General features: G+C 40.9%; 7 protein-coding genes and 1 pseudogene across 7 annotated transcripts; 1 reads left to right on the plus strand and 7 right to left on the minus strand.

Annotated features, from left to right (window-relative positions):
* Positions 1-1,737: 1,737 nt before the first annotated feature.
* LOC122693397 (olfactory receptor 1D2) lies at positions 1,738-2,716 on the minus strand. Its single transcript, XM_043900899.1, has one exon. It carries the CDS (start codon positions 2,671-2,673, stop codon positions 1,738-1,740), a length of 936 nt encoding a protein of 311 aa, XP_043756834.1. The 5' UTR covers positions 2,674-2,716.
* Positions 2,717-17,036: 14,320 nt separating this feature from the next.
* On the plus strand, positions 17,037-17,987 carry LOC122693210 (olfactory receptor 1468-like). Its single transcript, XM_043900769.1, has one exon. It carries the CDS (start codon positions 17,037-17,039, stop codon positions 17,985-17,987), a length of 951 nt encoding a protein of 316 aa, XP_043756704.1.
* Positions 17,988-21,621: 3,634 nt separating this feature from the next.
* On the minus strand, positions 21,622-22,611 carry LOC122693398 (olfactory receptor 1D2-like). Its single transcript, XM_043900900.1, has one exon. The coding sequence runs from the start codon at positions 22,561-22,563 to the stop codon at positions 21,622-21,624; it is 942 nt and encodes a 313-aa protein (XP_043756835.1). The 5' UTR covers positions 22,564-22,611.
* An 11,456-nt stretch (positions 22,612-34,067) lies between these two features.
* Positions 34,068-36,093, minus strand: LOC122693212 (olfactory receptor 1G1-like). Its single transcript, XM_043900770.1, is given in 3 exon segments — positions 34,068-34,453; positions 34,571-34,741; positions 36,087-36,093. Coding segments are annotated over 3 exon segments (564 nt in total).
* Positions 36,094-46,867: 10,774 nt separating this feature from the next.
* Positions 46,868-47,806, minus strand: LOC122693400 (olfactory receptor 1A1). Its single transcript, XM_043900901.1, has one exon. The coding sequence runs from the start codon at positions 47,804-47,806 to the stop codon at positions 46,868-46,870; it is 939 nt and encodes a 312-aa protein (XP_043756836.1).
* Positions 47,807-54,173: 6,367 nt separating this feature from the next.
* On the minus strand, positions 54,174-55,112 carry LOC122693401 (olfactory receptor 1A1-like). The gene has a single exon (XM_043900902.1). The coding sequence runs from the start codon at positions 55,110-55,112 to the stop codon at positions 54,174-54,176; it is 939 nt and encodes a 312-aa protein (XP_043756837.1).
* A 6,162-nt stretch (positions 55,113-61,274) lies between these two features.
* On the minus strand, positions 61,275-62,213 carry LOC122693402 (olfactory receptor 1A1-like). Its single transcript, XM_043900903.1, has one exon. The coding sequence runs from the start codon at positions 62,211-62,213 to the stop codon at positions 61,275-61,277; it is 939 nt and encodes a 312-aa protein (XP_043756838.1).
* A 9,115-nt stretch (positions 62,214-71,328) lies between these two features.
* Positions 71,329-71,711, minus strand: part of LOC122693403 — a 928-nt pseudogene continuing 545 nt past the window's right edge.

Genomic DNA, 71,711 nt, shown 5'->3' on the forward strand with positions numbered 1-71,711 from the left:
CAAGAATACTGGAGTGGGTTGCCATTTCCTCCTCCAATGTATACGTATAGCCCTTCTTTTTTGGACTTCTTTCCCCTTTAGGAACTTTCAGCCTCACTGTCCTTACCCCAGTCTCTGGAAAAGTGTGAGGAACTGGAGGTTGAATCAATAACCAGTGGCTGGAGATTTAATGAGTTATGCCTATGTAATAAAGTCTGTATAAATACTGCAAAGGACAGGGGTTCAGACAGCTTCTGAGTTGGTGACACTTGGAGGTTTAGGTAGAGTGCTGCACCCAGAGACGGCATAGAAGCTCCATGCCCCTTCCCACATGCCTTGCCCTGTGAGTCTCTTCCACCAGACTGTTTCTGAGTTATGACTTTTTATAATAAATTGGTAGTCTGGTAAGTGGAATGTTTTCTCTGAGTTCTGTAAGGACCTCTAGCAAACCAATTGAGCCCAAAGAAGGGGTCTTAGGAACCTCCTGTCTGTAGCTGGTCAGTCAGAAGCACAGGTGACAACTTGGACTTGAGATTGTCATCGGAAGTGGTGGGGTGGGGGTGGGGAGGTGAGCCCTTAACTTGTGGAATCTGATGCCATCTCTGATACTGATACTGTTACTGTTACAGAGTACTGATACAATACTCTGATACTGATACTGTTATAATTGAGGAACTGTAGGACCCCTATCTGATGTCAGAGAATTGCTTAGTGGTATGGACAGAACACACACACGTTAGAATTGGCATCCGAATCATAGAACCTAAACAGAGATTGGATCTCACAATGACCTCCTCCCCTTCTGCTCCCTCCACCACCACTCCTGTTTGTGAGCATGTGTTGAAATGTTTGAGAGTTTTGTTTTGAGGTAATGAAGAAGAGATGGAAGGTGAAGAGCCACAGAAATAAGGGGCAGGATGGGCTTCCTGAGGACAAAGTCTGATTTCTCTCAGAGGAAAAAAATTGCAGGAAAAAGGCAAGTGATGTAGTGTGGCTTTGGAGTCCAAGGGATAAAAATCAGCCCAGAGAAAAACACAGAAATATCTTTCTATTTCTGCCTGAATACCAGAGGCTGTGTCCAGAGGGACTGTGGGTCAAAACTGAAGCAGTGGGAGCTGTGTCTGGCAGAGAGAGCTTCAGGAAGGGGGTGGCCTCACTCAGGGTACCTGCAGTGCGTGTATTGTCAGGTGTATTCTATAAATGGCTTGAAGGCAGCAGGCTCCTCAAAGAAGTTCAGAGTTCAGAAGAATATGAGTGAGTGTATGTTAGCGAACACGTGAGATTCACTAAGCCATAACTGGGTATATCTGGGTAAGGCTGGGACTGTAATCCTAGGTTAGTGCAAGCTGAAGGATTTGATCCTGCAAGCTTCTACTATTAATTAGTGTTGTGTGTGTGTGTGTGCGTGTTAGTCACTCAGTTATGTCCGACTCTGTGCAACCTCATGGCCTGTAACCCACCAGACTCCTCTGTCCCTGGAAGTTTTCAGGCAAAAATACTGGAGTGGATTACCATTTTCAACTTCAGGGGATCTTCCCAGGGGTCGAACCTGCATTTTTTGTTAGTGGTACTTTATTTATTTTCAAAACTGGTCAGGTGTGGTGGACATTGGGTTGTACTTTGTGTATCTTTTCATCATAGTCATATGAGATTATTTTGAGCTAAATCTATCCTGTATCCCACATAGGACAATGCCTTGGACATGGTGAAGGAAATTCCTATCTCCACTGTAATGCCCTTTCCAAATTTATCCTCAAGTCAACCTCTGAAAGACTTTCCTATGAAGAATCTTCCCAGAGCCCCATGTATGTCCTTGTTCCTCAGACTGTAGATGAAAGGGTTCATCATGGGGGTCACCACAGCATACATCACTGTGGCTACTGAGTCCTTCATGGAGTAGGTGTCGAGAGGCTTCAGATATACCATACAAAGGGTCCCATAGAAGAGGGAGACCACAGCCAAATGGGAGGCACAGGTGGAGAAGGCTTTGTACTTGCTGGAGGCTGAGGGTATTCGGAGGATGGCTCTGACAATCCAGACATAGGACATGACCATGAACCCAAAGGGGGTGAGGAAGATAAAGGATCCTGTGGCAATCAGCACTGTGTGATTGATCTGGGTGTTGGAACATGCGAGTCTCAATAAGACATACATCTCGCAAAAGATATAGTGAATCTTCCCGGACCCACAGAAGGTCACGTTGGTCATGAGGAGGGTGTGAATGAGGCCGTACAGGACAGAGAGTGCCCAGCACAGGGTAAGGAGTGAAATACAGACCCTTGGGCTCATGGCCGAGGTGTAGTGGAGCGGGCGGCAGATGGCCACGTAGCGGTCATATGCCATCATGGCCAGGATGAGGTTGTCCAGAGCCACCAAGGAGACCAGGAAGTAGAGCTGGGTCAGACACCCTCCATATGAGATGGCTTTGTTCTGGGACTGAAGGTTCACCAGCATCTTGGGGATTGTGTTGGTGACGAAGAAGAGGTCGGTGAAGGAGAGGTTGGCCAGGAAGAAGTACATGGGAGTGTGCAGGTGGGAATCAAAGCTGATGGCCAAGATGATGAGCACATTTCCCACCACTGTGACCAGGTACATGGACAGAAACATCCAAAACAGGATCCTCTGATGCTCAGGACTCTCTGACAGCCCAAGGAGCAGGAACTCAGAGACTCTACTATGGTTGCTTCCATCCATTTCCCCAACTTCCTGCAATACAACACAGATGTTTACTATATGCCCTCAAGTAAATAAAAGCATTAAAATAAGCAAAATCAACTGTTTTCCTAACATGAACAGTATCTTAGACTAAATTTTATACTTTTTGGGGATATAAGAGACAATGTAACAAACACAAAAACAAGATATGGAAAATCTTCATGTAATTTAGTCATTCTGGCAAATTCTAGTCTGGCATACTCAATATAATAGGAATAATGCCTAGGTCTTATTTTAAACCACATCTTGTTACAACTCTCTTGATGTGCTTAAAGATCAGTATGTTATGATATTCTGTAGATTTAATGATATTTAAAACAAGTGTCTTCAGTAAAAAAAACTGATGTTATGCAATTGGACAAAGGGGAAAAAGGTAAAAATATTAGAAAGGAAATGTAAAAATTACCATTATTTGCTGATAAGATGATATATTCAGGAAATCTAAAACAATCAACTGATATGCTACTAGAAATAAAAAGGGATTTCAAAACACTTGAAGTTAAGTCTGGGCTCTGACACTTTCTAACTCTGAAACGTCAGGCAAGTTACCTGGCTCTTTAAGATCCCATTTCTTCATGTGAAAAATGGGTTAAGGTGAGAATAAAATGAATAAAGTGCTTAACATAGATAGCTGGCCTGCAGTGAATGCTCAAGAAATACTCCTTATTATTATTGTACAATAACAATACTCAGGAATAATAAGATTAAAATATAATGTGAAATAATCCCATCCACATCAACAACTGAAAAAACCCGTGTGTTAAAATGTTAACAAGAATCAGGGCTTCCCTAGTGACTCAGGGGCAAAGAATCTGCCTGCCAATGCAGGAGACATGGGAAGATCCCACATGACACTGAGCAGCTCAGCCCATGCACCACGACTATTGAGCCAGCGCTCTGGAGTCTGAGAACCGCAACTACTGAAGCCCGCACACCCGGAGCCTGGGCTCCACAGCAAGAGAAGCCACCTCAATGAGAAGTCTGTACACCGCAGCTAGAGAGTAGCCCCACTCACCTCAACTAGAGGGAAGCCTGTGTAGCAACAAAGACCCTGCACTGCCCCCCCCAAATGTTAACAAGGATCAGTCAAGTTCTGTAAATTCTCCAGAGAAGCATATGATAAAAACTCAATAAATGGGTAAGCACATTAAGATCCCAAAGATGCATATTCTACTGAATTAATATAAATTTTAACTCATTTGAAGTCAAAATTCTAACAGGTTTTTTGAGAAAGAAAAATCTCATCTCATTTTAGCCTAAAAAGTGTGAGAATAAATTAGGAAAATTCTGGAAAAGAGAATAATAAGGAGATTCTTCCTCTGCCAAATATGAAAGATTCTGAAACAGTGTGATACCGGTGGAATAAACAGGTTGATAGAATTGAACAGAAACTCAAATGTAGGCCAAATAACATGTAGCGTTTAGTTGATTATTATGGGAGCACTTTTACCAGGAGATACATTTTGTATTAGTCAGTAAATGGCATTGAGACAATTGTCTGTTTAGGGGGAAATGTGAGAGCAATGGACTTCCCAGGTGGTGCAGTGGAAAAGAATCTGCCTGCCAATGCAGGAGATGCAGGTAATGTGGGTTTGATCCCTGGATTTTGAAGATACCCTGGAGAAGGAAATGGCAACCACTCCAGTACTCTGGGAAATTCCATGGACAGTGGAGCCTGCTGGTCTACACTACAGTTCATGGGATCGCAAAAGGGTCGATCACAACTGAGTGTCTGAACATACACCCATGAGATCAATGTTTTGCTTCTTACAAAATACCTTTCAGGCATACTGAGGATGAAGATAGCATAATGTGCATTTTTTCCTTTTGAAAACTTAATATGTAAGAAATAAAACTTTTTTAAATTCAAAAAATAAAAAAGTATGTAAATAAGATACATCAAATTATACTTTATGGAGATAGATAACAACTGTTTATATTTGATATTTTTATTATGTGAAGGGTGAAAAAAAGTCAGTCTATGAAGTGTTGAGAGCATTTCGGAAAGAGAGTTCAATGTGCAAAGGACCCAAGCTGTGCTTTTGTTGTATTTAAGGAATTAAATATAGTTTGGGATGGCTGGAGAGCAGAGTGGTGAGATATGGGATTGTATAGGTAAGCAGGGAGTCAGGTCATTCAGAGCCTTGTTATGAGTTTAAAATTTATTCCAGGTGCAGTGAGGATCATTAAAATGTTTAAGCACAGGAGGATGTATATATTTAGTAACTATTTTGGCTTGTGGGATCTTAGTTCCCTGACCAAGGATTGAACCTGTACCCATGCCACCTGCATTGGGAGTGGGGAGTCTTAACTGATGGCCCACCAGGGAAGTCCCTCACAACTATTCTTTTATTTGTGTTTTGGTAACATTATTTTAATAATTATGTATTTTCATTTCTGATCAAATGATTTTTCAGTGCCTGTTACATTAATAGCTCTGATAATATTGAAACACTTCCAATCCTGGTATAAAATACTGAAGTTGATTTCCAGTTCTTTAATTTAGACTGTTGTAGCCACATTTATAAATGAGGTTTATCTGTTATTCTGTTATTTCTTTTTATATGCCATCCTTATATGATTTAATTTTTTTATTTGCATTTTTTTGCATATAATTTGTTTGCATTATCTTCTATCTTAAACTTATATTCACTTATTGTCTATTTCTGTTATCTGGAATTTGTTGAAATTTTTTCAATAATTTCATATGTAAATTTTAAAAGAAGTCCCATGGAATTCATTTTCCCAAAATAGTTTCTAATGCATTGCAATCTATTGATATGAGCAAAAATTTCCAGTGTGAATGAGTCAAGCAATACAGAAAAATTTAAATCGAAAGAAAGTAAACATCATCCCAAATTCTGCCATGCAACTACTGTTAACATTTTTAGTGAGCATACTTTTATTTTTCCAGTCATCTTTATTCAGTCAACAATGAGATGAAGAGCTTCCTCCAGTTCAAAATTGTAATTTGTTTCCTATTTTTCCTCCTTAAATAAGCTATATTTATACCTGCATAATTTTTTTCTTTATTCTTAAAGTTAAAATTTACCAACTCTGTTTAGGAACTACATTGTATTCCACTATAGGAAGATAGAGAACAACTATTCATATTTTGCTATTTTTGAAATTTGAAATGTGAAGGATGTTTCTCCTTCATTGATTTATCTGACTTATAATGTCTTTTCTGATTTAAAAATTATGTCTCACCTCATTTAATGAGAATCTACTTTCATTTTTTTATTATTATTTTTCTGCTACATTTCTTGGAATTTATCCTATGTATTGGATAATAATTCACATTTAATTTTGAGATTTTTTAAAATTTATTTTTTAATTGGAGGAAAATTGCTTTACAATGTTGTGATGGTTTCTGCCATACAACAATGCAAATCAACCATAATTATACACATGTCACCTCCCTCTTGAGCCTCCCTCCCCTTCCCCATTCCACCCCTCTAGATCATCACAGAGCCCCTGGCTGGGCTCTCTGTGTTATATAGTAACTTCTCGCCCATAAAGTGGTATTGATGAACCTATTTTCAGGGAAAGAAAGGAGACGCAGATCTAGAGAACGGACTTGTGGACACAGTGGGGGAAGGAGAAGAAATGGGCAAATGAAAAAATGAGACAAATGGAGAAAGTAGCATAGACATATATACACTGTTATTTTGAGATTTCGAGTCAGAAGTTTATGTCTAAACCCCACGTAATACATACAACTCTTTTTTTTTTTTTTTTCAAAAAAAACCAAACAACTACCCTATTTGCTCAGATAATGTGTTGTGACTATCTATCTATCTGTCTCTTCTATTTAGTCTGCACAACAGTACTATTTGTTTTTATTACCCCATTTTGTGGATGAGGTGACTGAGACTTAGCAGGTTAATGAATTTCCCAAATTCCTTCTACTAGTTAGTGACAAAGTTGGGATTTGGGTCCCATTCTGTGTCTCTGGAGTCGACACCCTAGCCACTCTACCACACATTAAACAAGAGTAAAGATGCCTACCTCAGACTATCCTGGTGGTCCAGTGGTTAAGAATCTGCCTGCCCGAAGGTGGGATGATTCTAGAGAACAGCATTGAAACATGTATATTATCTATAGTGAAACAGATCACCAGCCCAGATTGGAGGCATGAGACAAGTGCTCGGGCCTGGTGCACTGGGAAGACCCAGAGGAATCGGGTGGAGAGGGAGGTGGGAGGGGGGATCGGGATGGGGAATACATGTAACTCCATGGCTGATTCATGTCAATGTATGACAAAACCCACTACAATATTGTAAAGTAATTAGCCTCCAACTAATAAAAAAAAAAAAAAAAAAAAGAATCTGCCTGCCAATACAGGGGACATGGGTTCGATCCCTAATCCAGGAAGATCCCACATGCCGGGGAGCTACTAAGCCTGTGCGGCACAACTGCGGAACCAGCACTCTGGAGCTCTTGAGGGACAGCGACTGAGCTCACATACTGCAACTACTGAAGCCTGTGTGCCTAGAGCCTGTGCTCTGTAACAAGAGCCAGAGCAATGACAGGCCTGCGCACTGCATCTAGAGAGTACCCCCAGCTTGCCTCAACTAGAGAAAGCCCATGTGCAGCAATGAAGGCCCAGAACAGCCAAAACAAAAAATGCCTACCTCACTGAGCATTTAGAAAAGATCTGAAATGCTAGATGTCGAAACATTCCACCATCCTTAAAGCCCTGTGTAAGTGGATGGAGAGATGATGTTATTGGGGGCAGGGGCGCTCAAAAGGAATCCTATTCTTTACCGTTTCTCAATGTTTCTGAGTAACACCCCCCTGCCCCCGACCCCGGCTCAGTAGGCAACCCTGCTCTCAGAACCAAGAAGAATCAGTGGCCCCAGTCTTGACTCCATCCTGGACATGGCTTTTCTCCCCACTCACCTGGGTACAGCCTCAGCCCACCTTGTCTGCAGGAAATGACCCAGAATGTCAAGGTGGAGATTCACATGTGGCTGTCCTCTTGGTGCTATCTACATGGAGGAGAGAAGAGTGAAGAAGGTATTATTGTGGCCTTCATGTGCAAAGCGTTGTAGATTGTTCAGTTCAGGAGCTAGAAAACGTAAAAGAGGCAGAAAGTTCAGGTTATATTCCAGAAGACTTAAGTGCTGTGCCTACAGAGGGGTTGGCAGAGGGAAAGTGATTCACAGAAGGCTTTTGAACAGCCTGCATGGAATGTGTTGATTACTGTCTCCCAGTTTTGACTCTCCGTTTTCTACCTCAGAACACCTCTGTTTCCTCCCTTCCCCTTTTCTTCCCAATCCAATTCTGTGAATCTCTGTGGGTGTCTGGGCTACGGAGAACATTTTGGGAACAGAGAATTACGTAGATCTGTCTCTCTCCTCTTGAGTCCCCCTTTTTCTCCTCCTGCTCATCTCTACCTCCCTCCTTCCTCTCCTCTTCTTTGTGTAACTCTGTGAACCTCTCTGGGTGTCCCTCACGGTGGAGAACCTTTTCACCATTAACCTAAAAGTTTTATTATCAGTGCTGTATAGTTGGAGAAGTCTTTAGACTACTGGAAGAATAAAACTGAAATCCAGAGGCAGGAGACTTAAGCCCAAAACCTGAGAACACCAGAAAACTCCTGACTACACGAAACATTAAGTAATAAGAGACCAACCAAAAGCCTCCATACCTACACTGAAACCAACCACCACCCAAGAGCCAATAAGTTTCAAAACAAGACATACCACGCAAATTCTCCAGCAACGCAGGAACGTAGCCCTGAGCGTCAACATACAGGCTGCCCAAAGTCACACCTAACACATAGACCCATCTCAAAACTCATTACTGGACACTCCATTGCACTCCAGAGAGAAGAAATCCAGTTCCACGCACCAGAACACCGACGCAAATCTCCCTAACCAGGAAACCTTAACAAGCCAATCGTCCAACCCCACCCGCTGGGTGAAACCTCCACATTAAAAAGGAACCACAGACCACCAGAATACAGAAAGCCCACTCCAGACACAGCAATCTAAACAGATGAAAAGGCAGAGAAATACCCAACAGGTAAAGGAACATGAAAAATGCCCACCAAGTCAAACAAAAGAGGAGGAGATAGGGAATCTACCTGAAAAAGAATTTAGAATAATGATAATAAAAATGATCCAAAATCTTGAAAACAAAATGGAGTTACAGATAAATAGCCTGGAGACAAAGATTGAGAAGATGCAAGAAATGTTTAATAAGGACCTAGAAGAAATAAAAAAGAGTCAATTAAAAATGAATAATGCAATAAATGAGATCAAAAACACTCTGGAGGGAACCAACAGTAGAATAACAGAGACAGAAGATAGGATAAGTGAGATAGAAGATAAAATGGTGGAAATAAATGAAGCAGAGAGGAAAGAAGAAAAAAGAATTAAAAGAAATGAGGACAACCTCAGGGACCTCTGGGACAATGTGAAACGCCCCAACATTCGAATCATAGGAGTCCCAGAAGAAGAAGACAAAAAGAAAGGCCATGAGAAAATACTCGAGGAGATAATAGCTGAAAACTTCCCAAAAATGGGGAAGGAAATAGCCACCCAAGTCCAAGAAACCCAGAGAGTCCCAAACAGGATAAACCCAAGGCGAAACACCCCAAGACACATATTAATCAAATTAACAAAGATCAAACACAATGAACAGCCTGCATGATAGAGTGAGCTCAGTGATCATTTCAGAGGTGATTCAAACATTTGGTGGAGGTGGGTGATGGTTCATTTCTCTTTTACCATTAAGATTCCAAATTACAAAGTAGTCATGTGGTGGTCCTTTGATGTTTGAGTGAAGTGGGAGTAATCCTTAGGACATTCTCTAGAGACTTTTTTGCATGTACAGCTTCCCACATCTGCTGTTTGATACTCATATCATTCACCTATGGTTCTATACTGTGGATGAGCTCATTTATCTCTCACAGTATGTAAATGAGGCTTCGAGTTGAAGAGGCTGCTTGTCTATCAGAAAACAGAGTTTCAATGAGAAGTGGGGACTGATGGGCTCATCCCAAGACCTCCCCCAAATTGACCTGAGAATGACAGGTGCACCATGGTGACTCCCCAAGTAACCCCAGCCCTAAGCACATCTGGCCACCACCTGTTTCTGCCATGAAGACAGAGGTCTTCCACCTCCTTTGACCTCATCAGAAACTATTTCCTTTCACAACCTGTTGCTTGGATTCAGGATCCTCTGGGGCATCTGCCTGATAGGAGGGAGGGAGGGAGGCAGGAATGAGGGCTGGGAAAACTCAGAGGACCTGAGGAATCTCTACCTCTGCTTCGGCCATCAACACAGGAGTCTCCTACACTTTAGTGTCCATCAGGGTCACCCATGATGCTTTAAAACTAAATAAAAGTCCATTTTCTGGCTCGCTTCCTTGAAATACTGGCTCTTATTCTGCAAACAAAGTCTTTTTTGAAATCACCTGATGTTTCTGGTTGTACACTTCGGGAAACACTGTTCTTTTTGTAAGAGCCAGTGGGTTCTGAGCATGTGTGTGGTCAGCTGGCTTTAGAGACACAAACTCCTCTGCAGTGTGGCCGGATGGAGAGGGGAGATAGTTTGAGGTGTCATGGAAAAGGGCTCCAAACTCAGCCTTAGAAAGCCATCCTTTTGTCTCTCCAGTGCTGCTTTTTAGTGGAAGGACCCTGAGGAGGGCATGAAACCTCCTTGAGCTCTTCATCTCACCTGTAAAGCCTTTCTTATACCTTTGAGAATCACGTGCCACAGGGCTAGTGATAGCCCTTTGAAAACTAGAGTGCTAACAAGATAGGAGGCATTGTTAATTACCTTAAATACTAAGGAGTTAGACGATAATGAAGATTTTCAAAGTATGTGAGTATATTTGTGAGAGACAGAGTGAATGGAGAAGAGAAGATAAGAAAGGGATGAGAGAGGCAGAGGATATGAATATTTCTGAAATGTGCAGACTTTTCCCACTGTTCTGTGTTGGTCACAGGGCTGCCTAGTTCTGCCGCTTGCACTTTCCTGCTGGACGGATGAAAATTCAGTCAGGACGTGGAGGACACTGAGGCCCTCTTTCTGAATAGAACTTGGTGATTCATTCATTCGCTGAAGTTAGGAAGGATGGAATCAGTGCCTGGAACTTCAGTGCCTGCACAAAAGGAGAAAAAGACTGTGGATGTTCTGATGAGCTTGGGGAATCTGAGAGCCAACCCTTGGATACCGGGTTCATGAAGAGAGGAGCTGAACTGGAGCCACATCAGATCTATTTATCAGTTTTGGAGACGGCTTGGGGAGGCAATCCCGAGACAGCTTGTTGAGATGAACCTGGATAATTGTTTCCAAAGTTAGTATCCATAAGCAAAGGTCTTGGGAAATGGGTCTTGTTTACAAGGAGTAAAACAACTTCATACCGGGCAGCTGTCCTATAGGTGCCCTAGGTGTAAAAGCAAACCATAATTGGCGAGAACAACACACATATGCTCTAGCCTGGGTTAGAGGTCCACAGAATCTTGAGAACTAAATTTGGATTGGGATGATCCTGGATTGCTGGTGACTCCAAGTACTAAGGAAAAAAATTGAAAAAAAGTATTTGGAGGAAAATAATATCATCTAAGATTTCAAGTGCTTTCCCTTCAATACACAGTGTCTGGCACAAACCCAAAGATAAACAAACACATCTGGGAATAAGATTGCTAAAGCAAGAACCAGCGCTGAAACCCTCAGGGAGTCTCTGTGTGTGTGTGCGCTCAGTTGCTTCAGTCATGTCTGACTCTTTGTGACCCTTTGGCCTGTAGCCTGCCAGGCTCCTCTGTCCATGAGATTTTCCCGACAAAAGTAATGGATTGGTTTTCATGCCCTCCTCCAGGAGATCTTCCTGACCCAGGGATTGAACCTGTGTCTCCTGCATTGCAGGCAGATTCTTTATCTACTCTAGATAGCATAATAATCAGACATGGACTGAAAAACCAATGATGCTTAGGAAGTTTTTGGATATAGAACCAAAGGTGAAAATTTTGGCAGGGCTTTTTACAAACTGAACAAACAAGAGTAACCAGCAGTCAGATCAAAAACTTTACTAGCCCTGCAGGAATGCTGTCACGTCTCTGCTAGTTGCTGTTCCTGCAGGGGCATTCACTCTCTTGCCACTAAATTAATAGCATTAATTTAATTTATGCTATTAAATTAGTTAATTTAATAATAATAAATATATTAGCTATCTAAATATTCAGTTCAGTTCAGTTCAGTTCAGTTCAGTCGCTCAGTCGTGTCCGACTCTTTGCGACCCCGTGAATCGCAGCACGCCAGGCCTCCCTGTCCATCTCAGACTCCCGGAGTTTACTCAAACTCATGCCCATCGAGTTGGTGATGCCATCCAGCCATCTCATCCTGTGTCGTCCCCTTCTCCTCCTGCCCCCAATCCCTCCCAGCATCAGGGTCTTTTCCAATGAGTCAACTCCTCACATGAAGTGGCCAAAGTATTGGAGTTTCAGCTTCAGCATCAGTCCTTCCAGTGAACACCCAGGACTGATCTCCTTCAGTTGTTAATAATTAATAACTAATTCACAGCACACATTAATTTTACCCATTTTTGGGCCGATCTGAATGGAAGTGCACCTTTTGTTCTCTTTCTTGTCTCCCTGTTTCAGTCAGTGTTATGTATGTGAGGTTCATCCACATTGCTGTGTGCAGTGGTAGATTGTTCATTTTCATTGCTGTGTAGAGTTCTATTGTGTGAATAAGCCATTAACAACATCCATTCTACCATTGATGAACAGTTTTTGGCTGTTATGAATCCTGAAGCTCCCTGTTCTTCCTGAGCATCTCTACAGAAGAGTGGGATTTCTGGATTATAGGGAAGGTGCTCGTTTAGTTTAGAAGACAGAGCTAAGCAGTTGCCAGCCACATTTACCGCCCCCCCCCCCCCCCCGCGCCCCGTAACAATGGAATCCTCTTGTTCCACATTCTTAACATGGTTTGAAATTTTTCCCATCCTTTTCCTGTGAGTTTTTTGATAAGTGTATAGTAGTAATCACATTGTGGTTTTCATTTCTATTTCCTTGCTGACTAACAAAGTTAAGTACCCTTGCATATGGTTATTCTCCAGAGCTATATCCTCTTTGTACATTATCTGGCCAAGTCTTGTGCCCATTTTTCTACTGGGTTACCTATCTCTTTCATTTGATTTGTAGGAGATCTTTATATGTTCTGGTTACAAGTCCTTTGTCAGATGTATGTAGTCTTCAACTTTGTAGTTGACTTTCATTCAATTAATGGTGGATATTTAGAAATATGAGAGAGAAAGAGGAAAGTGAAAAAGCTGGCTTGAAATGCATCATTAAAAAACTAAAATCATGGCATCTGGTCCTATCACTTTATGGCAAATAGAAGGAGAAAATGTGGAAGTATTGAGATATTTTTTCCTTGGCCTCCAAAATCACTGCAGATATGACTGTAGTCATGAATTAAAAGACGCTTGCTCCTTGGAAGGAAAGCTATGATGATCCTGGGCAGCATATTAAAAATCACAGGCATCACTTTGTTGACAAAGGTCTGTATAGTCAAAGCTATGGTTTTCCCCATAGTCATGTATGGATGTGAGAGTTGGACTGTAAAGAAGACTGAGCACTGAAGAATTGATGCTTTTGAATTGTGCTGAAGAAGACTCTTGAGAGTCCTTTGGACTGCAAGGAGATCAAACCAGTCAATCATAAAGGAAATCAACCTTTAATATTCATTGAAAGGACTGATGCTGAAGCTCTAATAGTTTGGTCACCTGATGCAAAGAGTCAACTGATTGGAAAAGACCCTGATGCTGGGAAATATTGGAGACAAAAGGAGAAGGAGGTGATAGAGGATACAATGGTTAAATAACATCACCGACTCAGTGGACATGAAAACTTGGGGAGATAGTGAAGGTCAGAAAAGCCTGGTGTACTACAGTCCATGGGGGTTGCAAAGAGTCAGACTTGAGTTATGGACTGAATAACAACAACAAATTGCAAAACAGTCCAATTTAGCAATATTTATTTTATAATTAGTGTTTAAGGATATTTGCTATATCTTTGTCAATGTTCTCCTATATTTTCCTCTAAAGGAGGAAGGCAAATACATCAGGAGTGAAAATAATATAGAACCTAGAGAAGAACGAGCTCTTTTGGGCTATGGTAGCCAGAGGAGTGGGCTTCCTAGGTGGCACTAGTGGTAAAGAACCCACTTGCCAATATAGGAGGCACAAGAGAGGCGGGTTCGATCCCTGGGTTGGGAAGATCCCTTGGAGAAGGAAACAGCAACCCACTCCAGTATTCTTGCCTGGAGAATCCCATGGACAGAGAAGCCTGGTGGGCTATGGTCCATAGGGTCACAAAGAGTCAGACACAACTGAAGTGACTTAGCACAGTCAGAGGGGTATTCCTGTGGGATTAGGGCGGGAGCTTGCATCCTCTGTTGCCTGTTCCCCTACCCAAAGATGACTTAGTAATTAAGAAATAACTGCCTTAGACCTCCCAGGGGATTTGTCCCAGAGAAGCAATAAAATTTACTTTGTTATTAATGAGTTTTTCCAAGTCCTAGTATCCGTTGGGACCCAATGTCCCTCAGGCCCAGTAAGACAGAATGACAAAAGGGGTGTTGTAGAATCAGGTGATGACTGCAGAGTCTATCTCCTTATGCCTATAATGAATAAAAGAGTGAATACCCCCAGGTCAAAGCCCTGAAGTCATCCTCAGACATACTTGGTAAGTTAGGCTGGAGAGTCCATGCCTTTGCTCAGTTACTCAGTCATGTCTGACTCTTTTGCAACTCCATGGACTTGTAGCCCACCAGGCTCCTCTGTCCATGGGATTCTCCAGGCAAGAATACTGCAGTGGGTTGCCATTTCTTCCTCCAGGCCTTAGGGATTTTGCAGCCTGAGTATCCAGACTACTGAGATTCTATGACATGACTCTATGGGATTTTTCTTCAGGCTGTCTAAAAAACCCCTGCTCAACATTCTAGAAAGTCTGTGTTGATTAGCATCTACCATATTTAACTTCTCTGTCAATATAGTATTTGTAAGTATTTCATAATTAGGTCCTCTATATTTTGCAAGAGATTCTCAAAAGAGATTTCAAGTTTACAGAAGCTTTGAAAGATAGTCAGGAACAAGTCAGCATTGTCATCTTAAAACTGAAGAAGGTAATATGTAGAGAAGTGTAAGGAAAAGGTAATTAGGAGTGGGTTTCCTCAAGGGCAGTGTTTTTAGATGATATCTGACTGATTTGGACTCTGTAATCAGGCGTTTTATACAATAGATGGATCTTACCTAGTTCCCAGGAATGGAAGTTCCTGAGGCGTCAGAAATTCATCCTCTGGTTCACTAATATATAACAAACATCTTTCTTCTGTCCAAGTGTGAAAACACATACATTTGCCTGGTTTAAACCCTATGATCTTGGTGAGTATCCTGCAGTGAGGGTACTATTCTATGTCTCTTTGGAGTTAGAAGAAGTTTCCCTCATTCTCAAGTGCTCCTCCTGTTTTTTTCTTTTTCTTTTTTTTTGGTCAAATCCTGATTCACACTGTGGGGAAATGTATCGGGAGTAGACCAGGCACTGGGTCCATGAGATTGTAAATTATTTTTATTATTCTTTGCTTTTTCATGACATTTGTCTCAGCCGTAAAGAATCCGCCTGCAATGCAGGACTCGCAAGTTCAGTCCCTGGGTCGAGAAGATCCCCTGGAAGAGGGCATGGCAACCCAATCCAGTATTCTTGCCTGGAGAATTCCATGGACAGAGGAGCCTGGTAGGTTATAGTCCATGGGGTTGCAAAGAGTCAGACACAACTAAAGCAACTTAGCATGGATGCACGCATGACCTCTAAACTTCAACACGAATCTCACATCAATATTGACATTGTGTGGGCTGAATTTTAAGGAAAAAATGACAGCCTTGCTTGGGTACATTAATGTTAAGCCACATAATAAGATAGCTTGAGATGGGGTAGTTTTCTAACCTGGGGAGAGAAATTCTAGACAGTCTATAGTACAGTATTTGGAAATCAACACAAATGGTTTAGATAAGGAAGCTGTCAGATTTGTAGCTCAGATTTGGAAAGGCTGTCAGTGGATGTTTCTACCTTCCCTATTTTTGGTGTCTGTTGAAACAATCCAGTAATCTCTTGGATGGCCTGAAAGTTTTCTTTTTGTACTTCTCATTGTCCTAGATGTTAAGGTTCATCAGTGAACAAAGTAGAACCTTTTTTTATCTTTAGCATCTAGCAAAGAGCAAATAATCCATGTTTAATGATCTGGAAGATGAGTTCCTAGGAGAAGGAATGGAGTGGGATGGGGACAGCACACATCCAGGTAATGGAAGCATGACGTGCTATGACGGGTGAAAGTATAGTCTGCCTTTGAGAAAATGAGAGATACCTGGTCTACTTGGAGTAGAGAGAGGGTTGGCCATGAGCTCATTGCTTTGCTGAAATAAGGGTCTTGTGGACCATGTCAACCCTGATAAAATAAGGTCTTTGTGTTAGTGGAAAGGGGGAAACTCTTCAGTTAGAATAGTGACATGGAAACGTTTGAGATATAAAAAGAATGATTCTGGATAATGTCAATGCATTGTAGGGAAGTGAAATTAGAGTCTAAATTTGTTGACATTGTTCAGGTGAGAATAGTAACTGAGCTAAATGGTGGCTGTAGGATGTCAAGAAGGGCATATATGAGAGATGTTCAGAAAGTGGGACTGGAAACATATAGTAAATGAACAAGGAGAGATGAGAAGAGGAAGGATGGCTCTCAGGTCTGGCTTGTATATCTTATAGGTGGTATTGTCAGTCACTGAGGTAGAGAACATTGGGAGTGAATCAAATACGGAACTGAAGAAACAACAGGCCTAATATCGGGAAGATTTGTCTTGGAGTGAAGGTGAAACATGCAAATAAGATGGTCATCAGGGAGTTGAACACCCAGGTCTGTAACTGAGAAGAATGGTGTGGGCTGAATAAGAGTAGAAGGACAATACGCTGAGGATCCCCAATATTCAAATAATGATTTGTCATGAAGACTTCTCTAATGACTGTGTGAAGAAGGCATTGTTATGGAGGCCAGAATGAAACAGGAGCATGAGGTATCACCATGGCCAAGAGATGAGAGAGTCCTACAAAGGAAAAAGTGATCATTAGTACTAAATGGGATATGTTATTGGATTTAGAGACATGAATATTATTGCAGACTTTGAAGGGGTAGTTTCAGTAGAGTCACCTGCTGCCTGTGCCTAATTTCTCACTCATCCACCATTTGACAATAAGTCACATGCTATACACATTATTTATTTTTTATATTTGGATTTAAGGTCTGTGATTTTTTAAAATAAATAATAGAGTTATAGAATGGCAAAGAGGAACCAAACCATCGTCTCAGAGTTCCTCCTTCTGGGCCTGCCTATCCAGCCAGAGCATCAAAACCTGTTCTATGCTCTGTTCCTGGCCATGTATGTTACCACCGTCCTGGGGAACCTCCTCATAATGTTCCTGATTCGACTGGACCCCCACCTCCACACACCCATGTATTTATTTCTCAGTAACCTGTCTTTCTCTGACCTCTGCTTCTCCTCTGTCACCATGCCTAAGTTGTTGCAGAATATGAAGAGCCATGCCCTGTCCACCCCCTACGCAGGCTGTCTGGCCCAGATGTATTTTTACTTGTTTTTTGGAGTTCTTGAGAGCTTCCTGATTGTGGCCATGGCCTATGACCTCTACGTGGCTATCTGCTTCCCCCTGCACTACGCCGCCATCATGAGCCCCAGGCTCTGTCTCTCTCTGCTGGCGCTGTCCTGGGTGCTGACCACTGCCCATGCTACGTTGCACACCCTGCTCATGGCCAGGCTGTCCTTCTGTGCTGACAATGTGATTCCTCACTTTTTCTGTGACACGTCTACTTTGTTGAAGCTGTTGTGCTCTGATACTCGAGTCAATGGGTTGGTGATACTTTTCATGGGAGGACTCATTCTCGTGATCCCGTTTCTATTCATCATCATGTCCTATGCACGAATTGTCTCCTCCATCCTCAAAGTTCCTTCTGCCAGGGGTATCCGCAAGGCCTTCTCCACCTGTGGCTCCCACCTCTCCATGGTGTCTCTCTTCTATGGGACAATTATTGGTCTCTACTTGTGCCCATCAACTAATAATTCTACTGCTAAGGAGACTGTGATGGCTGTGATGTACACCGTGGTGACCCCCATGCTGAACCCCTTCATCTACAGCCTGAGGAACAGAGACATGAAAAGAGCCCTGGGAAGAGTCTTTTGGAAAAAGAAAATATCTTTCTCTCTAAAATGGTAACAATTGGGATTTTTACACTATTTAATTCAGTGGTTATGGTAATGTTGCCAGTGGAGTATTACTCTAAATCAGTGGCTTTCTTTTTTCAGTTTTAAAGCCATTAACCTTTTTATTCAAGCAAAACCCCATGATAAAGGCTAATATGAAAATATGATGGCCATGAAACTGTGTTTGAAGTAGAATTGAGGTCAGGAAACCATCTGCTCTGCATCTTTATTTTCCTCTTCCCAGGTGGAATTCATGTTTGAAAATAAGATTTATATATTTTTTGTGCACAATGTCTACTATCCATGTCAATTCAGGAATTAGCTTTTCAAGCATCACTGGAATCATTGCTTTCTTCCTGCTCAAAAATCCTTAATGATGCTCACAAATGAAGAAAGAATGAAATGTATGCTTTCTGGCTCACAGAAGTACAGAGACTCCTGGAGTTCTCTATTTCTGATACACCTTCCCTTTTTTCACCATGATTAAAAACATTTGTTACTACCTTATCTCCATGCATATACTTATAGCATTTTATTCTTTAATTTTACTTTTTGGGCCCAGATCAGAGCAACCTTCCTTTAAGAGAGATAATAAATAAAAAACACTTACTGAGTGTTTTTGTATGTGTCAGGCACTTTTCCCATCTGTTAATCTACCACCTCTATGGTGTTGCTCCTATTATTTTCCTTTTTACAGACAAAGTGATAGAAACATTAATTTACTGTCCAACATCACATAAGAAGTAAGTGGTATAGTTAAGATCTGAACTCAGGTAGTTTGGCTTCACAGCTCTAGATCTCCATGACCATACAATACTGCATCCTCAGACTATAGCATCTTACTCTCTTCCATTATAACGGTGGATTCTGTCCAGTTCCAATCACTTGTTAATCAATCATGCCGATTTTTCATGTACTTTTCATATTTCTTATTGAGGCATTGAATTGCTGTTTTCTTCATACACAATCAGAAATTATAGAACAGAAGTTATAAACTGTATTCCTGGGGAGCCAAGCAAGAAATATGATGAGTGTAAAGTGTATCAGATTTAAGAAAACTCAACTGCAGGGTTATGGTCAAAGATATTTTATTTTATGAATACATGGAGTATATATACCTCTACCATGACTCAAAAATCTATGCTACTAGAGATGATATAACTTTCATATTGAATAAATTCTAACTGAAAATAGAAATATTTAATCATGAAATATATTATTGTATCTTGTTACTCCTTTGATTTAGAAACAAAATCTGGCAGTTTTCTTTCTGACTAGTGTGACATCTTTTATTTTTCTCTTGAATTATCTAGTAGAAAATTCAGACTTGTGTCTAATAACCAGGAGTGATATTTAGAGTTTTTTCCTATTTAATAATAGATAAGAGCTGTTTGCAAATGCATACACTTTGAATATAGGTCAAATTTTTGCACAAGCATTTTTATATTTAGAGTTGCTTTTCTGATGATATAAATAGAATTTTGATATTCTGAGGTTGCTATATATTTTTCAATATTACATTGCACTGTATCATTAATGTTATTTTTTTGCTCTTTATTTATACCATTATATTGAGAGAGGTGAGCTAAAATGTTCATATAACACATAATATTATTTTATTGTCATATAATTGGTAATAAAGAAATCTTTTAAAATAATTCATTCTTCAACTCTATAATTTTAGATATCTAGACAGGTTATTACTTTCATTTCTATAAATGCATTTTAGCAATTGTGAGTAGCTTGCATTATTCTTTGCCGAATTAAGTTTGCAAAGACAGTTTTTAAAGAAGGAATCAGTCAATTGAATTATTTATTTGTGCAATTATTTGTGAATTCCTTTGCAGAGAAATATTCAGAGTGGTTACATGATTTTCAGTGTCAAATCAAGGCCGTGTATCTAATCAAAGCTTTGCAAATATTAGAATTACATTTTTTTTGCCTCACATGAGTAACTCATTTTCTTTAAACATTTCCAAAGCCTTTTTGGCCCCATGATGCCTAACCTCCATGCAGTACCAAAGGCCACAATCTTGTGTACCCAAGATATTAAGTAGAGGGTTGGATGACCAGTTCAATTCTTGGGAACACATTCAGTTTATGATATTAATCACTGTTCTGTGATGGGCTTCATTTTTTACTTTTTAGCACTGAAAAATTACTGCAAAAAGTAAACTCATATTCAGTGTCATGCAAAATGTTGCCACTTTGGATTTTATTTTAAAAAATGTTTGATATTATTACCAATATGGCCAGAGTACAGTTTGTAGCCAGTAATTTCAATCATCTCACATAAAAAATTTGAAGCTTTTCTTTCCCCCAGCATATTTTCAACTAATATCTTGATACTGAACCTGTTAGGAGAGTCCTAGCCAAAATTTCAGAGAAATGATCAAACTTTTCATCAACAACACAAACAAATATGGTGAATTGAGTGGTATTATTTGTCTATATTCTCACGTGGCAACAGGCCATATGAATGTCTCTGTTCGAAGCACAAAATTTTTGCTAAATCCTAAAGATACTCAAAAATCTCTAAATGATTTGATGCCCAATTATTTCATTTAATACAACAACATTTCACAATGTCATTGTTCATTTTATAATTATATGGAAAAATAAACCATTTAAACATTTTATTTTAGTTTCTGCTTGTTAAATTTTTCATGTCATAACTTTTCTTTACAGTGGTCATTGTAAGATTTGCTTAAAGTAAAATAGTTTTGACACAGGTTCATTTTGCTTATTTACTAAACATGTTGGAATACTGTATTTTTCCAGAAAGAAATATTCTTGGCATTGTAGTACTGTGGTCAGGTAAATTGAAGATACATGCTATGTGCTTAGTAGCTCAATCATGTCCGACTCTTTGTGACCCTTTGTATTATAGTCTTCCAGGCTCCTCTATCCATGGGATTTTTCAGGCAAGAATACTAGAGTTGGGTTGCTATTTCCTTCTCCAGGGAATCTTTCTGACCCAGGGATCGAACCAGGGTCTCCTGTGTTTCCTGCATTGCAGGCGGACTCTTCACCTGCTTAGCCATCGGGAAGGCCTAAGTTGAAGGATTTTATGCTACAAAATTCTGGTATTACTGTAGTGCTGTGCTGTGCTTAGTCGCTCAGTTGTGTCTGACTCTTTGCGACCCCATGGCTTGTAGCCAGCCAGGCTCCTCTGTCCATGGGGATTCCCCAGGCAAGAATACTGGAGTGGGTTGCCATGCCCTCCTCCAGGGGATCTTCCCAACCCAGGGATTGAACCCAGGTCTCCCTCATTGCAGGCAGATTCTTTACTGACTGAACCACCAGGGAAGCCTAAGAATGTTGGAGTGGGGAGCCTATCCCTTCTCCAGGTGATCTTTTCACCCCAGGAATCAAACTGGGGTCTTCTGCATTGCAGGTGAATTCTTTACCAGCTGAGCCACCAGGAAAGCTGGTACTGGTTACTATGTTAGTGTGATCTTATTTATTTCCAAGACTTTTGTGCTTGGGGAATTTGATTTATATGTGTATTTCTTTCCTTCACCACAAACACATACACTAATTCTGAGCTATAGTTTTGCCCTAGTCATGTTTATTTCATAAGATGTCTTGTACATGGAGGAAGAAATTCCCAGTGACCACTCAATGCCCCTTTTACAATATTGCCCTCATGTCAACCTCTGAAAGCCTTTCCCTCGAAACAGCCTTCCCAGAGCCCCATGCATGTCCTTGTTCCTCAGGCTGTAGATGAAAGGATTCATCATGGGGGTCACCACAGCATACATCACTGTGGCTACTGAGTCCTTCATGGAGTAGGTTTGGATGGGCTGCAGATATACCATACAAAGGGTCCCATAGAAGAGGGAGACCACAGCCAAGTGGGAACCGCAGGTGGAGAAAGCTTTGTATTTGCTGGAAGCTGAGGGTATTCGGAGGATGGCTCTGACAATCCGGACATAGGACACCATCATGAACCCAAAGGGAGTGAGGAAGATAAAGATGCCTGTGGTGATCAGCACTGTGTGAGTGATCTGAGTGTTGGAACAGGCGAGCCTCAGTAGGACGTACATCTCGCAGAAGATGTAGTGTATCTTCCGGGACCCACAGAAAGTCACCTTGGTCATGAGGAGGGTGAGCATGAGGCCATAGAGGACAGCAAGTGCCCAACATGAGGTGAGGAGCAAAATACAGAGCCCAGGGCTCATGACTGTGACATAGTGGAGCGGGCGGCAGATGGCCACGTATCGGTCATATGCCATCGTGGCCAGGATGAGGTTGTCCAGAGTCACCAAGGAGACCAGGAAGTAGAGCTGGGTCAGACACCCCGCGTATGAGATGGCTTTGTTCTGGGACTGAAGGTTCACCAGCATCTTGGGGATTGTGTTGGTGACGAAGAAGAGGTCGGTGAAGGAGAGGTTGGCCAGGAAGAAGTACATGGGAGTGTGCAGGCGGGAGTCAGAGCCAATGGCCAAAATGATGGACATATTTCCCACCACCGTGACCAGGTACATGGACAGGAACATCCAAAACAGGACCCGCTCTTGCTCAGGATTCTCTGAGATCCCCAGGAGGAGGAAGTCAGAGACCCCAGTCTGATTGCCTCCATGCATTTTCCCAACTGTCTGCAATATCAGCACCAACAAGCATCTGTTAAGTGCCCTCAATTGAAAAAACACACTCAGATAAGCAAAGTCATCTGTTTTCTTAGCATTAAAGTATCTTAGACCCAGTTTTATAATTTCTTTTTACATTAGAAAGAAAGTAATAACAGATACAAGAATAGAACATGAGAAATCATTATGCACCTTTAGCATTCCAGGAACTTCAAATTTGGCATACTCAATATTATAGGCATTATGTCTGTGTCATATTTGAAATCCTATCATCATAAATACTCTTGAAGTGCTTAAATATTTGTATGTTGTTCTGTGGTATTATGTAAGTTTTCCAGTTGTATTTTAAATAGGTATATCCATTATAAAAATGGGTGTTATATAAGTGAGCAATGAAAGGGTAAGTAAAAATATTGAAAAAGAGAAGGAAAAATTATCACTGTTTGCCTGTGGGAAATCTAAGATACTTACCTGAAATGCCATTAGAAATAAAGAGGGTTTTAAAAGAGGGAAGATATTGATTTGGCCAAAAAGAAAAACCAAGCAAACTTTTTGGCCACCTCAATAAGAGAAAAAAAAAAAAAAAGGATTTACATTAAACTGGACAATCGTACAGTATATGGATCCCAAACTAATACTGCTCCCATAGTCATTTTTTGCAGTTACTAAGACTGTATTGTTGGAACACTCGAATTCAAGTGTGAGTGTATCCACTTGCGAATTCTCTAGTAAATTACCTGAGCTCTTTAATAATCCATTTCTTCTTGTGTAAATGGATCAGGAGAAGGATAAAGTAAGTAACAATATGCTTAACATGAAGAGCTGGTCTGCAGTGAGCAGTCAAAAAACATTACCTGTAGTTATTATATGTAAAAAATAATTAACAAAGATTAGGATAAAATATAACGTTTAACAATCCCATTACACTTCAACAAAGCGCTCAGCTTCTAGGGGTTGCGGGGTTACTCAGAAAGATTGCGGTTTCCTCACCCCCAGCTCCAGAGCCATGGCTTAGAGATTTAACTGGGCAAAGAAACAGCCCTAAAAGTAGCTCTTAACCAAGTTTATTTGCAACAGAGCATGGAAGTTCAGGCCAAAAGATGCTCTCAAAACTGCTGAGTTTGTGGCAAAAGGCAATTGAGAGGAGATTCATGGATTTAATACTGATACAGCCTAGGCTATAGGTCAGCTCATGTGGAAAACTGAAGAATAAGACAGCAGAGAGGAGCCTTTTTGGGGACAGAACAGATACTAAACTCTGACCTACAACATTATTCCTTCAAAGGAGTCGCAATTTGATTGGATTATTTTGTAGAGCAATTTATGCCCCAGAGAATTGTTAAAAATAATAGAGCATCAGCTGCTATTTAGTAGCATTTAACAGCTGAGTATTTTGAGGTAAAGAGAAGAAGAGGTCTACCAATATTACTGTCAGTTCAGTGTTGTAAACACATCCATGGTCGTGCTGCCCTAGGAGCAACATCAGAGGCTTAACGCTGTGGAGGTAAAATTGGCTATCATAAAATAATTTAGTCAATGCTAGACAAATAAGTAAATAACAATAGTAAGATCCAGAAGGGAGGTTCAGTACCCAGAGTTGTTACAGTGTGTTAGCCAAAATGCCCCATTTCCAGCAAATGATTATGTCATAAAAATAAACAGAAAAATATGACCCATACAGCAGAGTAAAGAGCAGGCAAGAGACACTGCCTCTGAGAATGACCAGATGACAGGCTTAACAGAGAGAGGTTTCAAAGTAGCCACTGAAATATGTTGATGGAACTAAAGGAGAATATGACTGAAGAAGTAAAAGAAAGTATAATGACAATGCCAAATTAAATCAAGATTATCAATAGGAGGAAGGAAATTTTAAAATATAAGCATATGGAAATTGTGGAGTTGAAAAGTAAAATAATTAAAATAAAAAATTCATTAGAGGGCCTCTACAGTAGGTTAGAACCGGCAGAATTAGTAAACTCTAGATTGATGGATATAGATTATGCAAGTTGAAAAAAAAAAGAAAATAATTAAAAATGAAGAGAAATGTAAAACACCATTAAGCACACCAACATATATGTAGTGGGAGTACCATAAAGAGGGGAGAGAAAGAGAGAGAAGCAGAAAAATATTTGAAAAATTAATTATTAAAGCTCCCCAAATTTATTGGAAGATACACATCCAAAATCTTAGCAAACTCCAAGTGAGATAAACAGAGAGAGATCCACAAACATACACATCATAGGAAAAATGCTGAAAGGCGAAACAAGGAGAAAATCTTGAAAGGAGCAAGAAACAAATGACTCTACTTCACAAAAATGCTCGGGGCTGGTGCACTGGGAAGACCCAGAGGGATCGGGTGGAGAGGGAGGTGGGAGGGGGGATCGGGATGGGGAATACATGTAAATCCATGGCTGATTCATGTCAATGTATGGCAAAAACCACTACAATATTGTAAAGTAATTAGCCTCCAACTAATAAAAATAAATGGGGAAAAGATAAAATAAAAATTTTGAAAGAAAAGAAAAAACAAAACAACAAAAAAAACCATATCGGCTTCCCAGGTGGCACTAGTGGTAAATCTGCCTGCCAGTGCAAGAGACGCAAGTGACTAGGGTTCGATCCCTGGGTTAGGAAGATACCCTGGAGTAAGGAATGGCAACCCACTCCAGTATTCTTGCTTGTAAAATTCCATGGACACAGGAGCCTGGCAGGCTACAGTCCATGGGTTTGCAAAGAGTCAGACACGACTGAGCACATACACACATACACACACACACAGAAACCATATCAAGAGTTGACAGAAGCAATTCTCCAACCCAAATGGGGATGATCATTAAACGAGTCATTTTGTTAACTATTTTCTCAAATTTCTGATTATCTCCTATGTCTTCCTGTTAAAAAACTATACTCTCAAGATAAAGAGGCATCAGTGGCTCCAGTCTCCACAATTCTGGACCTGGTTCTGCCCCCTACATAGATAGGAGCTGCCTCACCCTACCTGTGTCTGCAGGGAATGGTCCTGATGGAGACTCTTTGTGACTGGCACCTTAGTGATATCTACAAGGGGAGACACAGAGTGAGGGAGTGTATTAATGCAGGTTTCCTGTATGCAAGGATAGGATTTGTTCAAGTCAGGACCCAGGTAGTAAAAGATGATCTGGGCTCTCTTCCAGAAGACTTAAGCTAACAAGGAGGGTTGGTGTGGGTGTAAATTTCTCATCACAGAGGCATTCGAACATGATCCCACGGGCTGAGTGATTGTTTCAGAGCTGATTCAAGCTTCTGTTGGAAGTGGGTGATGGTTAAACTCTCTTTCAACATTAAGAATCCAAACTCGAAGACTAATCTTGTGGTAGTAACATTTGAGTGAAAATGGGCCCAACTCTCATCACAGGCTCCAGAGACTTTTGTGTATGTACAGCTTCCTTCAACTGTTGTTACTATAAAATTCATCTATGGTTCTATACCAAAAATGAGCTCATTTATTTCTCCTAGTGATTAAAGGAAGGTTTTAGCTTGAGATCTGTCCCCAAGGTCACCAAGTGATACCGTGGCAGAGATGAAACTTTGACCAGGAGAGTTCCAAGCTAGGTGTATGCACTTTATGTTAGTCTGGAGCTGGAAAGACATAGAAAACCTGGAAACTTGAGGCTAGCAAAACGAAAGCTGCCCACCCCCTTAGAAAAACAGAATTGACTACTCCAAGACCCACAGACTAGCCTAAGAAGGAAAAACTGACTCCCTGAGTGATCCCTAACCCTGAGCATACCTGGCCGCTACCTGTTTCTGCCATGGAGACCAAGGTTTTCCACCTCCTTAGACTTCATCAGAAAACTGCTTACTTTCACAGCCTATTGTTGGAAGTTCAGGACCCTATGGGGGCATCTGCCTGATGGGAGGGAGGGTGGGAGGCAAGTATGAGCGCTGGGAAAAGTCAGAGGACACCCAGAGAAATTAGTATCTTTGCTTTTGCCCTCAAGGGTAAGTGTCTCCCACACTTTAGCATACACTGGAATCACCAGTGATGCTTTAAAACAAAAAGCTTGTTTTCTCATCTCTTTGTTTCTCCTTCCTTGAAATACTGGTTCTTTTCTGAGAACTAAGTCCTTTTTAAGCAATAAGCTGGTGATTCTGATCATTCACGTAGCGGAACCACTGCTCTGCCTCTGTATAAGTCAGTGGTTTCTGAACACTGGTGTGGTCAGATAGCCTTAGAGACACAAACTCCGCTGGAGTGTGGCTGGGTGGAGAGGGGAGAATATGAGGTGGTATGGGAAAATATTCCATGCTTGATGTTGGAATACTAGTCTTTTGAATCTCTTGTGTCACCCCCTAGCTGCATGACCTTGAGGAGGGCATACATCTTCCCAGAGCCACCTCATCTCGTCCATAAAGACTTTCTTGCAAGTTTGAGAAGCAGGTGCAGCAAGTCATGTGACAGCATTTTATAGCATGCTATAAGAATTAGATGACATTTTATATTATCTTTAAATACTAAGGAATTGGATTGTATGAATGTTCTTTCAATATTTGTGATTGTGTTTTTGAGACAGAGAAACTGGGGAAGAGAGAAGATAGGGAAAGGAGAAAAAAGACAACTTGAGCTTGTGATGGTCATACCTTACTCTCTGTTAATGTGGCTCTCAGAGTCACTTGGTTCTGCTGCCTCCAGTTTCCTCCTATATAGGATAAAAGTTCAGTCAGGACACAGAGGACCCTAAGACATTGCTTTGTCAATAGGACTTAGTGATTTGTCCTACTGGCTAAAGATGGGAAGAAGGTATTAGTGCCTGGATCTTCTGTCCCTGTGAGAGAGGAGACAGAATGGAAGGCTGTGGGTGTCCTGATGAGGATGAGGAGTCTGAGAAATGATGTTTCAGTCTCATATTCATAAAGAAAAAGGAGTGTTCTAGGGGCACGCCTACTATCAGTTTTGACAAGGCCTTGGGGAAGCAATCCCATGACAGTTTGTTGAGATGAACCTGGATAATTGCTCCAGTGTTAATATCTATAAGAAAAGGTCTTGGGAAATGAATTTTATTTACAAGGAATAAACGAGCTCCATATGGGGAAGTCTTCCTTTTAGGAAACCTTCTTAAAAGGGTTCCTTGAAGTTTAAGAGTACACCAGAGTTAAAGAAGACATCAAGCGTGTGCTCCTGCCTGGCTTTGAGTCCCCAGGGGAATGGAAAGTCTCGAGTATGAAATTTGGATTGGGGTGAGCCCATATTTCCTGGTGGCTCAGCTAGTAAAGAATTCGCCTGCAATGTAGGCAGCCTGGATTCGATCCTTGGGTTGGGAAGATCCCTTGGAGGCAGGCATGGCAACCCATTCCAGTATTCTTGCCTGGGAAATCCCATGGACAGAGGAGCCTGGCGGGCTTCAGTCCATAGCATCACAAATAGTCAGACGTGACTGAGCACACACTCACAAGCCCACATTGCTAGTGACTCCAAATACTAAGTAAAAGTAACTGGAAAAAAACCCATGTTTAGAGGAAAATAAAGTCACCCTAGCCTTCACATTATTTCTCTGAATAATTTTTTCAAACACAGTATCAAGCATAAGACCAAAGAGAAGCAGATACACAAGGAAATGAGGTATCAAAAATAAGAACCAGCAGATGAAAGACATAAAAGGACTCCAGGTCGTATAATAATCAGACATAGTAAACACTGAAGTTTGCAAAGTTTATGAAATGAAACCAAATCTGAAAATTTCGGCAGGAATTTTTACAAACTGAAAAACATGAGTAACCAGTCCTCACATAACAAACACATTTTCCACACTCTGTAATTCCCTCTCATATTATCTTGTCATTGTTCCTGCAAGAGTAATCACTCCTAGCAGTATAATTTAGTTTTACCCATTTTTTATACTTTATAGCAATGAATGTATGTTATTCATACTCTTTTGTCTGTCATATATCTGATTTTAATAGACAGTTCTTGACAGTTTCCCCAAGTTCTTGAGCCAATTTTCCTCCCCTTTCACAGCATATGAGAGTTCCAGTTGCTCCTAATTATTTGACATTTTTCCTTCCTTTTCATTTAAGCTGTTTTGGTCTGTGTGTAGTGTTACTATGTTTTAAATTTGCATTTCCTTGATGACTACTGAAGCCAAGTGTCTTTTCATATGGTTACTGTTTTAATATGTGTATTTTGTTGTGTCAATTCTCTTTTCAGGCCTTTGGCCCATTTTTCTATTGATATTTTCAGGTTGATTTGTAATTATATGTTGCAGCTATGAATTCATGAGATGTTGTAGTAAGAATACAACTGGTTTTTACTCAATTAATGATGGAGAGAGAAGATTTTAATGTCAGTATAGGTCAATTTATCATTTTATCATTATTCCCTTTTGTATCTTTTCTAAGAAATCTTTGCTTAGTCTTTAATAATGGTCTCCTATATTTTACTCCTGAACTATTTATTGCTTTCCCTTTAACCTTTGGATCTATTATTAATCTAGTGTTGATTATGATATTGGGTGAGGTAGAGATCAAGAAGGTTTCCCCCCACAAATATTGATATCTAACTGATCCAGTCCCATTTATTGAAATGACCATCTTTTTCCCGCTGTATTTGCCTTTAGTCAGATGACTGCACCTCCGTGAATCTGTTTCTGGACTCTATTTTGTTTCATTTCTCAGTTGTTGATCCTTGCGTCAATACTCCACTGGTTAATTACTGTAACTTTTAATGGCATTGTTACATGGTTTAAATTCTTTGGTCTTTAGTATTTCTTTGCCTATTTTTGACTCAGTTTTCATTTCCATTTTGGCTGGTTAATTTCTCAAAAAAAAAAAAAAAAAAAGACTGGCTAGGATTTTGAATTGTATTGCATTGAAACTAGATTAATTTGGAAGAGAATGGGTTTCTTTGCAATATTGAGTCCTCTAAGTCTTAGACATTGTGTATTTTTAATTTTTTAAATTTTTTCCATTTATTTTTATTAGTTGGAGGCTAATTACTTTACAATATTGTAGTGGTTTTTGCCATACATTGACATGAATCAGCCATGGATTTACATGTATTCCCCATCCCGATCCCCCCTTCCACCTCCCTCCCCACCCCATCCCTCTGGGTCTTCCCAGTGCACTAGGCCTGAGCACTTGTCTCATGCATCCAACCTGGGCTGGTGATCTGTTTCACCCTTGATAATATACATGTTTCGATGCTGTTCTCTCAAAACATCCCACCCTCACCTTCTCCCACAGAGTCCAAAAGTCTGTTCTGTACATCTGTGTCTCTTTTTCTGTTTTGCATATAGGGTTATTGTTACCATCTTTCTAAATTCCATATATATGTGTAAGTATACTGCATTTTTCTGAGTAAACATCTCCCAAATCTTTTGCTAGATTTATTTTTGTGTATTCATTGCCTTCCATTAAATTTAAATTGTATATATTTAAGGTGTACAACATGATGTTTTGATATACATGTATATACTGAAATGATTACTACAATCAAGCTAATTAAGATATCCATCTCCAGCATTTTCTTTCATGATGAGAGCACTTGAGGTCTGCTCTTTTAGCAAAGTTTCAGTATATAATACAGTATTATTAACTATGCTATAATTAAATCTCTAGACCTCACTAATCCTACATAACTGCAACTTTGGGCTCTTTGAAAACATCTCCCCTTACCCTCATCTCCCCACCTTGGTAGTGATCATTCTACTTCTATGAATTTAACTTTTTTAGAGTCTATATGTAAGTGAGATCATGCAGTATTTTTATTTCTGTGTCTGGCTTATTTCATCTAGCATAATATCCTTCAGGTTGATCCATGTTTTGTCACAATGGCAGGAGCTGCTTTTTTAAAGCCAATACTTTGGCCATCTGATGTAAAGAGCTGACTCATTTGAAAAGACCCTGATGCTGGGAAAGATTGAGAACAGGAGGAGAAGGGGATGACAGAGGATGAGATGGTTGGATGGCATCACCAACTCAATGGACATGGGTTTGGGTGGACTCTGGGAGTTGGTGATGGACAGGGAGGCCTGGCGTGCTGCGGTTCATGGGGTCGCAAAGAGTCAGACACGACTGAGCAACTGAACTGAACTGAACCGAATATTCCTTTGTGTTTTTATTCCACAACATCTTAATCCATTCATGCATCAACAGACACAGGTTGTTTTCATACCTTACTGAACCAGATTCGTTTGCCTGATTTACAGCAAGTCAAATCCTGTGATTCCATGGTTTGCAGCACAGAAAGGGTTTATACATGAGGCAGCCAAATAAGGAGAACAAATCTCAAATCCTATCCTGTAAGGCTAAAGGCTTGGGGTATTTACATGATAAAGCTGAGGCATGGGGAGCATGAGAAAAGGTAATAGGAGAAGAGAAAAAAGTAAGGTAATCATTGTTCTGTGCAAACATGACTAAGCTACATGCTTCTCCATGGGACACAAATTCAGAAAATGGCCCTGAACTTTTGTGACATCAAAAGGAACCATATGCTTCATTTATAAATGCCTACTTATTAAATATATTGGTGGGTAAGAGGTAACAATACAAAAGATTTGCTGTAATCATAGATGATAGAAATAATTTTCCATTTCAATAACTCTACCAGTAATTTTATTTTGCTATAAGAGAAAGGGATAACAGAGGATGAGATGATTGGATAGCATCACCAACTCAATGGGTGTGAGTTTAAGCAAACTCAGGGAGATGGTGATGGACAGGGAAGCCTGGGGCGCTGCAGTGTATGGGGTCACAAAGAATCTGATATGACTTAGCGACTGAACAACAACAATATTTATTAAGCTAGTAAAATGAATAACGATAGTGAAGCAGTATTGGTGAGATCTTGCAGAAACAGTTTTATTTGATAGCAGTTTGACAGTGTAGAATATGAGCTTTAAAACAAGTGATAAGTATATGTGGATGTATTTATTTTTAGGACTCTAGGCTAGGAGAATAAACCACACAATAAAGTAATGTTTGTTGAAATGATCTTTTTTTCATATTCAAAGATGTGCGTTAATCTTCAAACAGCACAATAAAACAGTCTTTGACAAAACTATGGCGTAAGGCTGTATTGACACACCTCAAAAGGTATAATTATGACAAACATGAAAACTGTGTTGTTACACAAAAATTCATATACGAAACGTCGGTGTGAAAGAGTAACACATAAGTTAAAAGGTAGAATTAAAAATACTGGTGAATGTTAAACAGTGAAAGACGCACAACTGTCAATGAATTGGGAGGGAATATGGGATGTTGCAAACCTGTGTATTTAAGTAGGTAAAATTTCACCTTAAATTTAAGCACCCTGAGTGGGTAGCCATTCTCTTCTCCAGGGGATCTTCCCGACCCAAGGACTGAACCTAGGTCTCCTGCATTGCAGGCAAATTCTTAACCCTCTGAACCACCAGGACAAACATGATTTCAAAGGTAGACCGAAATCTTTCTTGCATGTGAATCCCAGTAAGTGAGAAATCCTGCATTAAATCCCAGAATGTTCTCCAAAAGAATGATTTAAGACAGGATGCCTTCTAGTTTCACAGTGCAGGCCATAGGCAATCCTTAGCAGCAGTGCTTGAGAGTGAATTCACATAATCTGATGCTTGCTCACCTTTCATTTTAACAAGAACTATTACTGCAATAGCTAACATTTATTGAAAATATACTATATTCTATTTTTTTTTATATATTCTAGGAAGTACATGCTTACATTGATATCTAATTCGTTACAAACTATGCTTTACAGACATAACCACATTCAAACTTCCTGACAACACAATGAGGTAAGTTATACTTGCTCTGAAAGGTTAAAGAATTTCCAAGGGTCACACAGCTTACAGGTGGCAAAACCAAGATTTGAACTTGCTAGTGCTGTTACCACTTTGCCATACTATATTTTATTGACAGAAGATAGTGTGTGAACTCTCAGGTGAATAGGGAGTAGGTGAGCTGTCATCGGGGGCTTCCCAGGTGGTGCTAGAACCTGCCTGCCAATGCAGGAGAAGTAAGGGACACAGGTTCAATCCTTGGGTCAGGAAGATTCCCTGGAGAAGGGAATGGCTACCCACTTCAGTATTCTTGCCTGGAGAATCCCATGGACAGAGGAGCCAGTCAGGCTACAGTCCGTAGGGTCACAAGGAGTCGGACATGACTGAAGTGATTTAGCATGCACGCACAAGCTATCAACAACTGATTTCCACTGGAAAAGATATTATCAACAGAAATCACAATCTATGTTATCGAAGCTTACAACCAGGTACCTAAAGAGAATGAAAAATATCACCCTGTCATAACTTTTCATTTTCCTATAGCATCTAATTGGTCTTGGGGCACCTTATTGTATGTCTGTTTGCTCCAATGTTTACTGACTTAGCTTTTTGGTAACCATCAGTAATAATCAGCATAATGCAGATATTGGCTTGAGTTGATCTTGGGAGAAATACAGAACACTGTGGGCTCTCTGTGGGTCTTATAAGTTATGAACTGGTGATGGTAGACCTAATGCTTGGGTAAATCGTTTGAACTTTATTCTGCAGGCAGCATAAAACCATTTGAGTTTTCCAATAGGGTTGTGATGATATAATCACATTCTATGAAGATTCATCTGACTGTAGTGTACAGAATGGATGGAATGAGGAGAAACTGGGGACTAGAGAATATCTAGGAGGGGTTTCAATCATTCAGGTGAGAAATTTGAAATAGTCATAAAATCATTCTTTCCTGATCCCTAACGTTATGATTGCAACCATGCCAGTGGGATTTAACACGTCTTAATGGTGCCAGACATTATGCCAAGTGATGCAGGGTGAAATTGACTTGCAAAATTTTTCCCAAAGATAAAAATGAAGTTGTCAAGTGAAATTTAAGGTGTTAGGAGGGATGGGGATTTGGATGCCTGGTAAAATATCATAGTAGGTCTAGCTGAAGATTCCATCCGATCAAACCCTTCCCAGTCCCAGTGTCTGTTCTTTCAGCCTAGGGGTGTCACAGACATGGAGAGTCTCAGAGTTAAAATGCTATTGGTATGGGTCCAAGTCACCAAGGTCCCAGTGATGGCAGGAAAAAGTTATTTTTTCCTGGAGTTTATTCTTGGCTACATGCAGTAGCACAACCAAATATTCCCTTATTTTGGCATGGTTTCATGTGGTTTCAAAAGATTCAAGCACATCCTTTACGATATTATACAACTGGGTGACTATAATTCTAGAACATTATGATTGTAAGAACTTAAGCTGATGATATTGCCCTGATAATGGGTTTGTCCTAATGTGTCCTGTAACTTAGGCATGAATATTTCAAGTTCAGATCACAGGTCTTAGAAGTGAGATTCCCAACTTTTTCTCCCTTTGTCATTCTTCCCTGCTTAATTGTGGTGAATGTAATTGGGTAGGGACCCCTATATTAGATGTGAAGTCATTCCCACTGAGGGGAATGACTTTTCCTAGCCCACATTAGCTTTTTCAGGAAAGACTTGATGTCTCTGTTCCTCCAACTATAGATAAAGGGATTTAGCATCGGGTTTACCACCGTGTAAGCACTGATGCAACTGCACCCTTCTGTGCCAAGTGGTTAGAAAGGGGGCTGAAGTAAACACAAAAGGAACTCCCAAAGTGTAGACAGACCACAGAGAGGTGAGAGCTGCAAGTGGAAAAGGCTTTCTACTTCCCCTGAGCTGAGGGGATCTTCAGCATTGTCGAGAAAATGTATGCATAAGAGATAACCAGGCAAAGCACACAAACCAGACCCATAAGACCCCTTACAGTGAAGATCACCAGTTCATTGATGAAGGGGTCTGTGCAGGAAAGACTCAGAAGGGGGTTGATGTCACAGAAGAAGTGTGTAATCTCTTGGTCTGCACAGAAGGACAGTCTGCTCATCAGGAGTGTGTGTAGGAGGGTGATGAAGGGGTCTGTGCAGGACAGACTCAGAAGGGGGTTGATGTCACAGAAGAAGTATGCAATCTCTTGGTCTGCACAGAAGGACAGTCTGCTCATCAAGAGTGTGTGTAGGAGGGAGTGGAGGGCGTTCATGACCCAGGATGCAGACACTAGGAGGACACAGAGGCCAGGTCTCATGACCATGATGTAAGGGAGTGGGTAGCATATGGCCATGTAGCGGTCATAGGCCATGACAGCCAAGAGGAATGCCTCCACCATCCCAAACATCAAGAAAAAATACAGTTGTGATAGACACCCTGTGTAGGAGATGACCTGATTTTTGGGCCCATATATTTGCCAGCATCTTGGAGACTGTGGTAGAAATGAAGCAGGTATCAGTGAGGGAGAGGTTGGCCAGGAAGAAGAACATGGGAGTATGGAGTTGAGCATCAGCAATGATGGCCAGAATGATGAGGAGGTTGCCCATCACTGTGACCAAGTACATGGACAGGAATAGACCAAAGAGGGGCCACTGCTGCTCTGGCTGTTGGGAGAGTCCCAGAAGGAAAAATTCTGAGACACTGGTCAGGTTTTCCCATTCCATGTGTCTGTAAGCAGAAAGTAGAGTTAATTGAATGAGATTGGTAAGCCCTGGATTGTGAACTCTGAAAACTATGAGGTATTCCAGTGTTGATATTCTAAGGTGGGGTTGAATCATTTAAAATCTCCAATATTTAATTGCTTGTTGGTCAATCACCAAGTTGTATCTGACTCTGTGCTACCCCATGGACTGTAGCCCACCAGGCCTCCCTGTCCCTCACCATCTCCCGGAGTTTGCCCAAGTTCATGTCCATTGAATTGGTGATGCCACCTGCAGAAATGTCAGTTTCATCTGGTTCAGCTGACTGTTTGCAAATGCTTGCGCTTGGTGCCATGGAAAACTGAAGATTTGTTTGCAATGGGAGAAGAGGTTTTTGAAAAAACTTTATTATATAAGTGTTAATCCAATATGGGTTTTCCTGGTGGCTCAGACGGTAAAGAATCTGCCCACAGTGCAGGAGACCCTAGTTCGATCCATGGGTCGAGAAGATCCTTTGGAGAAGGGCATGGCAATCCAATCCTGTATTCTTGCCTGGAGAATTCCATGGACAGAGGAACCTGGCGGGCTACAGTCCATGGGTTTGCAAAGTTGGACATGACTGAACCACTAACACTTTCACTTTTCAATCCAGTACATATATCTGGGGGAGTAGGCTGGACATGTTTGTTTGCTTAACTCTTATGGTATTCATGTGGACATTATGATAATCCATCCTGAGGTTTCACGAGTCAGAAAAGTATTTTTAACATATTTTCCCAATGCTTCAAAAGAATAGCTGCTGGAGAAGGAGCTTGGGATTTGGTAAAAAAACACGTCTAATACTGAAAGTGACACAACAACAACAACACTGAAATCATTATCACTGCTGTCTACACAGCTCATCTGACCAGAGACCTGGGTGTCATTACTGACCCATTTTCCTTCCTCCCTGTCTGCATTCAAGTACCATCAAATCGTGGTAATTTTATTTTCTCAACATAGCTGAAATTTGCCTATTTATCTCTATTTACACACTTCCCTCAGGCTTGGCAATTGTTCTCCTTGCCTCCAGGCACACCCACCTGCCATCTGTTCTCACAACAGAGAGAATGGGCTTTCCACACATCATATCTAATTTTATTGCTCAAGCTGAGAAATCCTTCAGGGGCTCCTCTTTACTTTCAGGAAAGACTCTAAACTTCTTAACATGGCCTGAAGACCCTTGACCCTACTGGGATTTATTATAGATGTTTCCCGTTCTCATGAACCTCCCTCCTGCACTCCACACCTTGTGTACCAGTTATACTTTGAATCATTTAAAAGATCCAGATACAGTCTCACTTTGAACTTTTGCCCATCTTATTTTCTTGGGCTGGAATAGTCTTCTCACTCTCATTCAGCAGACATGCCAAACTTCAGATCTTGGCTTAAATGTCAATTCTGCTAGGAAGCTATCCCCCCTTGGGTTGGTGTAGTTGCTAAGTTGTGTCTGACTCTTTCGATCCCATGGACTGTAGCCTGCCAGGCTCCTCTGTCCATGGAATTTTCCAGGCAAGAATACTGGAGTGGGTTGCCATTTCCTTCTCCAGGGGTTCTTCTCAACCCAGGGATCAAACTTGCATCTCCTGCATTGCAGGCAGATTCTTTACCGATTGAGCCACCAGGGAATCTTCCCTCCCTGAAATGAAGTGACGTGAAGTCGCTCAGTCGTGTCCGACTCTTTGCGACCCCGTGGACTGTAGCCTACCAGGCTCCCCCATCCATGGGATTCTCCAGGCAAGAATACTGGAGTGGGTTGCCATTTCCTTCTCCAGGGGATCTTCCCGACCCAGGGATCGAACCTGGCTCTCCCGCATTGCAGGCAGATGCTTTAACCTCTGAGCCACCAGGGAAGCCCCTTCCCCTCACACAAAAACCTCAGGTTCACATCTCTCCCGTGTCACTCTGGATTGTGACCATCTATTTACCTCTCTCTGTCTTTCATTCTACATGAGCACCATTGAGAGCAGGCAGAGATGTCTATCCTGTTCCTCTCTGGACTCTAACATTAGTCCTGAGTCTAGTACAACATAGGTACTTAGTAAGTATCCATCATGTGAATACATAAACCCCAAAGAGTAGAAAGAATGAAAAGGGAGATTTTAGAGAGGTAATTTCAGTCACAGGGAACAGTCTGAACCTTTCTGTTACTGGTTTCATCCTTAACTTTGACTAAATAAAGTCCTGGCCATAGGAATATGTAGGAAACATTATGGTTACAGAGACATAAAGATGTCAAACAAAGCAAAGGCACTCTTGGTGAATTTAACTTGAGTGCCTTCTGGACTCAGGTTCAAGTTTGAGAACGAAAATGAAATTTTTTAAAGAGTCCAAGTTTCCCATTGATAAGGAAAGAAATATCCGGGGAGGACTTCTTCCTTGGTGGTCCAGTGGTTAGAAATCACTTGCTGGTACAGGGGACATGGGTTCCAACCTTAGTGTGGGAAGCAGCTAAGCCCACACAACACAGCTACTGAGCCCGCACACCCTGGAGCCCATACTCCCCAGCAAGAGAAGCCCCTGTAATGAGAAGTCCACGCAGCGCAACTAGAGAAAGCCCATGTGCAGCAAAGAAGACTCAGAGCAGTCAAAAATAAATAATAAAAAATTTTAAAAATATATATAAAAAAGAGAAGCATCCCGGGAGGAATGGAGTAAAAGCTATAAAGTTAAAAACTGAGAGAATTGGGTGGTGGTGGGGGAGGGGGACTGGAGTGATTAGGACACACCTCAAACTCATTCTCATTGTGGTTCCAAATATTTTCATCCCACTTCTAGAAATAATATGTAAACAGGTAATAAATAAGTAGTAGTAAATGGTTGACTAATATGTTCATTAAAAGTCTCTAGAAGAATAAACAAAACACCAGTAAGAGTAATTACTTGCTGGAGGTATGGGAATTGCATGAATAAGACATAGGGGAGGGAGGGTTTCATGTCTATGTGTGTTAGTCACTCAGTCGTGTCTGACTCTTTGCAACCCCATGGATTGTAGCCCTCCAGGCTCCTCTGTCTAGGGGGTTCTCCAGGCAAGAACACTGGAGTGGGTTGCCATTCCCTTCTCCAAGGATCTTCCTGACTCAGGGATTGAACCTGGGTCTCCTGCATTGCAGGTGGAGTCTTTACCATCTGAGCCACCAGGGAAACCCTTTCATGTGTACATTTTAGCATATTTTGAGGTTTGAACCACTCAGTGACCATACCACTTACTGAATATTTAATTACTTAATTAAAATTAATAAACTGAAAATAAAGAAATTAATAAATTAATTTCCCTTAAAGCAAACCATAAAAATCTATAAAATAGAGACAATGCAGTATAATGCAGCCACTCTTTGATGGAGATTCCTTGAATAGCAGAGAAACTTGGTTTACTGAGCCATGTCCTTTTAATGCCTTAATGTGGTGTGTGAGCATGAGTGTGTATGTTTGTGTGTTTGTGCATATGTGGTGTGGGTACATGTGTGTCTCCTGCAGAGGCTGGAGGTTAACGGGATCATCTTGAATTATTATTATTGTGGAGAGAAGTTGCCATTGATTCCTGTGCTTTATTCTTATAGCATGATGACTTTCGACTTGTAAGATTAAGGACCCCGGCATCTGCCCCTTTTGTCCACTAAAGGAGCACATCCTTGTTGTTTCAGGACTGTTTGTGAGAGATAGGTTCCCAAATGACCATAGGGTAGGACAGACAGAGGAGAAAGGGGGAGAAAAAAGAAGCAACATGGAGTCGTGTAGCTTCCTTTTCTAATCCTTACCTGGCTGTTCTTGCCAATCACTGAGGGTATCACTGGCAGACTTCTGTCTGCTTCACGCACATCTCTCCTACAGTGGACCATCAGAAGATGACAGAAACTGCTTTTAAAGGCACAGAAGGAAATTTGCTTCATGCTCTGAGTGTGTTAAATAACGATTGTTGCTATTGCTTCATCTGCTCAAATTTTCTCTTTGGTCTCACAGTATTAGAGAACTTTTAATTTTTGTCCATTCTTAGAATGAAAGACAATAGCTCCAGGTTGAGGTTATAATCATACCAGTATATGACATCCCAGAAAGCTGCATTCACAGAATACCACATAGAGCCTAACAACCACATAGCATCATAGCATCCCTTTTCTATTAATTTTAGAATTTTCTGCTCATGTTTGCCCCTTTTAGTTGTTCATAGAACCCATGAGAAATGTGTTCTTGCAATTTCATACTCCAGGGATGATGATGAAATTGCAAGAACACATTTCTTATGGTCTGTGGGCTTCCCTTGTGGCTCAGCTGGTAAAGAATCCACCTGCAATGTGAGAGACCTGGGTTTGATCCCTGGGTTGGGAAGATACCCTGGAGAAGGGAAAGGCTACCTACTCCAGTATTCTGGCCTGGAGAATTCCATGGACTGTATAGTCCATGGGGTTGCAAAGAGTCGGACACGACTGAGCAACTTTCACGTTCAATTCTTAGGTTGGATTGATTAGGTTGGATAGCTTAGGTTGGACTGAGCGACTTTCACATTCAATTCTTAGGTTGGATTGACCTCAAGATCTGTTAAACTGAAGATAATTAATTCTGTGTGGTACTGAGAAGCCAAGAGAATTGAGAACCCACTGATGTGTCCCTGCAGTATACTGGTCCAAGAGAGGCTAAGGCAGGAATTCCCTGGTGGCCCAGTGGTTAAGATGCCAAGCTTCTAACACAGGGGCCGTGGGTTCCATCTCATCCCTGGTTGGGGAACTGGGACCCCATGTGCTGTGTGGTCCAGGCAGAATAAAAAAAAGAGAGAAAGGGGGCTAAAGCATGAGGGACCTGTCTGTGATACCTCTGTGGGCCCAACAGGATCCTATCATTCCTTTCACTAGCAAAGAAACCAAGTATGTTTAGTGTTGTGATTTTTTTCTGTAACCTTTCTTGGAGGTGCCGACAGAGGCCTCTGTACCATGAAAAAGGCCAGATGAGTTGAACCACTCTTGACTCAGAGTACCTTATTGTCTGGTCTAGACTCGATCATCCTAGTCCAGGTGAGGCTAAGTTGGTGTCGACCCACTTGTCCTGTTTATCCCTCCTTTGTGCTGGAGAGACCAGGGGTGAGGAGCTGCGATTCCTTATCATGGCAGGTAACCAGCAGCCTGTTCATGCATAAGTTGCATAAACAGATCTATGGGGAATGTGGAAGCTGAAATGACATCCAGCAAATGACTCTCTTCTTTCTTTCAGAAATGGTCACTTAATAGTCTTCTCCAAGTTCACCTAATTAAGGACACAGAGAAGAAAGCAACACCGAATATGGGTGACCCGGGAGTATGGGTTATTCTTGGAGTCTCTTTAGAAAGTGGAGCTTTCCTGGTGGTTCAGATGGTGAAGAATCTGCCTGCAATACAGGAGACTCGGGTTTGATCCCTGAGTTGGGAAGATCCCCTGGAGAAGGGAATGGCAGCCCACTCCAGTATTCTTGCCTGGAGAATCCCATGGACAGAGGAGCCGAGTGGGCTATAGTCCATGGGTTGCAAAAAGTCAGACATGAACAAGTGACTAACTTAACTGGAGTCTCTTTAGAAAAGTGTACAACAAGTTCATGTGTGTGCTAGAAGTGCTGGCATGATACACCCTTAAATCAGCAATTTAATGGTTTAAACACATTATTCCATTGTATTAAATAAAAGAACCACATAATTCTATGCTGAAGAATCTGCTTTAATTTTTTTTCTACCATGGGCAAAAGTTAATTAGTAAACTGATCCTTTAAGAAGGGATGAAATATGATTTGGAACATGTGGTCTTTGGTGCTCAGACTCCATTGACCACGCAGGAATGGCAACTAGCTGAGTGGACAGAAGCTAGGAAGACAGAGATGTAGGTGGTTCTCTGCTGGTTTCTGCCTTTTCCCCTGGTGTGGGTGCTTCGGATATAGTGATATTGAGTGGAGGGGTTGGAGCAGCACTGAGGTGTCTCTGCTCCATCCCTGATGCATGCATGCATGTGCATTATTGTTATGGTGGTTTTCACCCTTACTCAAGGATTGGTCAGGACCTGGGCTGGTTCTTCTTCTTATGGATGAGCATGTGCATGCTAACAACTGTGGTCTCCATGCTGGCTAGTGGCAGGGACTTGCTGAACCATCTCCACTTTTTCCACGGTGCAGCATGCACTGGCAGTTGCAGTCTCTGTCTGGTTAGAGGCAGGGCTGGGTCCTGACCTGGCTCTGTGCCTTCACTGGGGAATGCTCACGTGCATGGGTAGTGGTAGCTTCCTCTTTAGTGGGGAGCGGTGCTGGAGCAGGAGGCTGGTGTGGGCTGAGGGATGTGCTGGAGTCTTCCTGGCAGGTTGGCCAGAGCACCAAGAGATTTCCTATCTGCTGCCTCCTCACTGGGATTGAGAATATCCAAATTTGTGCACAAGCTTTTTAAGAGCAGAGTCTCAGTTTCTCATGGCCCTCTGATAAGCCCCTCTTGTCTTTCAAGCCATATATGGGGGCTTGTCTTCCTGGTGTTGGATCCTAGGTCTGGGTTGTTTAATATGTGGCTTGAACCCCTCCATCCCCATGGAAGATCACTGAGCCCGTGTGCCCCGCTTCTCTGGTTCACCTGTTATGGTGTGAGTCCTGACTAGATTGCTTCCCTTCCACTACTACCAGACTCCGTGTGGTTTTCTTTACAACCTTGGTTGTAGAAGAGCCATTTTGCTAGTCTTCAGGTCATTATCAGTAAGAGTTATTCTATATGTATTTGTAGTTTTGATGTGTTTTTTTGGGGGAGGTATGCTCAGGCTCTTCCTACTTTGCCATTTTGATTCCACCTCAGCACATAAGGATTTTAAAGCAGCTATTATAACTATGTTCCATGAGGCAAAGGAAAATAGGCAACCAATAAACGCAATTATAATCTCAGCAGAAAAACTAAAACAAAACAAAAAAGAAATAGACATTCTCGAGCTGCTGATGGCTGATTCGCATTGTTGTATGGCAGAAACCAACACAAAATTGTAAAGCAATTTTCCTCCAATTAAAATTAAATTAAAAAAAAAAGAAACTCTAGAGCTGAAAATTGCAGTTATTTGAAATAAAAACACACGTTGCTGTTTTAATTTACACAGCTTGGTGACATCCTTTATGAAAACCCCATAGCACAGCATAGGACCTAATAGACTGCAAAATAAATAAATAAATAAATAAATAAATAAATATATATATTAGTTAAGTGGAATTAATCATAAACCTGTCCTCTGGAGCTACACAGGATAAATGTAATACCTTTGATATTAGAAAGATTCTAGATATTAAAAATCACAACCATCAGTTATTCTGTCTAAAAGGAGTATTTTATATCTCGTCTGTGGGTTAGCTGTAGAGTCTAAAGAAGAGCATTAGGCATGAGGAAACTGGAGTCAGGTTCTAGAGCAACATCGTACTAATTAAAAGGTATTTAGGGCTTCCTGTGGTCCAGTGGATAAGAACTCACCTGCCAATACAGGAGACACAAGTTCCATCGCTGGTCTGGGGAGATCCCACTTGCTGCAGAGCTGCTAAGCCCATGTGCCACAACTATTGAGCCTGTGCTTTAGAGCCTGAAAACCACAACTACTGAAGCCTGGGTGACCTATAGCCCTTGCTCCGCAACTAGAGAAGCCTCCACAATGAGAGGGCCATGCTCCACAACTAGAGAGTAGCCCCCACTGGGGGCAGCTGGAGAAAAGGCTGCACATCAACAAAGACCCAGCACAGCCAAAAATAAATACATAATAACATTTAGTAAATAAGTCACTTCACCTTTCAGACATACGGCTTTTCTGTCTGTAAAGGGGGACTATTTCCCTCTATGTCCTAGGGCTATTTTGAAAATTAAGAGACCATACTACATGTAATGTAGTAAATACACATGACTGTATACATATGCATATTTAATACTTAATAAAATATCTACTTTCTCTAAACCTGCATGGCACGTTTTGCATTTCCTTTGTAGATCTTACCATTTTCTACCTTGTGTTGGCTATTTTTTTTTTTAAAGTCCCACAGGAACCCTTGAAAATACACCCAAAATGGAACTGATTTTTCTTAAATTGCTCCCTTGTTAATTATTTTCATTAAAGGCATCATTTTCCTTTTAGTGGCTCAACCCCAAAGTCTTGAAGACATCTGCTTACTTACTAGTTTCATAAGAATTATGCATTTTGCCTTTATTTCCACATGACCTTTATATCTAGACCCTTTATCTTTGGCTTTACTGTCTCTCCTCTAGATTACTCCGTGTGCATGCTAAGTCGCTTTAGTCATGTCTGACTCTGTGACCCGGTGGGCTTTAGCCCACCTCGGGCTCCTCTGTCCACAAGATTCTCCAGGCAAGAATACTGGAGTGGGTTGCCATGCCCTCCTCCAGGGGATCTTTCTGACTCAGGTATTGAATTTGCATCTCCTGCGGCTCCTGCATTGTGGGCAGATTCTTTACCACTGAGTCACCGAAGAAGCCCCTAGGTTGCTCTAGGAGCTGCCTAGTTAAACTTTGGTCTCACCACTCCTCCCTGCTTTCTTACTGTTATCCATTCAGTCTTAGTTAAACGAAAACATTCACCATTGCTTCATGCAGAGATTTTGTTATCCATCTATCTAGCATTGTAAATCTTCTAGGACCACCTGGCAACTGAAGAGTTTGGACTTCAGTAGTAACTTCCATCTAATAACGTGGTACTCCCAGTTGCATTCTCCTGACTCTCCCCTCTTGAATTTCCTCCCATCTTGAATCCTATGCTCATCTTTGCCTTGCTTTTGTTTTTAATATACTTTTATTGCATATATGTCTATTCCCAGAAAGTTTATTATTTGATTTCTTTAACTGTTTATAATCTTACAGAAGGATATCAATAGTAATCTTTGGGGGATACACATTTTAAAATATTACTAAGATCCATCCAAACTGTAGCATGTCTCTGTGGGTCATCTAGAAAAGAAGAGATTTCTCTACTGGCTGGAGTGACTAATCCAATTACCAAGGACATTGTGTTGCTGCTACAATTTGTCTAGAATTCTGTATGGAATGCCTTTTGTATTTACATACCCAGTAGCAGAGACTACTAGCAGCTGTGTCAACCAAAAAAGCAAAGAGCAGTTCTGTTGAGGACTCAGACCCCTTAGGAACCAAAGTTCCAGTCACCTCATCAGGTGAGGACCAAGTGGTAGCTGTTCAGTACCTCCACTAGATATCCAAGCATCAGATGTGTGGTCATTCCATCCTGTGTGCGCCTGGGTTCTGATAGCATTACCTTCCCCTTCTGTTCCCCTAGCCTTATGAGAGTTAACTTCCTGAGTTAATAATTTCTCGCTTACCTTGGCATCCATCTTTTTTCTCCTCTAGTCTCTTTCAAGATATACCTGTGTATTTAATGCCTTGTTTTAAATCTTCTTGGTTCAAAAATATCTAATGTGACTTTTGTTTTCTGAATGGACCCTAATTTTCCTGAATTGCCATATCTACTATGCAGTCTTTTCCGGACAATCTCAAGACATTGGTACTTGAAGTAATTTAAATTGCAATGTTAATGTTACCCCAGGAAAGCATGTTTGACAGAATCAAAGGGAGATGGGCAGGACAGTGACTAGACATGTTGATGCAATGATTTTTATTTGCATTTAAAATTACAAACATACATATAGATTCTTATGATTGTTGTAGGGAATTTAGTAGAGGAGATCAACTTGCCTTATCTAAATTCAAACAGAAGAATAACATGGGAAGGATGGGGCAATTAAGTGGTATGGGATTCTCCTAAGAGTCTACATCCATTTACCTGTAACAGCAAAATTATGCAGTCATCAAAATTGTTGCATTCTTTATTTAAACATAATATTGCAGTAATTATTTATTTAATATAAATTTATTAAGTAGTTACTGTATGTCTGCCCTAAGTGTTGAAGATACAAATCTTCACATTAGTGTGGGAATAACAGGTAAAAAGATTATGTAACATTTTTACTGACCAATCTTGAAAATTCTCTACATTAAATACCTTCATTCCCTCCATGATTTGGTCATTCATTCACACAGATTCATATGCATTTGTAATCAAATCTTTTTTGATTAAAAAGAAGATAATTGGGATAAATCTCATCCTTGGTGTTTTAGAGACCCAGAAAGCATTGAAAGGTGAATAACGTCATTATCCAACGCCCATGGTCAAATTCTTGGCGATCTGAATGATCTACAGAAGATAATAATTTTATATTTTTATTGCCAGTTAATATAGTAGATACAAAACAACTTGCACATTGTTCCAAGATACACTCAATCTAACTATTCAAAACATTCTATGTGGACATACTATATTTGAGGACAATCATTTGTATGTTATTAATATTTTTAAAAAGTTTTATAATTATATCATGAACAGAATCAAATCATAAACAGTAGAGTTCCTTAGTGGTACTTAATTACCTTCTGGATTAACTATCTGTTTTTGAGGAATATTACTTACATGATGAGAGCTGGTCATCCAGAATGAAAGCCTCATCCTTCCCAAGCCATGCTGGAAAAACATGGTTGCATCGTTTTCAATACTGCTCTCTTTTTTTTTTTCGTTTATTATTTGGCACTCAATTTTCTTGCCACTGTAACTTTGTTTCATGCTATGATTAAATCACCATTTTATTATATTAATTAAACCAGAATATTTATTACTTTTAGGTGCAATGACTCTATTGATGAGTGTCATTTTAGTAAGATTTTAGAGAGAATCTTATACTCTTTTGAAGCAGTCTAGTTTAATTAACAATACAGAAAGAACAAAAGTATCCACTCAAGTAATTTCCTTTAAAGATTTCAAGGTTGGGTAAATATTGTCTCTGGTGGCTCAGTGGTAAAGAATTTGCCTGCCAGTGCAGGAGATGTGGGTTCATTCCCTAGGTTGGGAAGATCCTCTGGAGAGGGAAATGGCAACCCTCTCCAATATTCTTGCCTGGAAAATCCCACGGACAGAGGAGTCTGGCGGGCTACAGTCCCTAGGCTGCTAAAGGTTCAGACATGACTGAGCAACTAAACAACAACAACAGATAGTATCTAGTCTGATTATGTCTGTCATTGCGTGCATACTTGCTAAGGCTCTTCAGTCATGTCTGACTCCTTGTGACCCTACCCTATAGACTGTAGTCCACCAGACTTCCCTGTCCGTGGGATCCTCCAGGCAAGAATACTGGAGTGTATTGCCATTCCCTCCTCCAGGGAGTCTTCCTGACCCAAGGATTGAACTGGCATCTCTTATGTCTCCTGCATTGGCAGGCAGGTTCTTTACCACAAGTGCCATCTGGGAAGCCCCATGTCTGTCATTATTAGATTACAATTCTGAGACTGATATTTTCATTTGTTCATCCTACTTTTTACCAAGAATTATTGGATACACTTTATATAACTGAGGTTGTAAAAGGTACAGTGATATAACAGCTCCTGCCTCAGAGATTTGCAAGCATAGTAGGGCTGATTAACATCATAGTCCAATTAAAATTGACATTCAAATAGTGATTTATATCCTTCAAACCATGGACTTCTGTGATCCTCACACCTGTGACAGTGGTGGGACAGGTATTATTATTCCTAATATGTAGATGTAGAAGCTGAGCTTCAAACCTTCTCAAATTTACTCTGATGATCAGTATCTTTGCTGGGATAAGAACCTAATATTCCTGGGCTTCCACTCTGCTAAATGGACAATGATGAGTACAGAATGATCTATCATAAATTGATTTCTGAGAAGAGGACTTTCTAGCTGGAAAGAGCAAAGACAGCTTCTTTGAGAGGAATGATGGATTTCCAAATGCACTCTAAATTCTAAGGGCAGTCTCGAATGTAGGATGACCTCACATTGATTGTGAGAAGATTCTCCTGCTGAAGAGTTTCCCCAGGGCAGCCTTCATGTCCCGATTCCTCAGACTATAGATGAAAGGATTTAACATTGGGGTCACCGCCATGTACATCACAGTTATCACAGCGTCCTTTAGGCTATAACTAGTCAGAGGGCGGAAATACATGCCCATGACTGTCCCATAATACAGAGAAACAACTGTGAGGTGGGAACCACAGGTGGATAAGGCTTTGAGCACACCTTTAGTAGAGGGAACCAGTAAGACTGTGGAAAAGACCCTAACATAGGAGATGAAAATGCACAGTAATGGCACAGAGAAAATACCAACTCCCAGGTACATCATCTTCACGTTAAAGTGGATGTCAGAACAGGACAGCTTGAGCAAAGGGGTAATGTCACAGTAGAAGTTGGCCACTTCCTGGTTTCCACAGAAGGACAGGCTAGCTGTGAGCACAGTGTGGGGGATGGCATTGGCGTTTCCAACCACCCAAGACCCGATGACTAGCAGGACACAGGTCCATGGGCTCATAATTGTTGTGTAATGAAGTGGGCGGGTGATGGCCACAGCTCGATCATAGGCCATAGCAGCCAGGATGTAACTATCTGTGTTACCCAAGGCAATCATGAAATACATCTGTGTTAGGCATCCTCCAAAGGAGATGGCTTTGGTGCCCAGGAGGTGGTTGGCCAGCATCTTAGGGATGGTTACAGAGGAGAAGAAGATGTCAACAAAGGAGAGGTTGGCAAGGAGAAAATACATGGGGTTGTGGAGGCGAATGTCAGAGCGAATGGCCAAGATGATGAGCAGGTTTCCAATCAATGTGATGGGGTAAATGAACAGAAAAAGTAAGAAGAAGAAGTCTTCCTGTTTTTGCTGGCCAGTAACTCCCAGGAGGATGAAATTGAAGGTAGAGGACTGGTTGTCTTCTCTCATGGATCCTTCAGCAGGAAAGGGGAGAGGAATCCAGAATTATTAGTGTGGTGACTGTGTGTAATGATCTTTCTTATCCACCGTTTTTGACTCACATGACCAACCATCTCTACAACTTAGTTAACTAAATCTGGAGATAACCAATATTTTGGGGGAAATATCTTTATTGATTAGTAGGACTAATCAAGAATTACCCCTGGACAGTCATGAATAAAAACTGAACAGTCTGTGAATCAGAGGTGCCCATCCTCCTCCACCCCAGAACCGTCGTCACCCAACATCTAGGATTTAATCAGTTAATAAATACTGATTTTTACATTGCATGTGCTACTTTGTTAGACATGTGGAAAAATTGCAAAATGTATAAGAATTTCATCCATGTATTCAATATAAAAGACTGACTTAGATGCTAAGGTGCCATCGCAGATCACAGAGAGAGATGATTTCTGCTGAAATCTTGAAGGGAGAAGTAAAAGAACCATATGTCCCCAGGAGAGGAGCCAGGAGATGCATCAGCATGAACGCTATGAACAGAGACCCTGAGTCAGAGTTCCAGGAAATGCTGGGCTGCTGAAATCCATTTTCCTGGAAAGTGTTTATGTTCTAAGATACTTGTCTCATGAGTGTGAAGATGCTGAAGGTAGTTTTTCAGAAGAAGCCAAATTCTTCCCTGTGGCATCAAGGGTAGTAGTTCAGGTGAAAGAAATGCCCTCTTAAGTGCTTTGATCTATTGTTGCTTTGTCAGAGAAATAACTTATTTTTCTTAAGGGGTCTGTTAACATGCACTGTTGAATATGGGAGTGCAAGGTTTGTAGCTTCTCTCTGAGGCAACAGGCTTTTGTGAGTTCATTTGCATGCATGCATGTGTACGCACACAGAGTATTATTTCTGGAAGTAGCTGAGGAATGGCATAACCAATCCAAAACTATCCCTTCCTCACCCAGTTTTCATGGATAAGGGCCCAAGCATAACCATTGTCAGAAGGGGAGTGTCTCTCTCCCTCTCTCCTCTCTGTCCCTCCTCTTTCCTCTCTCCTCCCTTCTCTTTTTCTGTTTATTCGATCAGGAGACCTTGGGTTCTGAATTCAGGCCAAGGTTTGGGTCCTTGTTTTGTCTCTACATCTGTGAAGACAATTCAATTCACCCATCTTTTTCATTTAGTAAAATGACCATAATTCTGCTTACCTCTCCTGGTGTTGTGAGGGTCAAAGGAGATTATGCATGTAGTGCAGTCACTGGCTATTTAATCCCCTGGTATCCCAGGGACGGCGGAGCCTGCTGGGCTGCCGTCTATGGGGTTGCACAGTGTCAGACACGACTGAAGCGACTTAGCAGCAGCAGCGGCATTCCTGTTGTAAAAAGTTTCTTCTCCAACATCCACAGCTTCTACCTGGGGAGTCAGCTCAGATGCTTCCAAAAGGGACTTAGTCCTGTGGCCTTCACTCCTCTTCCATGAATGGAGAGTTTACAGGCAGCCGGTCCAGTCAGTACCTGTTAGCTTTCCTTTCTGGAGGCAGGCATGCTGGAGAATGTGTTAGCAGTAGTCCTAGAGGATGGTCTCTGGTCCTGTGTTTCTGAGGCAGAAGACACAGGACTGGAATGATTTGGAAAGAGGAGCCCTGAGTTTTCCCACTGTGGAGCAGAAGAGCCAGAAGGAGTTGGCCTGGATGAGGGCTAAATATGACGACTCTAGTTTTCTCCTCAAGGAAGCAGGATGGGTCATATGATAGAGAAAACTGTGAGTGGTTCACTAGGTTATAAAGTCTCTTGAAACATGACTCTCCTATGTCTTAATTCGGGCCAAAGTCAGAGTAATTGTTGAGACTCATTACATGCTGTGCCTTGAGGGGATACAGTCGTTCTCATGAGTAATTTTGTCAGAGTTCTTTTCTAGAAGGAATGATGGGCAACAGTTTCCCAGAGAGTGTGTCTCCAGGGTCCAGGCCTTGAGCTCACCTATTCTGACCTCTGTTGAAATATGGACCCTTGTCCTCTGCTTTAGCACAAACTGGAACCATCCCTTGGGATACAAGAAATGTGGTGAAATTGAACTCCCGGGCTTTATCCTAGGCTATACTGAAGCCTTTCTGGTGTTAAATGTGCAAAGAAGAGTAATTATATTTCACCTTTTATCTGTGATTTGTCTTAGGGGAGGCTATGAGGGAAATTAAACTTTCTTTTTTCTTGTGCTTTGATAGTAAGTCTCTGAATGTTTTAGATTCTTAGAGAAGAAAAGGTTCCAGATGTTATCTAGTCCACCTCATGTATGTCTCACCTTTTTAACAGCCCTGATTAGTGGTCATTATGCTATGATTTAGCCCCTTCTGTAGTAGTGAGTGGTCTGTAGAGGACCATGGTGAAGGCTGTGAGCTCTGACTGGGTTTCAGTCCAGGCTCTGCCTCTTTCGGGCTATAAGTAACTTTGCATAGTTATTAAATGTACTTACTCATTTCTGTGGGGCTTCCCAAGTGGCACTGTGGTAAAGAATCTGCCTGACAATACAGGAGATATAAGAGACATGGGTTCGATCCCTGAGTTGGGAAGATCTAGAGAAGGGCATGGCAACCCACTCCAGTATTCTTGCCTAAAGAATCCCATGAACAGAGGAACCTAGAGGGCTACAGTCCATGGGGTTGCAAAGAGTCGGATGCAACTGAAACGACTTAGCACGCATGCACTCATCTGTATAACTGGAATAACAAAGCAGCAGCAACAACATTCTCAGAAATTTGTTATGAGGATCACATGAACTGATATCTGAAAAGTCCTTAAACCAGAGCCTGGTATATAGTTAGCACTTAGCAAATTTTAGCTGTTATTTTATTATCTCTGTGCCACTTTTTTCCTCCTGTAATACCACCTATCAACTACCTCTTTTACTACTAGCCATGTAACTGTTGGATGACTCTCCAAAATCTTCAGATTCTACTGATCTTGAAACATATGCTGAATTACATTTTCCCTTGGAGTTGTTTCAGGTTACACCATTATATTTGCTGTGTTATTACTGTTACTCAGATCACAGTCCACTGTCTAGGACTTGGGCTTCACAGACGTGGATAATATAACATCTCATAATATAACATTTCATCCTCGTAATCACACTTTTTCTTTTTATGTCTTTTTCAAAATATCTTACTAATTCCACTTTTTATTTTCTGAGGGCTCACTGTGGGCAAGGAATTGTGTAATGGCATCAGAGAGAACTATGAAGAAAACCATGTTTTAACCTCAAACATTCAACTGTTTCTATGTAAAGTGGCTGCAATTTTCCTTAGCTTATAAAAGGATCTCTTACCTCCCATGTGCTAAAGAGAAAATCCTGTGGATTGTTGCAGAGGCTAAAATGTACTGTCTGTTATAAAATACCAAGCTTTGTTAAATCTCTTCTAAAGATACTAAAGAATGATCTATGCAATATATTTGCAGAATAACAGAAGAGGAAAAACACCTTAAGTACTTGGATGAAAAATTGTATTAGAAAGTTATTTAAAGAAGGGAACAAAAAAAAGATTTTTTAAATTTTAAAATATTTTTAAGACCTTTAAAATAAGAGAGTATGAGAAATAAATTTCGATGAAAATGAAATTGACATAGAAACAGCAAACAAGTGAATAAGGAACACTGCATGATTGTACTTGGCATTTTAGGCAGAATTGACAACATTTCAGAAAATAAATGAGCAGTATTCAGGACAATCCAGAAATTGTCTTAATCTCTCCAGGCGAATTATTTGACAGCTCTCCTTGGAGATATGAACATTAGATATGTGGTCTTCCTTCTTCTGAGCTCCAATGTTCTGGTTACACCACCTTTTGCCTTTTGCTCCCTTGAGATATTGTAACTTCTTGCAGTTTTTACTCTGGGTTAGCTCAGCATTTTCTTTTTTCATCTTTAGTCTCTTTTAGGATATACTAATATATTAATACTATATATCTAATTGCAGTAGTCGTGTACGGATGTGACAGTTGGACCATAAAGAAGGCTGAGTGCCAGAGAATTGATGCTTTTGGACTGTGGCATTGGAGAAGACTCTCGACTGCGAAGAGATCAAACCAGTCAATCCTAAAGGAAATTAACCCTGAATACTCATTGGAAGGACTAATGCTGAAGCAGAAGCTCCAATATCTTGGTCACCTGATGCAAACAGCCAACTCATGGGGAAAGACTTTAATGCTGGGAAAGATTGAGGGCAAAAGGAGAAGAGGGCAGCAGAAGATGAGATGGTTGGATAGGATCACTGACTAAATGGAAATGCTGCTGCTGCTGCTAAGTCGCTTCAGTCGTGTCCGACTCTGTGTGACCCCATAGACGGCAGCCCACCAGGCTCCCCCGTCCCTGGAATTCTCCAGGCAAGAATACTGGAGTGGGTTGCCATTTCTTTCTCCAGTGCATGAAAGTGAAAAGTAAATGGAAATGAACTTGGGAAAACTCCAGGAGATAACGAGGGACAGGGAGGACTGGTGTGCTGCAGTTTATGGGGTTGCAAAGAATCAGACACGACTTAGGAACTGAACAACAACAATCTAATTCCCTGTGTTAAATCTTCTTTTTTATTTTATTTTATTTTTTTTTATGAATCATGTTAATTTCCAAACCACTTTTAAAAAAATTTTTATTAGTTGAAGGCTAATTACTTTACAATATTGTAGTGGTTTTTGCCATACATTGACATGAATCAGCCATGGATTTACATGTGTTCCCCATCCTGAACGCCCCCCCACCTCCCTCCCCATCCCATCCCTCTGGGTCATCCCAGTGCACCAGCCCCGAGCACTTGTCTCATGCATCCAACCTGGACTGGCGATCTGTTTCACACTGGATAATATACATGTTTTGATGCTGTTCTCTCAGATCATCCCACCCTCGCCTTCTCCCATAGAGTCCAAAAGTCTGTTCTATACATCTGTGTCTCTTTTTCTGTCTTTCATATAGGGTTATCCTTACCACCTTTCTAAATTCCATATATATGTCTTAGTATACTGTATTGGTAAACTTGCCATTCATTTTTAATTTAACTTTTTATTGGAGTATAGTTGACATTTACAACATTTAAAATGTTGTATTAGTTTCAGCAAAATACATACTCTTTTTTTTTTTTTTAAGATTCTTTTTCCATATAGGCCATTACAGAGTACTGACTAGAGTTCACTGTGCTATACAATAGGTTCTTCATAGTTAGCTGTTTTTTTAAAAAATTATTTCCTTGATTGTGCTGGGTCTTTTGTTTCTGTGAGGGATTTGTTCTGGTTGCAGCACATGTAATGCTCCAGTTTCGGTGTGTGGGCTTCTCATTGCAGTGGCTTCTCTTGTTGCAGAACTCTAGAGCACTCAGTCTTCTGTAGTTGTGTTGTGTGGGCTCAATAGTTGTGGCTTCCGGGCCCTAGAGCACAGGCTCAATAGTTACGGCATACTGGTTTAGCTGTGAGATCTTCCTGGGTCAGGGATTAAACCCATATCTCCTGCATTGGCAAGTGGATTCTTTACCACTGAACCACAGGGGAGCCCCTGGTTATCTATTGTATATGTGGTAGTATGTATATGCCAGTCCAATCTCCCAGTTTATCCCTCCTTCCTTATCCTCTGTTAACCATGTTTGTTTTCTACATCCCTGACTCTAGTTCTGTTTTGTAAATAAGTTCATTTGTATGATTTTTTTAGATTCCACAACGAAGTGATATCAACCATTTTGTGGCAGGTAAATCTTCTTATTTAAACAAACCTGTTATGATTTCTATCCCCAGAGTGAGTCCTTTTTGACACTCGAGGTACATAATGGATGCAATATCCACTATGATTACATATAATCCTGATTATATTACAGTTTAGAGACCAATGCTTCATATATTTTGTTTTCCACCAGTATTCATTGGATGCACTTTATATGACCAAGAATGTGAAAGGTATGGTGGTACATTAAGACAGCTCCTGCCTTAAGAGGCTTGCAAACTATAGAGGTGATTAGATGTAGTAATCTAATAATTAGCATAATTATATAAAAAATCTAATGACATTTGAATAGTGATTTATAGCCTTCATAGTCTGAACCATAGTGATCCTTGCAGCTTATGACAGTGACTGGGCAGGTATTATTATTCTTTACATGTGGATGTAGAGGCTGAACCTCAGTCTTTCTCACTTGTCCTCTCACGGTCAGTTGTTTAATTGGGACATGAACCCAATATTCCTGCCAAAGCAAAATGAAATATACAAAGTGGTGATTTGAGTAACGTGGCTCATAGCTGTTACAAGATTTCTGAGGGGAGGAATTTCCAGAAGGAAAGATCTAGGCAGCTTTTTGGAGGGGATGACGTTGGGGATGGGTCTCCAGGTATACCCTAACTGGTGACTGCAGTCTTCAGTGTATGAGCTCATGTTGGATGTGAGGGTGTTCTCTTGCTGAAGAGTTTCCCCAGGGCAGCTTTCATGACCCTATTTCTCAGAGTATAGATGAAAGGATTTAACATTGGGGTCACTGCGATATACATCACGGTTATCACAGCATCCTTTAGGCTGTAGTTAGTCAGAGGGCGGAAATACATGCCCATGACTGTCCCATAATATAGAGAAACAACTGTGAGGTGGGAACCACAGGTGGAGAAGGCTTTGAGCACACCTTTGGTGGATGGAACCCGTAAGACTGTGGAAAAGACCCAAACATAAGAGATGACAATACATAGTAATGGCATAGAGAAGACACCAACTCCCAGGTACATCATCTTCACGTTAAAGTGGACGTCAGAACAGGACAGCTTGAGCAAAGAGGCAGTGTCACAGTAGAAGTTGGCCACTTCCTGGTTTCCACAGAAGGACAGGCTAGCTGTGAGCACAGTGTGGGGGAGGGCATTGCCATTTCCAACCACCCAAGACCCGATGACTAGCAGGACACAGGTCCGTGGGCTCATAATTGTTGTGTAATGAAGTGGGCGGGTGATGGCCACAGCTCGATCATAGGCCATTGCAGCCAGGATGTAGCTATCTGTGTTAGCCAAGGCAATCATGAAATACATCTGTGTTAGGCATCCTCCAAAGGAGATGGCTTTGGTGCCCAGGAGGTGGTTGGCCAGCATCTTAGGGATGGTTACAGAGGAGAAGAAGATGTCAACAAAGGAGAGGTTGGCAAGGAGAAAATACATGGGGTTGTGGAGGCGAATATCGAAGCGAATGGCCAAGGTGATGAGCAGGTTTCCAATCAGTGTGATGGGGTAAATGAACAAGAAAAGGACGAAGAAGAAGTCTTCCTGTTCCTGATGACTACTAACTCCTAGGAGGAAGAAGTCCAGAACAGAGGAATGGTTTTCTTCTCTCATAGCTCCTTTGTTAGCAAGGGAAGAGAAGAAACCAGAATTTTTAGTGAAGTACTGTGTCTAATATATTCTTTATTCACCACGTTGGATTGCCTGTTGTTATACTCTGTATGCTAAATTCAGAGATAATTAATATTTGGGGAAAATGATCCCTTTTCATTAATCTAATTGTCAGAGAGCCTTTGACACATGCTAAGAAGATCAGTGATGCCCATCTGCCTAATTAAAAACCTTTGATTTAATCATTTAACAATTAAATTTCAATTTGTGTGTGCTAGATACTTTGTAAGGCCTTGTGGAAAAACCATGAACCTGTCGAAAATATGGTTGTCTGTTTATTTACTTGACATATATAACATAGTCTCTGCTCTTAGGGACCTTTTAACTTCATGGAGAATCCTAAATGTCACAGGATTATTGTACATGAGAGGAAAAGGACAGCGTTTTAGAGTATTTGAAGAAAGAACTTCAGTACAAAGAATGTGTTGTACATGGAGCATCCTGGATAATTAGAAACTGTTCCATTGACTGATCCCAGAGCCCTGGTGGTATCAGGTGTCTGCACTGGTGTTAGAAGGTTGTAAATCAAAAGGTGGGCTTCCCAGGTGACTCAGTGGTAAAGAATTCACCTGCCGATGCAGGAGATGCAGGAGATACAGTTTCAGTCCCTGGGTGGAGAAGATCCCCTGGAGTAGGAAATGGCAACCCACTCCAATATTCTTGCCTGGAGAATTCCATGGACAGAGGTGCCTGGTGGACTGCAGTTCATGGGGTTGCAAACAGTCAGACGCGACTGAACAACTGAGCACACATATGCAGATCAGAAAGACAACTGGGAATAGGTCCTAGCAAAGCAAGCCTAATAAAATCCCTCCTCAGGTGTTCCATTTTTGAAGTGTATGTTTTCTACTACCTCTTGGTAGGTTTTACCTCTTTTCCAAACCTTTAATTATATATAAGCGCAACACTTTGTTTTACCTCCCTTTTGTTATTTCTTTTGGTGACTCATTCAACCCCATTGTGGCTTCAGCTACTGCTTAGTAGACTGTCTGATCAACATCTGTACACTTGATCTCTCTTTCCTTTATTTCCACATTTGTTTTGCTGTGACATGTCTAAGAATCCCTACACACTGCATATACAACCTAAATAGTTTGCAAGGTTTTTTGAAAAGGAAAGCCTTCTTTATTTTTATCTCTTCCAGAGAGACCCTTGTGGAATAGTGTTCATTTTGTGTACCTATAAGTTTACACTCAGTATTTCTTGAATTATACCCAGGTTTATTATATGGGCTTCCCACATGTGGTGTACTCCTGGACATACTCATCCAGTTTTCCCTTACCTCTACATCCGATCTTGTTGATTTAATTTCAAATAATTGGTCTATAGCCCAACTTTTCTATTTATTGTCTCTGTGCTTTAGTTTTTTTAAATTAATTTTTAACTGGGGTATAATTGCTTTAGAATGTTTTAGGTTCTTCTGTACATCAAAGTCAACCAGTTATACGATACATATATTGCCTCTTTTTTTAGATTTCCTTCCCAATTAAGATGCCAAGGAGCATTGAGTAGATTTCCCTGTGCTGTAGAGCAGGTTCTCATTAATTATCTATTTTATACATAGTAGTGTGTATATGTAAATCCTAGTCTCCCAGTTTACCCCATCTCTCCTTCCCCCATTGGTGTCCATAGTTTGTTCTTTATATAGTGTAATATTGCTTATATGTGGAATCTAGAAAAATAATACAGATGAACTTATTTGCAAAACAGAAATAGAGACTCAGTGCTTTAGGTTTTTATAAGTATAAATTCTGAATGGGAGTATATTATCAACTCTATAATTACAGTTATTGCTGGAATGATAAGGAGAAAATTGAGATTTGAGATGGGAATAAATGGAGTTTTGAATGTATCTAATATTTATTTCTTTAAAAAATCTGAAGCAAGCTGGATCACTTTGCAGTATACCTGAAACTAACACAACACTGTAAATCAAATATATTCCAAAAAAATTTGGAGCAAATTTGACCAAATCTTATTTTTGTTAAATCTAGATGATAAGTTTTTTGATGTTATACTCTGTCATTATGATGTTTTAATAACTTTATAATAAGTAAATTTAACTTAAAATATAGATTTCATAGGTTGGATGATCATTGGGTCTAGAGTGTAGTCATGAAGTTGGGTGGTTCAAATCTATTTTTCAGTGAAAGTAGGAGATAGAATGTTCCTTGTGAAGAGGTTAAAAATAAATGGAAGTTATTTACACTGGGAACAGGGACCCAGGGACCAAATACAATGCTCATCTAGGCTTATTTATAGAGATGGCTGCTTATTGAACTCACAATTATATTATAAAATATAAATGTGATTGTGTCTATCTCTTTAAAACTATCATTTTCTACATATCACCTAATAGATGAAGTCTAAGTTTCTTATCATGGAAAAAATCTCAAGGACAAGTTGTTTAGACAGTGAAGGGTACCTTCAGGCAGAACCACATGTTGTATATCTTTATCAGAAGCTGAGAGTTCAGGCAGGGGAATAAGAAGAATTCAATCAGGAAAAGAAATTTGGGGTTATACTGTGGGGAGTTTTGACCAACACAGGCAATTTGTACTTTATTCATTATATACAAAGATAATATAGTGGATGTGAGTAAAATCAACCTTTTCTGATAATACAGTTATGCAACCTTTTATTTAATGTAAACAGAGAAATTTGGACATGTATTTTAATTGACTGATTCATAAGGCAGTGTTTTGAATGCTTATCTTGTGCAAGAACAACCACAAGGCAATAAAAAAGGTAAATAATGAAAGAATGTAAGACTAGCACCAGAAAAGAAGAGGTTGGTATAATCAACACAGGAACCAAAGAAATGGAACAAGAGCAGAGAGATTCCTGAGTACAGGGATGGATGGATGATAGAGATCCTTAGTGGTGGATGTCAGTGTCTTCATGGGGAGAAATGATTTCTGCAGACCCCCGAGAGAAAGAGGTAAAAAAGCATATGCCCCCGCAGAGAGGAGCCGGAGATGGGAGAAAGGGGGCAGGTAGGGATCAGCATGAAGCTACAGGCAGAGTAAGAACCTCGAGTTCCCTGGAGTTAAGCCAGAGTCCCAGGAAATGCTGCCTGCTAAAATCCACTTTCATGGAAAGTGTTGAGGCTCTGTGGTATCCGTGGCATGAGTGTGGTGATGCTGAGGATAGAGGAAGCCAAATGCTTCCCCTTGTCGTATGAGGCAGGAAACATACCCAAAGGCATCCTCTGAGTGCTCTGAGACTCCCCGATAGGTTGGTGCATCAGTGCTTTGACAATGAAATAACACAACTTCCTGGAGGAGCTTCTTAGCGTGCACCATTGAATGTGGGGGTGAAAGGAGTGCCGTCCTTAGTGCTTTTCTAAAATAATGCACTTGTGTGACTACTAGTATGTGCACACACAAACAATATTACTTTAGAAAGTGGACAGTTCAAGACTGAGACAACCAAATCAGAGCTACTCCATCTCGTCCTGTTTTTTTTTTTTTTTTTTTTTTTTTTAGAGAAAGCCCAAGGAGAAGTATTATCAGAAGGGAAGCATGTTCTCTCTGTCTGTCTGTCTGTCTGTCTCTCTCACACACACCCATCAAATCTTGAGGACTTTGGTTCTTGAGTCCTAGTTTTGCTACCATCTCTATTTGCCTTTAGGCAATTCAGTTAGTTATTGTTTTCATCTGATAAAAGCATATAATAATTCTACTTACCTCTTGAGGGTTTTATGAGACTCAAAGGAGATAATACATGTAGTGCAGTTGCAGGTTATCTATCTCATGCTGTCACTGTGATAGAGAGTCACTTCTCCAATAGCCAAAGCCCCTACCTGGGACGTCAGCTCAGATAATGTTCAAGAAGGGTCCTGGTCTTGTGGCCTTCTGGCCTCTTCCACAAAAGGGAATTTTACAGCCACCAGTTCTAGCAGATTCCTCCTGGGGAGTAGCTGTGCTTGAGAAAGTGCTGATAGAAGCTTGGCAGAGTTGGTCCTCTCTTTCTGTGGGAAAGGAGATAGGACTGGGATGGTTTGGAAAGAAGGACCCCAAGTTTCCTAATTGTAGAGCAGAAGGGGTGGGAAGAGCTGTCTTGGATGGATACTGGAGATGAGGATTCTAGCTTCCTCTGTAAGGGAGCAAGGTCATCACAGCAAGGAGAATATTTGGAATTATGCAGCAGGTTATAAAGTCTCCTGAAACATGATTTGCTCAGACCTTCATTCCAACCAGTCAGAGTAATTGTGGAGACTCCTTGCGTGCTCCTACAGCTGTGCCCTAATGGGACACAGAGGTTCTCAGGAGTAATTGATCTCAGAATTCTTCCCTAGAAAAAAAGGATGGGCTACATCTTCCCAGAGTATGTCTCCAGGGTCAAAGCTCTGGGTTGACCTATTCTGGCCTCTTTGTTGGAAAGTGGGCCCCTGTTCTCTGCCTCAACACAAAATGGAACCAGCCCTTGGGAGCGGTAAAGATTATGGTACACTTACATTTTTTTTTTTTTATTAGTTGGAGGCTAATTACTTTACAATATTGAAGTGGTTTTTGCCATACATTGACATGAATCAGCCATGGATTTACATGTGTTCCCCATCCTGAACCCCCCTCCCACCTCACTCCCCATCCCATCCCTCCGGGTCATCCCAGTGCACCAGCCCCGAGCACTTGTCTCATGCATCCAACCTGGACTTTCATATAGGGTTATCGTTACCATCTTTCTAAATTCCATATATATGCATTAGTATACTGTATTGGTAAACTTGCTATTCATTTTTAATTTAACTTTTTATTGGAGTATAGTTGATTTACAATGTTGTATTAGTTTCAGCAAAATACATACTCTTTTTTTTTTTTTTAAGATTCTTTTTCCATATAGGCCATTACAGAGTACTGACTAGAGTTCACTGTGCTATACAATAGGTTCTTCATAGTTAGCTGTTTTTTAAAAAAATTGTTTCCTTGATTGTGCTGGGTCTTTTGTTTCTGTGAGGGCTTTGTTCTGGTTGCAGCACATGTAACGCTCCAGTTTCGGTGTGTGGGCTTCTCATTGCAGTGGCTTCTCTTGTCGCAGAGCTCTAGAGCACTCAGTCTTCGGTAGTTGTGGTGTGTGGGCTCAATAGTTGTGGCTTCCGGGCCCTAGAGCACAGGCTCAATAGTTATGGCATACTGGTTTAGCTGTTCTGCAGCATGTGAGATCTTCCTGGGTCAGGGATTAAACCCATATCTCCTGCATTGGCAAGTGGATTCTTTACCACTGAACCACAGGGGAGCCCCTGGTTATCTATTGTATATGTGGTAGTATGTATATGCCAGTCCAATCTCCCAGTTTATCCCTCCTTCCTTATCCTCTGTTAACCATGTTTGTTTTCTACATCCCTGACTCTAGTTCTGTTTTGTAAATAAGTTTATTTGTATGATTTTTTTAGATTCCGCATCGAAGTGATATCAACCATTTTGTGGCAGGTAAATCTTCTTATTTAAACAAACCTGTTATGATTTCTGTTCCCAGAGTGAGTCCTTTTTGACACTTGAGGTACATAATGGATGCAATATCCACTATGATTACATATAATCCTGATTATATTACAGTTTAGAGACCAATGCTTCATATATTTTGTTTTCCACCAGTATTCATTGGATGCACTTTATATGACCAAGAATGTGAAAGGTATGGTGGTACATTAAGACAGCTCCTGCCTTAAGAGGCTTGCAAACTGTAGAGGTGATTAGATGTAGTAATCTAATAATTAGCATAATTATATAAAAAATCTAATGACATTTGAATAGTGATTTATAGCCTTCATAGTCTGAACCATAGTGATCCTTGCAGCTTATGACAGTGACTGGGCAGGTATTATTATTCTTTACATGTGGATGTAGAGGCTGAACCTCAGTCTTTCTCACTTGTCCTCTCACGGTCAGTTGTTTAATTGGGACATGAACCCAATATTCCTGCCAAAGCAAAATGAAATATACAAAGTGGTGATTTGAGTAACGTGGCTCATAGCTGTTACAAGATTTCTGAGGGGAGGAATTTCCAGAAGGAAAGATCTAGGCAGCTTTTTGGAGGGGATGACGTTGGGGATGGGTCTCCAGGTATACCCTAACTGGTGACTGCAGTCTTCAGTGTATGAGCTCATGTTGGATGTGAGGGCGTTCTCTTGCTGAAGAGTTTCCCCAGGGCAGCTTTCATGACCCTATTTCTCAGAGTATAGATGAAAGGATTTAACATTGGGGTCACTGCGATATACATCACGGTTATCACAGCATCCTTTAGGCTGTAGTTAGTCAGAGGGCGGAAATACATGCCCATGACTGTCCCATAATACAGAGAAACAACTGTGAGGTGGGAACCACAGGTGGAGAAGGCTTTGAGCACACCTTTGGTGGATGGAACCCGTAAGACTGTGGAAAAGACCCAAACATAAGAGATGACAATACATAGTAATGGCATAGAGAAGACACCAACTCCCAGGTACATCATCTTCACGTTAAAGTGGACGTCAGAACAGGACAGCTTGAGCAAAGACGTAATGTCACAGTAGAAGTTGGCCACTTCCTGGTTTCCACAGAAGGACAGGCTAGCTGTGAGCACAGTGTGGGGGAGGGCATTGCCATTTCCAATCACCCAAGACCCAGTGACTAGCAGGACACAAGTCCGTGGGTTCATAATTGTTGTGTAATGAAGTGGGCGGGTGATGGCCACAGCTCGATCATAGGCCATAGCAGCCAGGATGTAGCTATCTGTGTTAGCCAAGGCAATCATGAAATACATCTGTGTTAGGCATCCTCCAAAGGAGATGGCTTTGGTGCCCAGGAGGTGGTTGGCCAGCATCTTAGGGATGGTTACAGAGGAGAAGAAGATGTCAACAAAGGAGAGGTTGGCAAGGAGAAAATACATGGGATTGTGGAGGCGAATGTCAGAGCGAATGGCCAAGATGATGAGCAGGTTTCCAATCAATGTGATGGGGTAAATGAACAAGAAAAGAACGAAGAAGAAGTCTTCTTGTTCCTGATGACTACTAACTCCTAGGAGGAAGAAATCCAGAACAGAGGAATGGTTTTCTTCTCTCATAGCTCCTTTGTTAGCAAGGGAAGAGAAGAAACCAGAATTTTTAGTGAAGTACTGTGTCTAATATATTCTTTATTCACCACATTGGATTGCCTGTTGTTATACTTGGGTATGCTAAATTCAGAGATAATTAATATTTGGGGAAAATGATCCCTTTTCATTAATCTAATTGTCAGAGAGCCTTTGACACATGCTAAGAAGATCAGTGATGCCCATCTGCCTGATTCAAAACCTTTGATTTAATCATTTAACAATTAAATTTCAATTTGTATGTGTTAGATACTTTGTAAGGCCTTGTAGAAAAACCATGAGCATGTCAAAAATATGGTTGTTTATTTACTCGACATATATAACATAGTGTCTGCTCTTAGGGACCTTATAACTTCATGGAGAATCCTAAATGTCACAGGATTATTGTACATGAGAGGAAAAGGACAGCGTTTTAGAGTATTTGAAGAAAGAACTTCAGTACAAAGAATGTGTTGTACATGGAGCATCCTGGATGATTAGAAACTGTTCCACTGACTGATCCCAGAGCCCAGGTGGTATCAGGTGTCTGCACTGGTGTTAGAAGGTTGTAAATCAAAAGATGGGCTTCCCAAGTGACTCAGTGGTAAAGAATTCACCTGCCGATGCAGGAGATGCAGGAGACACAGTTTCAATTCCTGGGTGGAGAAGATCCCCTGGAGTAGGAAATGGCAACCCACTCCAATATTCTTGCCTGGAGAATTCCATGGACAGAGGTGCCTGGTGGACTGCAGTTCATGGGGTTGCAAACAGTCAGACACGACTGAACGACTGAGCACACATATGCAGATCAGAAAGACAACTGGGAATAGGTCCTAGCAAAGCAAGCCTAGTAAAATCCCTCCTCAGGTGTTCCATTTTTGAAGTATATGTTTTCTACTACCTCTTGGTAGGTTTTACCTCTTTTCCAAACCTTTAATTATATATAAGCACAACACTTTGTTTTGCCTCCCTTTTGTTATTTCTTTTGGTGACTCATTCAACCCCATTGTGGCTTCAGCTACTGCTTAGTAGACTGTCTGATCAACATCTGTACACTTGATCTCTCTTTCCTTTATTTCCACATTTGTTTTACTGTGACATGTCTAAGAATCCCTACACACTGCATATACAACCTAAATAGTTTGCAAGGTTTTTTGAAAAGGAAAGCCTTCTTTATTTTTATCTCTTCCAGAGAGACCCTTGTGGAATAGTGTTCATTTTGTGTACCTATAAGTTTACACTCAGTATTTCTTGAATTATACCCAGGTTTATTATATGGGCTTCCCACATGTGGTGTACTCCTGGGCATACTCATCCAGTTTTCCCTTACCTCTACATCCGATCTTGTTGATTTAATTTCAAATAATTGGTCTATAACCCAACTTTTCTATTTATTGTCTCTGTGCTTTAGTTTTTTTAAATTAAATTTGAATTGGGGTATAATTGCTTTACAATGTTGTGTTAGGTTCTTCTGTACATCAGTCAATCAGTTATACAATACATATATCACCTCTTTTTTTAGATTTCCTTCCCAATTAGGATGCCAAGGAGCATTGAGTAGATTTCCCTGTGCTGTAGAGCAGGTTCTCATTAATTATCTATTTTATACATAGTAGTGTGTATATGTAAATCCTAGTCTCCCATCTCTCCTTCCCCCATTGGTGTCCATAGTTTGTTCTTTATATAGTGTAATATCGCTTATATGTGGAATCTAGAAAAATAATACAGATGAACTTATTTGCAAAGCAGAAATAGAGACTCAGTGCTTTAGTTTTTTATAAGTATAAATTCTGAATGGGAGTATATTATCAACTCTATAATTACAGTTATTGCTGGAATGATAAGGAGAAAATTGAGATTTGAGATGGGAATAAATGGAGTTTTGAATGTATCTAATATTTATTTCTTTAAAAAATCTGAAGCAAGCTGGATCACTTTGCAGTACACCTGAAACTAACACAACACTGTAAATCAACTGTATTCCAAAAAAATTTGTAGCGAATTTGACCAAATCTTATTTTTGTTAAATCTAGATTATATGTTTTTTGATGTTATGCTCTGTCATTATGATGTTTTAATAACTTTATAATAAGTAAATTTAACTTAAAATATAGATTTCATAGGTTGGATGATCATTGGGTCTAGAGTGTAGTCATGAAGTTGGGTGGTTCAAATCTATTTTTCAGTGAAAGTAGGAGATAGAATGTTCCTTGTGAAGAGGCTAAAAATAAATGGAAGTTATTTACACTGGGAACAGGGACCCAGGGACCAAATACAATGCTCATCTAGGCTTATTTATAGAGATGGCTGCTTATTGAACTCACAATTATATTATAAAATATAAATGTGATTGTGTCTATCTCTTTAAAACTATCATTTTCTACATATCACCTAATAGATGAAGTCTAAGTTTCTTATCATGGAAAAAATCTCAAGGACAAGTTGTTTAGACAGTGAAGGGTACCTTCAGGCAGAACCACATGTTGTATATCTTTATCAGAAGCTGAGAGTTCAGGCAGGGGAATAAGAAGAATTCAATCAGGAAAAGAAATTTGGGGTTATACTGTGGGGAGTTTTGACCAACACAGGCGATTTGTACTTTATTCATTATATACAAAGATAATATAGTGGATATAAGGAGCCTGTGCTCAGGCTTCTCAGTAAAATTAACCTTTTCTGATAATACAGTTATGCAACCTTTTATTTAATGTAAACAGAGAAATTTGGACATGTATTTTAATTGACTGATTCATAAGGCAGTGTTTTGAATGCTTATCTTGTGCAAGAACAACCACAAGGCAATAAAAAAGGTAAATAATGAAAGAATGTAAGACTAGCACCAGAAAAGAAGAGGTTTGTATAATCAACACAGGAACCAAAGAAATGGAACAAGAGCAGAGAGATTCCTGAGCACAGGGATGGATGATAGAGATCCTTAGTGGTGGATGTCAGTGTCTTCATGGGGAGAAATGATTTCTGCAGAAACCCGAGAGAAAGAGGTAAAAAAGCATATGCCCCCGCAGAGAGGAGCCGGAGATGGGAGAAAGGGGGCAGGTAGGGATCAGCATGAGGCTACAGGCGGAGTAAGAACCTCGAGTTCCCTGGAGTTAAGCCAGAGTCCCAGGAAATGCTGCCTGCTAAAATCCACTTTCAGGGAAAGTGTTGAGGCTCTGTGGTATCCGTGGCATGAGTGTGGTGATGCTGAGGATAGAGGAAACCAAATGCTTCCCCTTGTCGTATGAGGTAGGAAACATACCCAAAGGCATCCTCTGAGTGCTCTGAGACTCCCCGATAGGTTGGTGCATCAGTGCTTTGACAATGAAATAACACAACTTCCTGGAGGAGCTTCTTAGCGTGCACCATTGAATGTGGGGGTGAAAGGAGTGCCGTCCTTAGCGCTTTTCTAAAATAATGCACTTGTGAGACTACTAGTATGTGCACACACAAACAATATTACTTTAGAAAGTGGACAGTTCAAGACTGAGACAACCAAATCAGAGCTACTCCATCTCGTCCTGTTTTTTTTTTTTTTTTTTTTTTAGAGAAAGCCCAAGGAGAAGTATTATCAGAAGGGAAGCATGTTCTCTCTGTCTGTCTCTCTCACACACACCCATCAAATCTTGAGGACTTTGGTTCTTGAGCCCTAGTTTTGCTACCATCTCTATTTGACTTTAGGCGATTCAGTTAGTTATTGTTTTCATCTGATAAAAGCATATAATAATTCTACTTACCTCTTGAGGGTTTTATGAGACTCAAAGGAGATAATGCATGTAGTGCAGTTGCAGGTTATCTATCTCATGCTGTCACTGTGATAGAGAGTCACTTCTCCAATAGCCAAAGCCCCTACCTGGGACGTCAGCTCAGATAATGTTCAAGAAGGGTCCTGGTCTTGTGGCCTTCTGGCCTCTTCCACAAAAGGGAATTTTACAGCCACCAGTTCTAGCAGATTCCTCCTGGGGAGTAGCTGTGCTGGAGAAAGTGCTGATAGAAGCTTGGCAGAGTTGGTCCTCTCTTTCTGTGGGAAAGGAGATAGGGCTGGGTTGGTTTGGAAAGAAGGACCCCAAGTTTCCTAATTGTGGAGCAGAAGGGGTGGGAAGAGCTGTCTTGGATGGATACTGGAGATGAGGATTCTAGCTTCCTCTGTAAGGGAGCAAGGTGGTCACAGCAATGAGAACATTTGGAATTATGCAGCAGGTTATAAAGTCTCCTGAAACATGATTTGCTCAGACCTTCATTCCAACCAGTCAGAGTAATTGTGGAGACTCCTTGCGTGCTCCTACAGCTGTGCCCTAATGGGACACAGAGGTTCTCAGGAGTAATTGATCTCAGAGTTCTTCCCTAGAAAAAGGATGGGCTACATCTTCCCAGAGTATGTCTCCAGGGTCAAAGCCCTGGGTTGACCTATTCTGGCCTCTTTGTTGGAAAGTGGGCCCCTGTTCTCTGCCTCAACACAAAATGGAACCAGCCCTTGGGAGCGGTAAAGATTATGGTACAATCACTTTTTTTTTTTTAAATTAGTTGGAGGCTAATTACAATATTGTAGTGGTTTTTGCCATACATTGACATGAATCAGCCATGGATTTACATGTGTTCCCCATCCTGAACCCCCCTCCCACCTCCCTCGCCATCCCATCACTCCAGGTCATCCCAGTGCACCAGCCCCGAGCACTTGTCTCATGCATCCTACCTGGACTGGCGATCTGTTTCACACTTGATAAAAAAAATAAAATACGGATGTCCAAAGGAAAAAAAAAAAAAAAAAAGTAATTAGTAGCAAAAAAAAAAAAAAAAAAGATTATGGTACAATTACACTCCTGTCTTACTTCTAGCCTACACAGAAATCTTTCTGGTGTTAAGTGTGAAACATAATATAATTCTATTTCATCTTTCTCTAGAACTCTATCTGAGAAAAGAGTAGAAATTTGTATTTTAAAAAAGCCTTCTTCCCATGTAGAATGGTGGTGGTGGTTTAGTCACTAAGTCGTGTCTGACTCTTTGTGACCCCATGGACTATATAGCCTGCCAGGCTCCTTTGTCCATGGGATTTTCCAGGCAAGAATACTGGATTGGTTTGCCATTTCCTCCTTATTTTAGGGGATCTTCCCCACCCAGGGATCAAACCTGGGTCTCCTGCATTGCAGGTGGATTCTTTACCAACTGAGCCCCCAGGGAAGCCCCCAGGGTAATCTAAACATGCCTTAAACTGCTGCTTTTTCACTGTGTCCTGGGACAGGTGAGTCTGTGCTCAGGCTCCTCAGTAACATCCCTCCCTCCTGTAGGTGTTGCATAGAGGTTGGGGTTCCTGTGGATACCACGTCTCCATCTTTCCTACCCATTTCTTTATTTTTAAAAGATTTATGTATTTTGTTTTTTGGCTGTGCTGAATCTATTGCTGCTCACAGGCTTTCGCTAGTTGCGGCATGCAGGGGTTACTCTTTGTTGCAGTCTGCGGGCTTCTCATGGCTTTTCTTGTTGCAGAGCACAGGCTCTAGGGTGCGTGGGCTTCAGTAGTTGTGACAGGTGGGCTCAGAGGTTGTGGCTCTCAGACTCTAGAGCGCGTGCTCAGTGGTTGTGACACATGGGTTCAGTTGTCCCAGGACATGTGGAATCTTCCCAGGCCAGAGATCGAACCCTTGTCCCCAGCATTGGCAGGTGGATTCTTAACCACTGGACCACCAGGGAAGCTCCCCATTTCTTTATCTTTTAAGATTTTTTTTTGAAATGGACCATTTAAAGAGTCTCTATTGAATTTGCTGTAGTATTGCTTCTGTTCTATGCTTTTTTTTTTTTGGTTGTGGGCCATGTGGTCTTTAGCTCCCTGACCAGGGGTGGAACCCGAACTCCCTGCATTGGAAGGCGAAGTCCTAACTAATGGGCTGCCAGGGAAGTCCCTTTCCTACCCGTTGCTGGGTGGTCCTTCTGTGTGCAAAAGCCGCTCAATCAGCTCTCATCTCTTCGGAAGGAATTGCTCTGTTTGTATTAATAGGTATAAATTTGGTGTGTCTGTGAGTGATACCATCTTGGTCCCCTTCTCTTTAAGGAAAGTGTGATTTTAGAGAAGAAATACTTCTTCTACTTTTATTTTTTTACCCCTGTCCATGGCCCAGTGTCACATCCCTGAACAATTTACATGACTTCCTGGGAAGCCAGAGATATAAATGTGTGTGACAGCTGTGTTTTATGTTACTGGCGTTCTCTCCTTGTGGATTTCCTTGGCATCCTCTTCAGTGACACCAGATACATTTAGATGGACTGAGCGATGGTGTAAGGATAGTCACTGAGACTAGAAGAATCACTTTGCTGCTTTAAAGTTCGTAACTTCTATGTGAGCCCATATTTCCCATTTCTGTCCTATTGTTCAACTAGCGCTGTGTCCGGAGTGCCCTCTCTAATTGTAAAAATTCTAGCCAAGTCTTCTGCCAGTGCACACATTCTGACTTGCTTATATATCTATCCTTATTATTTTATGTCTCCTCTGCGGGTCAACTTAGCCAGGGGAATGTACTGGTCATGAGGAAAACTGAATTTGAATCCTTATCTGCCTGTTGGTTATTGTTCGGTTGCTAAGTCATGCCTGACTCTTTGCGAGTCTGTAGACTGTAGCCCACCAGGCTTCTCTGTCCATGGGATTTCTCAGGCAAGAATACTGCAGTGGGATGTCATTTTTTTCCCCCGGGGCTTCCTGACCCGGGTATGGAACCTAGGTCTCCTGCATTGTAGGCAGATTCTTTACCACTGAGCCACCGTCCTCTTGAAACACATCAATGAAGTCATTTCACCTTTGGGAGGTTTGGTGTTCTTGTCTGTGTAAGAGGGCTACAATTTTGTGCTGCAGGGCTTTTTGAAAATTTAAAGAGACAATAATTTATGTGATATAGTAAGAGAACATCACACGCACACATGTATTCGGTTGGCCAAAAATTTCATTCAGGTTTTTCTATAAGATCTTAATCAAGAACTCTTAAAAATTAATTTTTCTTGGAGTACAGTTGTTTACAATGTTGTGTTAGTTTCCACTGTATAGCAGAATGAATCAGCCATACATATACATATATCCCCTTCCTTTTGGACTTTCTTCCCATGCAGGTCACCGCAGTGTGTTAAGTAGAGTTCCCTGTGCTATATAGTATCTTCTCACTAGTTATCTATTTTATGCATAGTATCAATAATGTATGTGTGTCAAGGAGTTTTTTTTGCCAACCCAATATATTTGATCTTTAAAGAAATGTCTACTTTTTCTGAAACTGTATGGCACATTTGGAACTTCTTTTGTAGCACTCATCACTGTTTTCCTTGTGTTGGCTATTGTTTCATCTTTTTTTCCAAAACAAGCATTTGCATGCCCACTCGACGTTTTTATGACAACACAATGAAAATACACTGTGCAGTGTGCTTTGATGAATAGAAAATCGAGAGACATAGCTTGACTCATAGGAACATCAAGTCAAACTTGTACAAGTTTCCTTTCCCCCCACCAGAATCCTCATTCTCCATTATGCCCCCTTTTTCTAGAAATTTAGTCATCCTACAGAGGCTCTTAGATAATTTTATCTATTCCCAAACTTTACTTATCAGTGCCACTCTGATTCATGCTCTGTTAATTTTGCTGCAAAGCTTCATATCTTCACTGTATGGTTTATCGAACATTTCCCTGAGTGTGTTCCTCAGGAACCTTTAAAGTCTGCCCCAAATAGACCTGGTCTTCTTAAAATTATTCTCTTGTTATTTTCAATAAAAGCATCATTTTCTAGGGGCTTCCCAGGTGACTCAGTGGTAAAGAATCTGCCTGCAATTCAGGAGACACACTGGGTCAGGAAGATCCCCTGGAAGAGGACATGGCAACTCACTCCAGTATTCTGCCTGGAGAGTTCCATGGATAGAGGAGCCTGGTGGCTACAATCCATGGGATTGCAAAGAGTTGGACACGACTGAAACGACTTAGCACACACTCATGAGGATTCAGAACCGCAGGAATGAACATTTGCATCACCTCCGCAGGTGAGGACCAAGTAAAAGCAGCTTGGCAGCTCCTCTCAGAGATGTGAGCTTCAGGCATGTGATCATCCCTCTGCTGAACTCCTAGGTTCTGGTAACACCATGTACCCCTTCCTTTCCCCCAGTTCTAGTGAAAACAGCTTCTTCTTGCAGTTAGTAACTTTTGGATTATATCAGTATTCATCTTTTATCTTGTTTTAGTCACTTTCAGAATGCATCTATGTAAGTAATTCCTTGTGTTAAGTCTTTATAATTTCTGCTTCCTGAATGGCTCCAAAATTACTTTATAACATACCCAGTATAGGGTAGATGGTAAATAATGTCAAATGTATTCGTGTCTAATCATTATCAGATTAAATTTATTCACTTACATTCACCCATTCTACCTTCACAAACAATTATTGATCACAATGACCAACATTTGTAGAAATAGAGCAAAGTGTTAAGACAACTCTTGTCCTCAAGGTTTTCAAGCAAAGTAGGGGTGATATAACCTAATAATTCTCCAAACTGATGTTTAAGTAATAACTTGTAGACTCCAAAGCATGAAATACTGCAATACTTACCTTCTAAGACAGAGACAAGGCAGATCTTTTCTGTTTATATTATGTACACCTTAAACCATGACTGAGATGTTCTCAAGGCTTCCTAGGTGGCTCAGTGGTAAAGAATCCACCTGCCAAGCAAGAGATGCAGGTTCAGTCTCTGGGTCAGGAAGATCCCCTAGAGAAGCAAATGGCAACTCACTCCAGTATGCTTGCCTGGGAAATCCCATGGACAGAGGAGCCTGGAGGGCTGTGGTCCATGGGGTCCCGAAAGAGTTAGACAGGACTTAGCAATTAAAACAACAACAACAGACATTCTCAACTTTACTCTGCCAGTCAGTAGCCTCATTGGAACAGGATCTAATAACTTTCCTGCCACTCTGCCAAAAGGAGCAATTACATGTATAAATGGATAATAGCTTGTCTCATCAAACTGTTACCAGATTTCTGAGAAAAGAAATTTAATGTCTGTACAGAATAAGGTTACTTGGAGGGGGAGAATATTAAGGCTGACTTTTCAAGTATATTTTAATTGGTTTAGTGCAGTCTCTAACATTATCTCACATTGGTTATGAGAAGATTCTGCTGCTGAAAAGTTTCCTCAGGGCAGCCTTCATGTCCCGATTCCTGACTGTAGATGAAAGGATTTAACATTGGGGTCACTGCGATATACATCACGGTTATCACAGCATCCTTTAGGCTGTAACTAGTCAGAGGGCGGAAATACATGCCCATGACTGTCCCATAATACAGAGAAACAACTGTGAGGTGGGAACCACAGGTGGATAAGGCCTTGAGCACACCTTTAGTAGAGGGAACCAGTAAGATTGTGGAAAAGACCCGAACATAGGAGATGATGATACATAGTAATGGCACAGAGAAAACAGCAGCCCCCAGGTACATCATCTTCACATTAAAGTGGATGTCAGAACAGGACAGCTTGAGCAAAGAG

Source organism: Cervus elaphus, chromosome 5 (genome assembly GCF_910594005.1).
Source record: "Cervus elaphus chromosome 5, mCerEla1.1, whole genome shotgun sequence".
Taxonomy (NCBI): domain Eukaryota; kingdom Metazoa; phylum Chordata; class Mammalia; order Artiodactyla; family Cervidae; genus Cervus; species Cervus elaphus.

Excerpts from the sequence above, each read along its gene's own strand:
- LOC122693400 (XM_043900901.1), bottom strand. The coding sequence starts at position 47,806 with ATGAGAGAAGACAACCAGTCCTCTACCTTCAATTTCATCCTCCTGGGA.
- LOC122693401 (XM_043900902.1), bottom strand. The coding sequence starts at position 55,112 with ATGAGAGAAGAAAACCATTCCTCTGTTCTGGACTTCTTCCTCCTAGGA.
- LOC122693397 (XM_043900899.1), bottom strand. The coding sequence starts at position 2,673 with ATGGATGGAAGCAACCATAGTAGAGTCTCTGAGTTCCTGCTCCTTGGG.
- LOC122693398 (XM_043900900.1), bottom strand. The coding sequence starts at position 22,563 with ATGCATGGAGGCAATCAGACTGGGGTCTCTGACTTCCTCCTCCTGGGG.
- LOC122693402 (XM_043900903.1), bottom strand. The coding sequence starts at position 62,213 with ATGAGAGAAGAAAACCATTCCTCTGTTCTGGATTTCTTCCTCCTAGGA.
- LOC122693210 (XM_043900769.1), top strand. The coding sequence starts at position 17,037 with ATGGCAAAGAGGAACCAAACCATCGTCTCAGAGTTCCTCCTTCTGGGC.